This window comes from Nicotiana tabacum, chromosome 6, assembly GCF_000715075.1.
Source record: "Nicotiana tabacum cultivar K326 chromosome 6, ASM71507v2, whole genome shotgun sequence".
Classification (NCBI taxonomy): Eukaryota; Viridiplantae; Streptophyta; class Magnoliopsida; order Solanales; family Solanaceae; genus Nicotiana; species Nicotiana tabacum.
The window spans coordinates 209,476,354-209,548,442 of NC_134085.1; the positions used below are offsets into that span (position 1 = coordinate 209,476,354).

The 72,089-nt window shown below is 38.5% G+C and overlaps 3 protein-coding genes and 1 long non-coding RNA gene across 5 annotated transcripts; 2 read left to right on the forward strand and 2 right to left on the reverse strand.

The window, feature by feature from the left end:
* Positions 1 to 29,144: 29,144 nt before the first annotated feature.
* On the forward strand, positions 29,145 to 36,965 carry LOC107831882 (large ribosomal subunit protein uL3m). 2 transcript variants are annotated; one of them, XM_016659680.2, is made up of 6 exons: positions 29,145 to 29,262; positions 29,437 to 29,767; positions 30,152 to 30,361; positions 35,094 to 35,198; positions 35,696 to 35,809; positions 36,365 to 36,965. In XM_016659680.2, the coding sequence occupies exons 2-6, from the start codon at positions 29,486 to 29,488 to the stop codon at positions 36,536 to 36,538; spliced, it is 885 nt and encodes a 294-aa protein (XP_016515166.1). In that variant the 5' UTR covers positions 29,145 to 29,262; positions 29,437 to 29,485; the 3' UTR covers positions 36,539 to 36,965. The 2 variants fall into 2 exon arrangements, with proteins under 2 accessions (XP_016515166.1, XP_016515167.1); XM_016659681.2 differs by lacking the exon at positions 29,145 to 29,262 and having other exon boundaries at positions 29,297 to 29,767.
* A 582-nt stretch (positions 36,966 to 37,547) lies between these two features.
* On the forward strand, positions 37,548 to 38,684 carry LOC107831885 (uncharacterized). Its single transcript, XM_016659684.2, has one exon. The coding sequence runs from the start codon at positions 37,784 to 37,786 to the stop codon at positions 38,387 to 38,389; it is 606 nt and encodes a 201-aa protein (XP_016515170.1). The 5' UTR covers positions 37,548 to 37,783; the 3' UTR covers positions 38,390 to 38,684.
* A 371-nt stretch (positions 38,685 to 39,055) lies between these two features.
* Positions 39,056 to 42,392, reverse strand: LOC107831883 (protein NUCLEAR FUSION DEFECTIVE 4-like). Its single transcript, XM_016659682.2, has 3 exons — positions 41,880 to 42,392; positions 40,131 to 41,032; positions 39,056 to 39,804 (listed from the first exon to the last, which is right to left on the reverse strand). Exons 1-3 carry the CDS (start codon positions 42,201 to 42,203, stop codon positions 39,339 to 39,341), a joined length of 1,692 nt encoding a protein of 563 aa, XP_016515168.2. The 5' UTR covers positions 42,204 to 42,392; the 3' UTR covers positions 39,056 to 39,338.
* Positions 42,393 to 44,337: 1,945 nt separating this feature from the next.
* On the reverse strand, positions 44,338 to 47,399 carry LOC107831884 (uncharacterized). The gene is made up of 2 exons (XR_012711159.1): positions 46,118 to 47,399; positions 44,338 to 45,998 (listed from the first exon to the last, which is right to left on the reverse strand). It is a non-coding gene; the product is annotated as an uncharacterized LOC107831884 (long non-coding RNA).
* Between the last annotated feature and the right edge of the window lie 24,690 nt (positions 47,400 to 72,089).

A 72,089-nucleotide genomic window follows, 5' to 3' on the forward strand; every position in this document is an offset into this window, starting at 1 on the left:
TGACATAGGAATTACTTTGTTGTTGTGATTTTTTCTTTTCTCCTTCTTTTCTTCTTTTTTTTCTTCTTTTTTTTCTCTTTTACTTTCCTCTTTTTCTTTCCTTTTCTTTCTCTTTTCCTTTTGTTCCTTTTCTTATCTTTCATGCTTGTGTTTCTGATATTCACTACTGATTCCGAAAGAGGGGTAAGAAGGAAAATAAATAAGGCTTAAAAGGGGTGACGAGGGATCAAGTGTTTAGATAGCAGAACAAAACGCCTTCGTCATTTCAATCTTCAAAATATGCCAAATACAACCAAGTACAATCAAACAAAGAAATCATACATAGTATCTCTTGACCGCATCGGAATTGATAGACATTTCTACACATTTGCCTTCTATATCTGTCAAATACAACGCGCCGTTGGACAACACTCTAGATACAACAAATGGACCCTGCCAGTTTGGGGCAAACTTTCCTTTTGCTTCAGCCTGATGAGGCAAAATACGTTGCAACACTAACTGACCCACTTCGAACTTCCGTGGATGTACCTTCTTGTGTATATGCCCTCGCCATTCTCTATTGGTACAATTGGCCGTGACATACTGCTGTCAATCTCTTTTCATCAATCAGACTTAATTGCTCCAAGCGGGTTTTGACCCATTCAACGTCATCAATTTCTGCCTCAGCGACAATCCGAAGGGATGGGATTTCAATTTCTGCGGGTATTACTGCCTCCGTGCCATACACCAACAAATAAGGAGTGGCCCCTACTAAAGTGCGAACAGTAGTGCGATAACCCAACAATTTGAAAGGTAACTTCTCATGCCACTGTCTAGAACCTTCCACCATTTTTCAAAGTATCTTCTTTATATTCTTGTTGGTTGCCTCTACTGCTCCATTCGCCTTAGGGCGGTATGGGGTGGAATTGCGATGTATAATATTAAACTGCTGACATGTCTCTGTCATCAGATAACTGTTGAGATTAGCGCCATTGTCCGTGATGATTACTTTCAAAATACCAAATCGACAGATGCTATTTGAATGCACAAAATCAACCACTACTTTCTTGGTCACAGATTTGAAAGTTTTCGCTTCAACCCACTTGGTAAAGTAATGAATGGCTACTAGAATAAACCTGTGTCCATTTGACGCTGCTGGCTCGATTGGCCCAATGACATCTATACCCCAAGCAACAAAAGGCCATGGTGCAGACATTGTATGTAATTCATATGGTGGAGAATGAATCAAATCTCCATGCACTTGACACTGATGACATTTGCGCACAAAACTAATGCAATCCCGCTCCATAATGAGACAGTAATAACCTGCTCGGAGAATCTTCTTTGCCAGAACGTACCCACTCATATGCGGTCCACAAACCCCGGAGTGTACCTCAATCATGATAACTGTGGCCTGTCTAGCATCTAAGCATCTTAGCAATCCAATATCTGGAGTTCTTTTGTATAACACCCCTCAACTGAAGAAAAATCCGCTTGCCAATCGTCGAATTATTCTTTTTTGATCACTAGTGGCCTGTAACGGATATACCCCCATCCGGAGGTATTCTTTGATATCATGGAACCATGGCTCCTCATCAAGTTCTTCTTCTACCATATTACAGTAAGCATGCTGATCACAGACCTGAATCTGCAAAGGGTCCACATAAGCCTTATCTGGATGATGTAACATTAATGCCAGAGTAACCAAAGCATCGACGACTTCATTATGGATCCTTGGGATATGCCTGAATTCTATCGACTGAAACCGTTGACAAAGATCATGCAAACATTGTCGGTATGGTATGAGTTTCAAATCCCGTGTTTCCCATTTTCCCTGAATTTGGTGCACCGAAGGTCCGAGTCTCCCAAGACCAAGAATTCATGGACACCCATATCCACAGCTAACCTCAAACCCAGAATACATGCCTCGTACTCAGCCATGTTGTTGGTACAATAAAAATGAAGCTGAGCCATAACAGGGTAGTGCTGCCCTGTTTCAGAAATAAGTACTGCTCCTATCCCCACGCCCTTTATGTTTGCGGCTCCATCAAAGAAAAGTTTCCATCCAGGCTTCTCGACTGGTTCCAAATCATCAATGTGCATCACCTCTTCATCAGGGAAATAAGTTTTCAAAGGTTCATACTCTTCATCAACCGGGTTCTCGGCCAAATGGTCTGCCAAGGCCTGTGCTTTCATTGCAGTTCGAGTCACGTAGACAATGTCAAACTCTGTGAGCAAGATCTGCCACTTTGCAAGCCTCCCTGTGGGCATAGGCTTCTGAAAGATATACTTTAATGGATCCAAGCGAGATATGAGATAGGTAGTGTAAGATGACAAATAATGTTTCAGCTTCTGCGCCACCCAGGTTAGGGCACAACATGTCCTCTCAAGCTGAGTGTACTTGACCTCGTACAGTGTGAATTTCTTGCTGAGATAATATATGGCCTGCTCCTTCCTGCTAGTGATATCATGTTGACCCAATACACAACCGAATGAATTGTCCAAAACCGTCAAATATAGAATCAAAGGTCGCCCTGGTTCTGGCGGGACCAACACGGGTGGATTTGACAAATACCCCTTTATCTTATCAAACGCCTCCTGACATTCATCTGTCCACTTGACCGCAACGTCTTTCTTTAACAGCTTGAATATAGGCTCACAAGTTGTCGTGAGTTGAGCGATGAACCTGCCGATATAATTCAATCTCCCCAACAAACTCATCACCCCGGTCTTGTTCTTCGGAGGTGGCAATTCCTGAATGGCCTTGATTTTCGATGGGTCCAATTCAATGCACCGGCGGCTGACTACAAACCCCAACAACTTTCCAGACGACACCCAAAAGCACACTTTGCAGGGTTAAGCTTGAGATTGTACTTGTGAAGCCTTCGAAAGAACTTTTTCAGATCCCTGACATGGTCAGACTGCTTTCTAGACTTCACGATCACATCATCCATGTACGCCTCGATTTCCTGGTGTATCATATCATGGAATATTGTTGTCATTTACCTCATGTAGGTTGCCCCAGCATTCTTCAAGCCAAATGGCATGACCCGATAGCAGTACGTTCCCCACAGAGTGATAAATACTGTCTTTTCTGCATCCTCCTCGTCCATTAAGATCTAATGATAACCCGCATAACAATCCACAAAAGAACCAATCTCATGTTTGGCACAATTATCAATCAAGATATGGATGTTCAGCAACGGGAAATCGTCTTTTGGAGTCGCCTTGTTGAGATCCCGATAATCAACACACACCCTGGTCTTTCCATCCTTCTTCGGTACAGGCACGACATTGGCTAACCAGGTGGGATACCGGGTGACCCGAATGACTTTGGCATCGAACTGCTTGGTGACCTCTTCTTTGATCTTTACACTCGTATCCATTTTGAACTTTCTCAGCTTCTGTTTGACAGAAGGGAATGCCGGGTCAGTGGGCAACTTGTGAACCACTAAATCAGTGCTCAGGCCCGGCATGTCATCATAGGACCATGCAAAAACATCTTTGTATTCGAACAATGCTTTAATTATCTCCTCCCTGAGTTGAGGTTCCAGATGGACACTTATTTTAGTTTCATGGACATTTTCTTGGTCCCCTAGATTAACTGCTTCTGTATCGTTCAAATTAGGTTTGGGCTTTTCCTCAAAATGACTTAGTTCCTTACTAATTTCTTCATAGGCCTCATCATCCTCAAATTCCAACTTGTCATCACACTCAATTTCTTGTATTATTATTTCAAAGTTAGATTGGCTTTTAAAACTGGGCTGAAGATTCCTCATGCATGTCATGTCATTGATATCAGCATAAAAAGAACTATACAAAAGAAGAAAACAAAAATAAAATTAGAAGAGATGAAGGAAAAGGAACAATTTGCATTTCATTGAATTTAAAGATAACATGGCTTTAACACATCCAACTGGACGAAACATAATATCTGAATTACAGACCCTGGAATAATCCAGACAACTACAAGAAAATCAAAACTCACTATCAAGACTCCCTCCGGGTAGGAAGAGGAGTAGCTTCCCAGTTGTTGACTTTTGCACGTGGTCCCACGAATTGCACATATGCCTTGCTGGACCCTTCCCCAGCCTCAACCATGTTAACCTCGGCAAATAACCTTTCAAACCCCTTCTCCAAGTCTCCATCAGCACCAATCAGTGGTCCAGGAACCTTTGACAACAATTGCTTTCTGCTACCCGTCCTGACGAATGATCTAGACAGACGCGGGATTGGCTTTGGCAATGCCCATGCTTTATGTTTCATTTTTCTAGATCTTTTCACATCTGCGACTGTGGGCTTGAACCCCAAACCAAATGTATCCAAGTTTTTAGGAAGAGAAATCGGTTGTACGATACCTTGTAGAGATGCGCCCAAACCTTTGCCCGGTACAAAACCATTTTTCAACATTTCAACGGCTACCATGACTGATGCAGCAGCTATCCTTGGAGTTGGTACGCACTTCCTTTCAGGAACTTTCTTTACTGCTACCGTGTCAAAAACCTGATAAACCCATGGCCCCTTGTCGTCTTCAACCTCTATGAGCGGAACAATGGCATCATTGGGCACACACAAATTATCCTCGTCGTGTACGACAATTTCCTGTCGATCCCATTCAAACTTGATGATTTGATGCAGAGTAGACGGGACCGCTTTGGCAGCATGAATCCAAGGTCATCCCAACAACAAATTATAGGAAGCAGCCACATCGAGCACCTGGAATTCCATAATAAATGCAACTGGCCCTATCGTGAGCTCAAACACTATGTCCCCGACTGAATCTTTCCCCCCACCGTCGAATCCCCGAACGCAAATATTGTTCTTGTGAATTCTTTCATCCTCCACCTTCAGCTTGTTCAATGTGGATAGAGGACAAAAGTTCGTGCTAGACCCATTGTCAACCAGTACCCGAGTAACCACGAAATCTTCGCATTTCACCATTAGATAGAGAGCTCTATTGTGCTCGGTATCCTCCACAGGCAACTCATCATCAGAAAAAGTGACTCGGTTTACCTCAAATATCTTGTTAGCTATCTTTTCCAAGTGGTTTACTGAGATTTTGTCAGGAACGTGAGCTTCATTCAAGATCTTCATCAAAGCGCGACGGTGTTCGTCTGAATGGATCAATAATGACAAGAGCGAGATCTGAGCTGGTATCTTCCTTAACTGCTCCACAATGGAATAGTCTTGCACTTTCATCTTTCTCAGAAATTCTTCTGCTTCTTCCTCAGTCACCGCTTTCTTCACAAACACTGGATTATCTTTTGAGGTCTTAGCTTTTCTCAACTCTTTGGGGGCAAAGCATCTCCCCGATCGAGTTAAACCATGGGTCTCACACACTTCTTCTTTAACCTCTTTTCCCTGGTAAGTTACTGTCACTCGTTCATAATTCCACGGGACCGCCTTGCTGTTGATCACTGGAAGTTGAGTTACTGGTTTTATAATAACAGGCTCTGTGCGAGCACCCTTTACGACCACAACAGGTTTACTTGTAACCCCTGATACCACCACTTTAGCTTTCTTTGGTTTCACTACAACAATGTTTGAAGACCCTTTCTCGGCTACCACAGCTGGCTTATTGTCTACCCCTTTCAACTGGACCACTGATTTCCCACTGGTTACCTTTTCCTTGGGACTAGTTTCACTAGAACAGATCATCATCACCGTCTGTGAGGGTTTCTTACGCTCCCCTCCCTTGTGTATCAACTCAATCATATGGGTCTCATGGTGAGTTGGCAGCGGATTCTGATTGATATTTGGTACTTCTGGGGCCCGAACCTCAATCCGATGAGTATCAATAAGCTCTTGCACAACTGTTTTTAGTTTCCAACACTTCTCTGTGTCATGTCCTGGGGCCCCCGAACAATACTCACAACTCACCGAGCGGTCAAGATTTCTGGGAAGGGGATTCGACATCTTGGCCTCGATCGGATTCAATATACCCAATTATCTCAGTCTGTGGAATAGGCTGGTATGTGATTTTTCCAATGGAGTAAAAGTCTTCTGCTTCTACAACCTCTCATTCTTAAAAGCTTGATTGGGTCGAAAACCTGTTCCAGAAGGATTTCTGTAGGCTTTTGGGGGTGGATGGGTATTTTGTGGAGCTTGGTAGGGACTTTGTGGAGCTGGCGCATGCCATTGTGCATGAGCGGGGGGTTGGGTATAGGTTTGTGCGCGATGGACAGAAAAATGGGGATCTAGCGGTGGGTAATAGTGTTGTGGTGGGTTATATGAAGTGTGGGGGTAAGTTTGGAGATAGGGTCGCGACTGGATGTAGTAACGGGGAAGGTTCCTGGATCCAACCCAAGCTGCTGACTCGATCGTCGCAACATCCTCTTTCTTCTTCTTCCCGAGCACACCCCCAGTACCATTTTGAATGGCCTGAGTGGTTGCTTTGATCGCTGAATAACTCATGATCTTATTGGACTTGAGTCCCTCCTCAACCATGCCTCCCATTTTCATAACTTCATTAAAGGACTTGCCCACTGCTGATACCAAATGACCAAAATAAGTGGGTTCCAAAGCCTGCAAGAAATAATCAACCATCTCGCTTTATTTCATCGTAGGGTCAACCCTCGCCGCTCGATCTCTCCAACAGAATCCATATTCCCTGAAGCTCTCACTGCGCTTCTTCTCAAGTTTTATCAACGACAGACGATTTGGGACGATTTTGAGATTATACTGAAAATGACAGGCGAAGGCTTGGGCCAAATCGTCCCATGTGTACCACCTGCTATGATCTTGTCTGGTGTACCATTCTAGTGCTGATCCACTCAAACTTTGGCTGAAATATGCTATCAGAAATTTGTCTCTTCCACATGTTCCTCTCATCTTGCTACAGAATCCTCTTAAGTGTGCTACCGGGTCACCATGCCCATCATACAGATCAAACTTGGGCATTTTGAACCCTGCTGGCAACTGAACATCTGGGAATAGACATAAGTCATTATAGGCTATACTCACTTGACCCCCCAGCCCCCTCATATCTCGGAACGATTGCTCTAAGTTTTTTACCTTTCTGATCATCTCTTCATGCTCGGGATTTTTGGGCGGTTTCTCGGTCTCTGTCGGGATATCAAGATGAGGGGTGTAAGGATATGATTCTGGAACTTTGAAGGTGGGTTCAGGGGGATAGTACTGGTTGTCGTGAGTTTGGAACAGTGGTTCACTGGAAGATCGGTGTAATGTAGCAGGTGAAGGTGCCACAAAAACAGGTGTAATTGTTGGAGGAGGGTATGAGACTTGTTTGGGTAGTGGAGCTTGAGAAGTATGGGAAGTGGCACCATATCATTGTTGGTAGAGGGGAAAGGCAGGAGATGAGTTCATAGTGGGAGGCTCCGGAGGTTGGGCTGATCGTGGGATATAAGCAGGATTGGCGGGATAAACCGGTGGTGGATGCCCCTTCGCCCAAGCTTGGTACATTTCAGCCATCTGCTGCTTCAGCTTATACATTTCTTCCATCATCACATTAACGTCCATTTCTTCCACCTCTTTCGATGGGTCGACAATACTTGTTTCCGGTTCCTGGTCGACCATATTCAGCCTATCTTTCGATCGGGTGTTGTAGGAGTGAGTTGCCAGAATGTCAGTCAACTAACCACCTGCCTGGACTGAATATAACAAACAAACAACCTTGTTAGAGATTAGGCTTTAACAGATTGGTAACCGCACATTGGGCATGAATGCACCTAAACAGTTAACCGTCTCTATTATGTATTTGATCGGTTGCATGCGTCATCCTGACCTTTCTTTCTTTTAATTGCAAACATCCCCTTTTCTTTTCTTTTCTTTTCTTTCCTTTCCTTTCGTTCTGGCCTCTATTCTCTCTTTGTTTTTACTCTCTCTTATTTTCTCTTTTTTCTTTCTTGTTTTTCCGCTCTTTCCTTTTCTTTACTCTCTTGTTTTTCCTCTTATTTTCTTTCCCTCTTTTCTTCTCTCTTTTTTTTATTTGGTTGCGGTCGAATCCTATTAAGATTGCCTACGTATCATGACTCCGCATGAATCAGACCAAGCGTAGTTCTTGTAGATAAGTGCAAAATAAAACATTTTGGGATTTTCAGTTTTCATAAAATAAAGTAAAAAACAACGAATGCTTCTATTACAAACTCAAAATTAATTCCAAAAGACTAACCGATTGCGATGCAATGATAAAATACAGACTCCGAAAATAGACCTCATACTCCAACAGAAGAAAATACAGACTCGAAAACAACTCGACGGACCCTAGCGGAAAGAAAAACTCAACATGATTGACAGACGCTTAACAAAAGGGAAATGCAGACTCAAGCGAAAAAATCATGAATACATCAATGCTCCTGGTGCCCGCGGGACATCATTCGGTCTTGCCGCGGGCCTATATGCAAGCTCCATTTGAAGTTGATCCAAGTCGCTCATTATCTGTTTAACAAATGTCATTATTGCTGCAAATAAGGTAGTGCGAGTCATATCCTCACAGATTTGGCACTTCATAACGATGTAGTCAGCGATGTTTCTAATTCTCTCTCTTATGACGCCTTTTTCTTGTAACAAACGCCCAATCTGCTGGGCCCTGGCTTCCAAAGTTTGCTCAGCCGCATGATTTTGCTCCTGAAGTTATTGCAAATCTATTTCTAATTGCGCAATGCGATATAACAATGTTCCCTTTCAACTTTGAAATCTTTGGCCTGTTTGATCATTTTGTTCTCCGTGGCGATGACCCTTTTCTTTAACCCTGCGACCTCATCGTCGTACCTTTCTCTCAATTGCTTAACCAATCATACTCGTTCATCTGCATTTATAGCCAATTGCTTTCGAGCCTTGGCTAATTCACTTTCTGCTTTATTCAAATCAAAACTTTAGTCATTTACTTTCTGCCTCAGGTTAGCTATGAGTTTTTCATCTCTGTCGCTTCGGGCTGGCTTTTCGGCCGCTACCTTCATTTTCTGAATTTGAGCTCGAAGGGCCTCATTTTCTTTGGCTAGCTTTTTCTTTTCTCCTTCATCCGCCGCGACTTGCAAGCTATTCTCGAATTGAAGTTCTCTGACTTGCTTTTCCAATTTGCTTATGGTAGCCCTGTACTCGTTTTCTTTGGTCAGTCAATCCCATTGCACTTGCACTCCGTCGGTGAATTGTTGGACATGGGGTCTCTTTGCGGGCCTATCAGGTTCATATTGAACTCAGAATCTTTTACCATACCAAGCAGTATAACTAGGCTCCACCTCGCCTCTGGATAGGTCTCGTACTTGAGTATTAGGCCCTAAGAATCTGCACTAATGCCAAATCCGGCGCACTTTCTCTTCTGGGAAGGCAACTTTGGGATCTAACTCAATGACTTGCCGACTCAAATCTTCATTGTATGGAATGGTCTAGTATCGGCCTAACTGACGTAAGACTCTGTGCGGAGCATAAGGCTGGATACTCCGAAGACCCATCAATAACAAAAAACACATCTCAATCGACATATAGATTACTTCATTGACCGAGAGCCACCCGAATGTCTATTCGATCTTATTTGCAGTCAAAGATCTCAAATGAGCATGCCATGCTTCCGTCCCATCCGGAAACTCATAACTCTCTACTCTCTTTTCATGTTTTTCAATGCACTCGAGGCCAGTAATACCGCAATTCAAGTATCCAGGATGGTGGCGAAGGTGTTCCTCCATCCATATTTGTAACAGCATATTGCACCCTTCAAAGAATTTCACTCCTTCTCGACAGAGAGTGAGAGCTCGGTAAATTTCTGCCAAGATCAGCGGCACTATAGTCCCATTTGCCTTTTTCATCATAAAGTCGGCTATCCCTACTAGCCCCATCTCTATGTTCCCGTCTTTTCTCGGGCAAACCAAGATACCCAAGAACGCCACTATGAAAGCTAATCCTCTCCGAGCTTCTCACTTGTCTTGATTTCCAGTGTGAGTAAGACCGGTATCTGGTGTTTAGAAGCCACGGGGATTCCCGTAACTTCGATACAGAAAGTAGAAGGTACAAAATCCTTTGGCCATATTTCCGTCTCGGATGTCCCGACTGATGCTTAACAAGTCCAAAAATTTGTGGGGGGTCACTATTCTTGGTGCTACCTGGTATTGACTTCTGAGATTCCCTTAGAAACCGGTATAGCCTGCTATCTCTTCTAGCGTATGAGTTAACTCGAAATCCGCAAAGTGGAACACATTATGTGCTGGGTCCCAAAACGGTATCAAGGCCTCAATCACGTCTTTTCTGGGCTTGACCTTCAAAAGCCCAATAAGATCGCCCAATGCTTTTGTCACATCTTTCCTGTTGTCGCCCCCCAAATCATGCCACCACATATGTAGCTCCAAAGGGATCTCTTCATGGACTGAGAAAGGTTCATTTTGATTTGTGCTCATCCTGCACATTTATTAAGGTGATTTTAATTAAAAGAAAACCATGACTCGTTTTGACTTAAGAGAAATGACCATTTTTCAAAATTTTCACAAAACATCGTGCCTTGCCAACACGACCTTTCAGCACTTCGAAAAGGAAGATTTTAAGGTTGTGTCAGCTAACCAGCCAAACCTTTAAAAGTGACAAAAAGTGGCTGTTCTTGCAAAAACAGCCTTCCGGCGCCCTTTTAGGGACATTCGGCTATTTCTGACAAGAATGGCATCACCCTAATTGTTTTTAAAGTAAAATGTTTCGCAAAAAGGAAGTTGGACCCGATGGGGGTTGCCTACGTATCTCACACCCTCTGAGAATCAAACTGGCGTAGTTCGGGCAAATAAAACAAACTATTTTTGAAAACAAGAGTCTCTCTTTTTCTTTTTCTTTTATTTCATTGGCAAATAAACTACTTTTGGAAACAAAAAACCTCTTCTTCTTTTTTTCATTTCATTGGTAAATAAAACAAACTATTTTGAAAGCAGAAATTTTTCCTTTTCTTTCTTTCTTCCTTTTCTTATTTTCTCGAAAATTTGGCAGAGTTTCGACACTATTTGGACATTGATTTTTTTTCCAGAACAAGCGATTTACTCTTTTTAACCCTCATATTGCTATTTCTCTTTCCCCAACTTTTCCCAATATTCATAAGTCGGTCAGCATGCAAGTCCGAAGCAAATAAATGCACAAGTAAGATGCATCAGGATGGTCTTTTTGTTTCGGGTGCACCTGTCCTAGACAGACCCAACCCCTGTGTTGAGCCTCCAAAGCCAAAATGCACATGATGTAAACAAACATTCCTACTAGGGATCCGGCATGAGGTATTGTTATACTAGGTTTAAACCTGGGTTTATTTGTTCTAGACCTGGCTTACTCGAGCGGACAACTCGAGCCGAGGGGGGCAGCGTACCGGGAATACAGAAGCTTCACCGACTTTGCAACTTGTCTGAACCTCGTTCTAAATTTGGAATATGACTCTAACAGAAAAGAAGTCACACGAAGTGCACACTTCTTTATGATTTAGAAGACTCAGAGAGAAGAGGGATTTCGCAATAGTTTATATACAGTTTACGGAATATCAAAGCGGTAAAAGCAATCAATTAACATATTAAGCCCAAATTATGTAACAAAATCAAATAATGGATAAAGCCAACTATAACAATTATTCTAAGCTCGAATTCTTGAGCCCTGAACCAGATATTCTGGGTTCGATCCCCAGCAGAGTCGCCAGAGTTGTCACACCTCCTTTTTACCTACACCCCCGAGAAGGGATATAGTATAAGGGAGTTTTTCCAATTAAAGGACAATCGAAATGGGACTCATTGTTAAAAGATCCAGAGTCGCCACTTGGGAGGTTTATGGTGTCCCAAGTCACCGGTTTAGAATCCCGAATCGAGGAAAAGATTGACTCTATATAACAGTCCGCGAACTAGAAATCCGGATAAGGAATTCTGTTAACTCGGGAGAAGGTGTTAGGCACTCCCGAGTTCCGTGGTTCTAGCACGGTCGTTCAACTGTTATAATTGGCTTAATTATTTGAGTTTAATCAATTATGAACCTATGTGCCTGATTTTAACCCTTAACTGCTTTTAATTATTTTAAAAGAAGATTGAACGTCGTTTAAAACATGTCTTTGGATCGCGCCACATGAAATGCACCCGCAATCCAAAACATATTTTATTCAACGTTTTAAGATTTGATTTGGGTCACATGAAATGTGCACCCGAGTTTAAGAAAGTAAAGTTATTAAATAACGCGCCCTAAAGCAACTACGCGTTTCATAATTAATTATTTTTTTATCCCTGAGATTTATACTTACTAAAGCTGATTTAAGTCAGTCCTTATCACATCCAATAAATGCAAACATGATGCTAACAAATAACGAATTTCAAAGATTAACAATGAAACCACTCAATGTCCACTTTTGGACACAAAATTAGACCCAGACATTATTTCAAAATGTGATACGGTAATTTCCAAGGAGTTTTAAGCATGATCATAATTTAAACAACCAGCCTGCTTTGCAAACATTTAGAGAGAAAAAACTACAAAGTCGTCGACACCATAATGAGAAAGAGCTAGAGAGGATTAACAGGAAATGGGTCAATTTCGCTAGGAACGGGCGTGATGAGCTACAGCCAATTTCCTTAAAAGTTTAATCTTCTTTCCATTCTATACATGTATCGAATTTGTAAATTTCTACAGTATGAAGAAGAGGAAAGCAATCTTTTGGTGTGCAAGTCTAGCTTTAATTCTGATTTTAAAACTATCAAATACAAATCAACTCGACTATATTTCCAATTTTTATCTTTCATGCATCTTGGGGGTTAATTCTGCTGTCAAAACAGTCCAGCAGCCAAACGAAAGGACTAGTGGGCTCAAGCAAACAAGCCCAAATAGCAATAACAGGCCACCTTCTCTTGCCAATGACCCTTGTATCCCAGGTTCAATGGACTCAACACCCATAGGGGATTAAGCTGATGATTCTAGATTCAGCATCGAGTCCACACTGACGCGAGGCAGCCTTTAAAATCAACACAAACTGACAAACTACATTGCCACCAAATAGCTGATACACCCAAAAACTTCGAATACTACTAAAGCATGCCCAGAAATAACTTGTAAAGAAAAACTGACCATAACTTGAAATTTGTTCAATTAGTTAGCCTGTGAATCCTAAGGTTATTTAAACACAACAATCATGCCACGACACGTCATATGAATCATATAATAGGAAGACAACTCCACTGTAATTCTCATCACACTATTTGACAAGGTTGCATGCAAACCTAGCTATTTGATTTGATTAGTCAGGTTGTCAACTCAATTCTCACGACAATTCATGATCAAGGAGGATAATGGGATCTCAGATTATCCAAATCAACATTCAGCTATAGAACTTTGTGAGAAAATTGAATCCCCTGCTAGGTACAAACCCAACTCAACCCCTAGAAGAGTGCAACACACAACTAGCAGAATATGATACACTCAAAACAAGTAAAAACAAAGGGAGTCAGAGAGAAGGGAAGAAAATAAGACTGAACTACAAGTGAATAGTTTGATGCTATGCTTTGAAAATGTTGTTTCCATTTCATCTCTCAATTCGAGTCTCATATCAACAAGGATTCAAAGACATGTACCTGAATATAACAAGATAGAACCAGAAACTCAGTTTGTGATCAAGAGTAGATGAATAACAGCAGTAAACTAGCAGTGAAAAGTAATCAGCAAAAATTGGATCCAAACCAACAATGGAATAGTAAATCAACCAGCAGAAACTCAAACCAAAACATTTAGTCCATTTTTAAACCAGAATATAAAATTGTGAAATTTTAATGGTTTTGAGCTAGAATATGAGGATCAGAGGGACAGAACCAAGCAGAATTTTCAATAATTTTTCCAAATAACTTAAGGGAATTTCAGATTATTTCAGAAGTTTTCGAAGAGAAACAGCCATTTCAGCTTTCTAGGACCCTCTAATTCTGCCTTTAATGGCAAGGAAGAGATGCCTTTATAGGCAAGCAAATAGGGCAGACCTAAGGAGATACGTTTTTGCCATTCAGTCCTTTTTTAGTTTCTATTTTAGCTTAAACACCCCTAGTTTAAATTCAGCTTTTGCAAAGTAGTCCCCTCCCCAGCTTCCTAGAAGCTTCCCAGACAGTTACAAATAAATTCCCTCACTAAGACTACCCAAACTAACCTCCATACCCCTATTATTTACCTTAGCCTACCCATTGATTCAAATTAACCCATGGTCTAATTAGCCAGACCCTTTAACCAGGTCAAAGATGACCATAGTTACTCATTAGGGCTCGAAACACTCAGAAGTGACTAAATGAACCAAAGGAGACTCAGTGATTCAAGCCTTGAACTTGACTGAACCTCCGATCAAATCTCCAAATAACGCTAATCGCTTGTGCTTGGTTAGGAACAAGCAGATGATGTTATTTCGGGATAAAATCGGCCCTCAATATTATGGGGAATCCGGGATATAACCTTGCATGCACTGGTCAAGTTTGGGCTTCTAGGGCTCAACCTCAAATTCAATATTCGACGAGTTTCAGACAGATTCGAGGGGAACTGGTCACAGATTTGGGAAGAGGAGGTCGAGGAGCCATTAAGGTGTTGATTTGGTGGGGAAATGTGGTGGCGCCACCAGGTTAAGGCGGTGGAATTAGGGGCGGCGGGTAGGGTTTATGTGAGAGAAATGAGAGAGGTAAACGGAGAGGGGGGACTGTTCGAACTGAAGTGTCTCTATAGGTTTTAGGACAATTTTAAACGAAAATGATGAAGTGCTCTGGGCCGTTGGATGCAACGAGACGAACAACCATGATTTGTTGAGGTTTAATGAACTCGAAACGACGTAGTTTCACGCCTGTACTACGTCGTTTCTTGAGTCTTAGGGACAGAAGGGCTGTGGGCCGGGTATAGGCATGGTTTGGATGGGTTCTTTGTTTGGGCCTGGGGAATTTTAAATAAAAATGGCCCAAACAGATTTCTTATTGAAATTATTTTCTTTTTCTTTTCAATTTCAAAATCCTTTTCTTTTCCAAAATTAAAATAAATCCTAAATTAATTAATAATAATTTTAAAACTAAATTAACACACCCAATTAGACTAGTCACTCATCATGGTATTTACAATAATTAATTAAATCCTAAATTTAAAGAAAAATTACACAATTCAAAATTAAAAAGTAAAAATGCAAAAAATGAATTATTTTTGTGATTTTTATTTTTTATAAAACAAACTAATTTGCTAATTAATCTAAAAATAAAATAAAATTAAATCCTAAATGCATATGCAATATATGTTTTGTATTTTTTTATGAATTAAATAAAATAAACGTGCACATACAAATGCAAATAATTAACAGAAAATGCCACGAAATCCAATAAAATTGTAAAAACTGAAAGAAATTATTTTATTTTGAATTTGTTGGAGTAATACATATATGACAAAAATCACGTGCTCACATCTACTATCAAAGGATGGATTATGGGTCATGTGTTAAATTAGTTATGGCCCGAGATGCATATATGTGATACTGAAAAGCTCCTAAATAATTTACACATATTTAAGGTCTAAGACTTTGCAGGGGATAAGGTTGGGACTTGTGGTATGTCTGCCTCCTTAATAATCCAATACTTCAGTATTAGAGGAGTTAGAGAAATAACTTTAAATTTACAGAAGGTCTACTCAGTGTGGAAGTCACGGTTGTAGATTTTGGGGTGCTTCAGAGGAAGTACAGTAGTTGACGGCCTTCTAGACTATGTAGTTCGTGCCAAGATTTATCGGTATAGAGCTCTACTTTTATGATCGTTGTGTATAAATTGGGGAAATGTTACACGAAGGAAGAATCGAGAAGTTTGTGAAGAAATGGGTCAGCTCTGCAGTGTTGGGCCAGCATAGTAAAGGAAGAAGTTGACCTTATGAAAGGTAATATTCCACTGGTGTTTGTGGCAAGTTTATAAAAATGGTAGACCAGCCAATATAAATACCACCTACTTTGGCTCAATTCTCAGAAATATTTTTGAAAGAATTTGGTCCCTAGACTCTCTATAAATGTATGACGCATGGAGTTTGAATGGTTACGTCAATGCACCATAATGATGTCAGAACATGTCATCAGGTTCAATAGCTTAGCCGTCATACTCGTACTTTGGTTCCTACATCTAGAGAGCGAGCCCACAGACTCATTAAAGGATTCAATTATGATCTTAAATTTTATGACTCATGAGCTATAAGTTGATACTTCATTTTGGCTAGTGGTAGAAATTGCCAAAATAATTGAATGTGTCCAGGATGAGGAAAAGGGGAAGCTAAGGAAACTAAGAGGTCTCGAGGTTTTGGATGATTCAATGGATTCTACTCTACAACTATAAATCATTATGGCAGGGGCTCGGGCAGTCGGCCAAACCAATCCATATATCAGATTACTTAGGATGCTCTAGTAAGTTCTTTTAATACACCACCGCCATGAGGTTCCTACAATGTTTATTCCAATTATTTGGCACAGACTCGGTATGAGCAACCGAACCCGCAAAAAAAGGGGTTGTTATGAATGTGGTAGTACTAAGCACATCATGAGTAAATTGTCCAAGACTTGGGAGAAACATATTTCATCAAAGAACTCAGGCTACGTGCCCCATTGCAGTTACTACTCCACTTACATGACCAGCTAGAGCAGAGGTTAGGATGTTAGAGGTGGAGGTCAGACTCTTAGAGGTGGAGACCCAGCCCGTTGATATATTTTCTATGGTATGGTTGAGGTCGCTACACCAGATGGTGTCGTTACAAGTACGGTCTCGAATTATTATAAAATAACAATTTTCTTAACTTGATTCGGTTCTGAGCATCGAGGCAAATCCTTCTAATATGATCCACTCATGAGTGATCTCTGTAACCCTGAAATCTACTTATGAGAATACTCCTATTGAGAGATTATATGGAGATAGGTATGTCTATCATTATGTGTTGGTCACTAAAATAGTTGTGAGGCTAAGAATGACTTTTGTTAATCATTTCGATACGTTGATGTAATTTATAGATAATTGATTTCAATTGTGAATTATATGCCTTACCGGTATGAGGGTTCATTATATGTTGTGATTTTGTTTAACGAAAATTATTTAAAAGAAGAAAGAAAGGAAATGGAAAATTTTAGTTGGCACAATGTGCAAAATGCTTGTAATTCAGAGTTGAGGACGAGATCCTTGAATTTTTATATGATGTGAAAATTTTAAACTGGGATACGAGCCGCGGTGGAAGTTATATAAGGACGAATCCTTGTGATGAAAATTCTAGTGTTTAAATACTCCCTTGTGAAATTAAATTTGTACTATAGTACTAATAGGGAGTCATGCTTGTTAGGCTTATTTGAAAATTCTTATATGAAATTATCTGTGCGTAATTTGCCAAATTCGTGTTATAATTATTGAGTTCAAACCTACGAGGCGTGTGACTGCCTAGGAGGCATTAAATGTGACTCGTTAATTCGGGTAAACAATTATGGTGTCTTCATGTCTCGCATCTCGTTATCGGTATTGTGAAGATTTGAAACGAGATTATTATTAATATGAAGTTAATTGACAATTCTGTAATTGATTATGAACAACTATTAAGACCAGATTGACCTAGAATGGTGTTCCATTAAGATGGTCAGGCGAATGTGAGTCGTGCTTTCAGAAGCTCAAGATTACTTTGACTACGACACGGTGGTGTTAAGCAGGTTACTATGGAAGATGATGGAGTTTTGTGGATGCAGGGTCGTAATTGTGTTCCTAATAGGGATGTGATTCGCAAATTAATTCTTGAAGAGGCCCACTGTTCACGGTATTCTATTCATCCGGGTACCACCAAAAATGTATAAAGATTTGCGGCAACATTATTGGTGGAGGAGAACGAAAACTGATATAACTGCATATATAGCACAATGTTTGAATTGTCAACAGGTAAAGTATGAACATTATAGACCTGGTGGTTTGCTAGAGAAGTTAGAAATTTTCTGAGTGGAAGTGGGAGTGTATCACTATGGATTTTGTTATTGGAATCCTACGGACTCAGAAAAAGCTCAATGCGGTATGGGTCATTGTGGACAGGTTGACCAAGTCAGCACATTTTATTCCAATGGCAGTTACCTATTCTTCATAGCGATTAGCGAAGATTTGCATCGGCAAAATTATCTGCCTTTACGGTGTGCCTGTGTCTATTATATCAGATCGAGGTACGCAATTCACCTTACACTTTTGGAGGGTTGTACAGCTTGGGTCAGGCATGCAAGTTGAGTTGAGTACAACATTTTGCCCCTAGACAAACGGACAATCCGAGCGTGCTATTCAGATATTGGAGGACATGTTTCACGCTTGTGTGATGTATTTTGGAGGTTCTTGGTATCAACTCTTGCCACTTGCGAAGTTTGCCTATAATAACAGCTACCAGTTCAATATTCAGATGGCTCTGTATGAAGCATTATACGGGAGGCAAGGTCGTTCTCTAGTTGGCTGGTTTGAACCGAGAGAGGCTCGGTTGTTAGGTACTAATTTGGTACAGGATGCCTTAGATAAGGTCAAGATCATCTAGGATCGACTTCGCACAGCTCAGTCTAGGCAAAAGATTTATGTCAACCGTAAGGTAAGTGATGTTTTATTCATGACTGGGAAAGAGTATTGCTTTGGGTATCACATATAAGAGGTGTAATGAGAATCGGAAAGAAGGGCAAGTTAAGCCCTAGGTATATCGGACCCTTTGAAATTCTTGAAATGGTGGGTGAAGTAGCCTACGAGCTTGCACTGCCACCTAGCTTATCAGCAGTTCATATGGTATTCCATGTATCCATGCTCCAGAAATATCATGGTGATCCGTTCCATATATTAGATTTCAGCCCAGTCCAGTTGGACAAAGATTTGACATATGAAGAGGAGCCGTTAGCTATTCTAGACCGGCAGGTCCAACAGTTAAGATCTAAGGGTTATACTTCAGTTCGGGTGCAATAGAGAGGTCAGCCAATCGAGGCAGCTACCTGGGGGTTCGAGTCGGACATATAGAGTAAACATCCACATCTTTTCACCAGCTCGGATACTTTTCTAATTCCGTTCGAGGACGAAATTTTATTTTAGAGGTGGAGAATGTGATGACCCAGAAATTTCATCTTTAATTTAAACAGTAAATTCTATATTCTATGAAAATGTTAAGAGCTTACCCGCTATGAGTTAAGTATCACTTGAATAGTTGATGTGAATGTCATTCCTTTTCTAGTAATATATTACTTATGAGGCCAATGTTGGTATTATTTTCATGTTGTGTTACGTTGATTGGATTATGTATATGTTGTTAGGATTGGTTTCTGGGATTCTCTGACAGGTGGATAAGCCCAGTTACAAAGGAAACTCTGGCGAAATTTTTGGAAATTTTGGTAGTTAGTAAAAATTTGGGAAAATTGAAACGTGCAAAAGAAGAGGTAAGTTATGTCATGCTTTGGGGGAGGACTCTAATTCCCATTTGACGACCTATTAACATGATGGATACCAATTGGATATGATAGCAAGTGTACAAAACATACTATAAGTGATATTAGGTCTAAGGAAGGTTCTAAGTCTAAGCCAAGTTGGAAATATTTAATAATAGACTAAAGTTGCAAATGAGTACGCGCAAGACCTCACTTTGGACGAGCATATCTACATAGATATAACAAGTTGTGTTATTCACAACCTATCAAATTAAAGCTCTTTGAGTCTAGTTTCAAGAGCATCAAACTGTTCGTCATTTGAACACTCATATAAGAAGTTATGATCAAATTATCGAAGGTTGGCAGGAACTTGCACTACCGCGATGCCCCATGCGGTGCCTCGTGCGGCGCGCCTATGGAGGAATCCAGAGAGCATTATAAAACGTTTTCTGAGCATATTTTGCACAGCCTCCCCGTCCCCTGTGGCGCCCCATGTGCCGCGGCAGTACAAAAATGGGTTTTTAAGACCCGAACCCCATTTCATTTAACTCGTTTGAAGTTTGTTATTTTGGAATTTTCTGGTGCTTTTAGAGAGAGGGAAGAGCAATTCTAGAGAGATGAAGAAGCTCAAGTTCCTTGTTCATCAAAAATCTTGTCCAAGCCTTGAAATCGCATCAAAGGGTTGCTAAGGCTTCAAAGAGGTAAGAATTTCTTTTCTCCAATTCTTCAATTTCGAAATCTAACTAGAAATGGGTAATTAGTAAGATGATTCATGTATGTTTGAGTATTAGTTATACATGATTGTAACAATAAGGTTATGAGAAGATTGTTGAGTTCAAATAGGTAAAGATTGGATTAAAAATGGTAGAAATCTTCAAAACTTTAATTGAGGATTTGAAAGGCAATCTGATGTCGGAATTCGATAATTTTTGTATGGTTGAACTCGTATCAGAACGAGTATTCGATTTTCATATGTTTTTCCGGGATTCATGACGTGGGTACCACTGTTGAATTTTAAAGTATATTTCGAATTTTATCCGGAAAAATTGGTAAATTCATATGGAATTAATTCCTACGATTTGTATTGAGTATATTGAATTATTATGACTAGATTTGAAGCTTTCGGACACGAATTTGCAAGGCAAAGGTTTATTGGAATCTTGAATTGGTTTCAAGCAACCTTAGCTTGAGGGATTAGGAGTTGTGTCCTATTTGCTATGTGTTATTTGTTGAGTACGACGTATAGGCATGGTGACGAGTATCTATACGTTGGTGTCAAGCATGCCCGTAAGTCTTATACTATGATTAATGTGACTCTGTTTCATATTGTTCATGCTCTATATGATAATTTATATTGAGGAATATAACTTGTGGAAGTATTATTGTTAATTGAACATGGTAGAGCATTGACTCAAGTTGAGAAATTAATTGTTGAACATGGTAGAGCGTTGGCTCAAGTTGAGAATTGAATTGTTGAACATTGTAGAACATTGGCTCAAGTTAAGAATAGAATTGTTGAACATTATAGAGCATTGACTCAAGTTGTGAATCGAGTTGTGAAGTAAATGTGAAAGAAGAAAGAAGAGAGAGAATCATGATATTGTCTCCCTTGTCGGGATGTTATTATTTTGATATTTTTCCCTTGCCGGAATTTGATTGTTGTACTATTGTTCCCTTGCCGGAATTTTATTGTGATTTCATTTATTTCCTTGCCCTTATTTCTTATTATTGTTGTTTGGGTGAGGAAGAGTATTAAAGCAGGAAGGGTGATATCGTGTATGATTTTGTGAGGAAGAGTGTAAAGCACGAAGGGTGATGCCGTACCATATGATGTATAATTCCGTGCCAATTATATTGATTTTATGGTGAGGATGAGAGTAAAAGCACGAAGAGTGATGCCGTGCAGTTTATAGTGATTCTTATGGTGAGGACGAGAGTAAAAGTACGAAGGGTGATGCCATGCACTTGTCCTTGATTTTCCTGATTCTTGCTGATAATTGAGTTATGTTGTCCCTTACGTTTATTTACTGATTTTCTATTGTTACTTGATTTTATTTTGATGTTATAGATTCCCTTACCCTATTTGCCTTGTGATTGTTGCTTGGGTGAGGAAGAGTGTAAAGCACGAAGGGTGATGCCGTGTATTGTTTTGGTGAGAGAGTGTTAAAGCACGAAGGGTGATGCCGTATATTGTTTTGGTGAGAGAGTGTTAAAGCACGAAGGGTGATGTCGTGCACTTGTCTTTGATTTACTGATTTTTTTTATTGATAACTGAGTTATGGTTTCTCTACATTTAATTGATGGTTTCCTGTTGATACTTATTGTACCCCGCAACATGATTCTCCTTTCTTATTTTCAATTGAACTTTGGTGATCCTCATATTTATTTGTTGTTATTCTGTTATTATTCGATGTCCCCGCAACATGTTACCCCCTCCCATACTTAATTGCACATTACTGTTCTTTTTTTTCCCGTTGTATGTGATTTAACTGCACAAGTTTATTTGGTATTCTGGTCCTAACCTCGTCACTACTTCGTCGAGGTTAGGCTAGGCACTTACCAGCACATGGGGTCGGTTGTGCTGATACTACACTCTGCACTCTTTTGTGTAGATCCCAGTGTTGTAGACTTCGGACTGCAGTGAGATTGCTGCTCCTTGTTCATCAGGCGACCCGAGGTAGTCCTGCAGGTGTTCGCAGGCCTTGGCGTCTCCTTCTATTTACTATTCCTGTTTCTTTCGTGTATTTTCAGAGACAGTGTTGTATTTATTTCTTACAAACCATTATTCTAGTAGCTCGTGCACTTGTGACACCAGTTCTGGGATGGTTTTTAGATATTATGATGGGATAATCACTTTACTTAGATTTTAAATTCCGTATTGTTTAGTTATTATTAATTAAATTAAATTGGTATAAAATGGCTAATATTATTCTAACGTTGGCTTACCTAGCAAGTGAAATGTTAGGCGCCATCATGGCCCTAAAGGTGAGAATTTTGGGTCGTGACAACCTTGTCAGTTTATTCACTCAGACACATATATTTTAGCAGATAAAATACAAAACAGAGAAAAATGGATGTTGTAATAAGGCAAATAGTTGACAAAATTAAACAAGACATTATAGAGTCTTTTGAGTTGAAAGCTCATAAACAAGTACGATAGGGAGTTGGAAGAAATCAACAACAAGCTTAATATGATTGAGATGCTGGTGAAATTTGATAGTCTTGGTGATGAAGATGCTCGTCCATCTGGCAGTGAAGACGACGATGATGATGATATGGACGATTAGTTTTTCTTTTTTATGTATAATCCTTTTAATTAAATGATTATAATGTTATTTGTTTTTATATGTAATTTTAATTTATATTTTTAATGTTTAATGAAATATTCTGTTTTTGTTTTAAGTTTGTTGTGCCTTTTTTTAATATTAATTCTCTTCAAACTCGAAAAATAATAGAGGAAATGAAATAAATAACTTCAACAGGAATTAACAAAAACTCATCTGAAAATTAAGCATTTTTTGGTATGAAGTTTTTCCAAAAAATCATAATAAAATACATAGTGCAGGAGGAAAACTTCAGCTCCCATTACTGAAGTTTTCAAGAATGAACTAAAACACCTCAGCATTTTATGCTGAAGTTTTTGTGCAATATGTAATTTTAATTTATTTTTTATTTTATTAAATGAAAAATGATATTTTTGTATTTGTACATTTTTTTAATATTAATCCTTTTTAAACTTAGAAAATAAAACAGAGCAATTAACAAAAACTTATCCGAAAATTATATATTGCAGGACAAAATATTAAGCATGTTTTAGCAGATGAACTAAAAAAACTTTAGCATACTAAAAATTATATGAAAAATGTTTTACATATTCCGGAAAACTAAAGCATTTTTTGGTATGAAATTTTTCCAAAAAATCATAATAAAATACATAGTGCACCTATGCTGAAGTTTTTTAGTTCATCTTTAAAAACTTCAGGAAAATGCTGATGTTTTAGTTCATTCTTGAAAACATAAGCTCGTTTTGCTGAAATTTTTAAAGATTAACTAAAAAACTTCAGCACCTATACTGAAGTTTTTGTGCAATGTGTAATTTTAATTTATGTTTTATTTTTTTACCCAGTGTAGGAGAAAAACTGCAGCTCGTCTTGCTGAAGTTTTTAAAGATTAACTAAAAAACTTCAGCACCTATGCTGAAGTTTTTGTGCAATATATAATTTTAATTTATGTTTTATTTTTTTTACCCAGTGTAGGAGGAAAACTTCAGCTCGTTTTGCTGAAGTTTTTAAATATTAATTAAAAAACTTTAACACCTATGTTGAAGGTTTGCAGAAGTTTTGCTAAAGGTGTAAATACTTTAAAACTCTAGCTCGTTTTGCTGAAGTTTTTAAAGATGAACTAAATAACTTCAGCCTTTTTAGTAAGTAAACAAGACGTATACTTCAGCATATATAAAAACTCAGCTTGTTTAGCAAATAAACCAAAAATTTCAGCATATTATGCAGTGGAAAACTTCAGCATATTTGAATTTGTCGGAGTAGAATGTTAGAATTCAACGTGAAACAGACTTAGAATGCAAATCCAGCAAATCAGTGAAGAATTCATGTTTCATCCGTCAAACAACTTCAATCAATCAATCAGAAAACATATATCATAAAATCAATCAGTTTCAAAAACTATTTTTAATTCTGAAGATGAATTTGAATACTTACAATATATTTTGTAAACTTAAATTTGGAATTTGAATCTAGTTCAAATCTGGTTTGCGAGAGGCGATCTGAGGAGAGACGGAGGTGATCTGAAATTTGAATCTGGTATGCGGGATGCATATTTTATATGTTTTGGAAGGGGTATAATGGTCATATTATTACAGAAAATTTTGCTAGTTGGTTACGAAAACAATAGTTTTTAAAAATAGGGTATAGGTTAATAGGTGGCATAAATATAGGGTATGACTGCAAATCTGTGACGACCTGATCGGTCGTCTTAAGAATTAACGCCCCAATCCCCTATTAATTGGTTTTCCGAGTTTATTTCCGCTATTTTGATTTGCCGGGATGTTCGGTTTTGAGTTTCGGGGAGTATTGGGACACTTAGTCCCAGAATGAGAGCTTAAGTGTTAGAAAGTTGACCGTAGTCGAAATAGTATGAAGACGGCCTTGGAATGGAAATTCGACTATTCCGTTAGCTCCGTTGGGTGATTTCGGGCTTAAGGGTATGATTGGATTGCATTTTGGAGGTCCGTAGCTAATTTAGGCTTGAAATGACGAGAGTCTAATTTTTGAAGTTTCCGGTCCGATAGTGAGATTTTGATCTAAGGGTCGGAATGGAATTTCGAAAGTTGAAGTAGCTCTGTAGTGTTGAATGTGATGTGCTTGCAAAATTTCAGGTTATTCGGACGAGATTTGATAGACTTTTTGATCGAAAGCATAAGTTAAGAGTTCTTGGAGTTCTTAGGCTTGAATCCTATGTTAAATTAGTGATTTGATGTTGTTGTGAGCGTTCCGAAGTTTTGAACAAGTTTGAACGATGTCATGGGATGTGTTGGTACAATTGGTTTGAAGTCCCAGGGACTCGGGTGAGTTCCGGGTATGTTCTGGGATGTTTTAGGCCGAAAATCAAAGTTGTTGCAGGTCCAGAAGAGTTACAGGCCTAGGAACTCATCAGTGCAGTCCCCACAAAATCCAGTGCGCCCGCGGTGGGGGCTGTGCGGCCGCACAAAATGCAGTACGGTCCGTGGTGAGGAAAATTTCACTGGTCCTATTTCGGAAGCTCATATCTTGTGATCTACAAGGAATTTTGGGATGATTCAAAAATGAAAGTTGTAGCCCTTCGTGTCTAGTTTCCAGAAAAGGACAGAAATCACAATTTAGACATCTGCAAAGAAAGTTATGGCCAAAATACTAAAGCCTGTTACTGCAGTCAAAACCTGTGCGGACAACACTCGTTTTTGTGCGGACCGCACTGGTTTTGTGAGGACAACACTCGTTTTTGTGCAGTCCGAAGTGGTGGAAATCCGGGGGGTGCTCTATAAATACGAAGTTTTAGGTTTTATTTCATATTTTGACCTAGAGAGCTCGAATTTTGGCATTTTTTGAAGGTTTTTTAAGAAATTTATCGGGGTAAGTGATTCTAACAAAGATTTGGCTAGAGTACATGAATCTATCATTGAATTCATCATTTAATTCGTGATTTGGGATGGAATTTGGGAAGAAACCTTGTGAAATCTTTCAAAAATGTAAAATGATGATTTGAAGGACCAAATGGTATCGGGATTGGATAATTTTGGTATGGTTAGACTCGTGAGAGTGTGAGGATTCTGGAAATATTAATTTTACCCGATTCCGAGATGTGGGCTCGAGGGAAATTTTGGTCATTTTTCCTAATTTCCTGTATTAGTTTAGAATCTAATTGTGGAATCAGTTACTTGAGATGTTATTTACAATATACAATTGAATTAACTAGATTTGGGCCATTTGGAGTCGGATACTCGTGACAAAAGCGTGGTTTCGGGTTGACTTGTGCTTGTTCGAGGTAAGTGGCTTGTCTAACCTTGTGTGTGGGACTTTTCCTTTAGGATTTGATATAATCGTTAATTGAAATGTCTTGTACGTAAGGTGACGAGTGCGTACTTGTGCTAATTGTTGGAAATCCGGTTTTTCATTAAGTACTACTAGTATGTTTACTTTCCTGTTTGGTTCTTGTACTATTTAAGCCTGTGTTAGCTTAGTAAAAGCATGCCTAAGTGATTAAGTTGCCTTATTTGTTTAACTGCTTACCTGAAGTCTGTGCAGCATGCTAGGCTAGATTATTTGTTGCCTTAGAATGAAGTTTGACATTTTCTGAGTATTTCTCCTGTTGTTGTTGTGTATTTACATTGGGACTACGGATGTGGGATTCCGGCTCCCCCCTTGTCTGTTTACATTTGGGACTATGGATGTGAGAATCCGGTAGATTCCCCTGCACAGTGGTATGGAACTACGGGAATGCACCCGGTAGATTCCCTCAGTACTGGGTATTTATGTTTGGGACTACAGAACGGGATTCCAGTAGATCCCCGTGTACTATGAGCTGGACTACAGTACGATATCCCGAGAGACTTATTGGATATGTATATTTAGGACCTCAAGATGGTATCCTGTAAGATCCCCGGTTGATATTGTTAGTTTGAGCTGTATTTTCCTTCGATGTTTACATTATTTTTGTGTAGTTGTTGTTGTTGTCCTTTATACCAGTGTTATTTTCACTATTACTCACACTTATACTGTTTTATGTTCTTTACTATCGAATTATAATTTTTATTTAACCTCAGTAGGGCCCTGACCTTCCTCATCACTACTCAACCGAGGTTAGGTTTGACACTTACTGAGTACCGCTGTGGTGTACTCATGCCCTTTATGTGCATGTTTTTCATGTACAGATCCAGGTACCTCTACTCAGGCTTACCATTCTTGAGGCGAGGCGATTCTACGGGACTTCGAGGTATATTTGCCGCGTTCGCAAATCGAAGAGTCTCTTTCTACTCCTGCACTTAGTATTTAGCCCTTCTGTACTTTATGTTCTTATTAGACATTCCGGAGATTAGAGCTATGTAGTGTTTATCTCAGCTTGTGGATCCGTGAGTTTCGGGGTTTTGGGATAGTGTATCAGATTATTGAGAAGTTGTGTGTATATGCAACGACATTTAAATATTGTTTCCTTCAGTTATTTATGGCTTTTGACTAGTTATTTCGCAAGTTTAGTTATTTTCCGCATTGTTAGGCTTACCTAGTCGTAGAGACTAGGTGCCATCATGATAGTTCACGGAGGGCGAATTGGGATCGTGACAAGTTGATATCAGAGCTCTAGGTTCATAGGAGTCATGGATCACAAGCCGGTTTATTAGAGTCTCACTGATCGGTACGAAGACGTCTATACTTATCTACGAGAGGCTATGTAACTGTTAGAAAAATTCCACTTCATTTGATTTCCTTGTCGTGCGAAATTTTTGATATCACAATTCTAAACTTCTGTCTTCTATTCTCTCACAGATGGTGAGGACACGTGCTACCCGAGATGATCAGGTACCCGCGCCACCTACTGTAGTCGTCAAAGGCCGGGGCCGGGGTATAGGCCAAGGGCGTGCACGTGGTGCAGCTAGAGCACCTGTGCGAGCTGCCGTCGAGGTACCACCAGAAGTTCCAGCCGGAGTCCAGGCAATTGATACGCCTACTGCTACTACCACGCTAGCACTTCAGGAGACTTTGGCACAGTTCATGAGCATGTACACCACTTTGGCTCAGGCAGGGTTGCTTCCCCTTGCTGCAGCCACATCCCAAGCCGGGGGAGAAGCACAGACTCCCGCCGCCCATACTCCTGAGCAGTGAGTGCATGTCGATCAGGTCCATGAGATTATTCTTGTACCGTCTGCAGTGCCAACTCAGCCCGAGGACAGGGTAACTGCTTCCGAGGATGAACACTTGAGGCTTGAGAGGTTCAAGAAGTACAAGCCTCCTATATTCAGCGGTTTAGCATCGGAGGATGATCTGGGAATTTCTGGAGGAATATTACCGTATTCTCCGTATCACGGGCATACCAGGATCGAGCGGAGTTTCATTCACTACTTTCCAGCTTCGAGGAGCCGCCTATGAGTGGTGGCGCACCTATGAGTTTTATGTCCTGAATTTTAAATTAGTAATTCAGAAAATTCTGGATACTTATAGCCCGTTTGGCCATGCTGCAAAAATCAGCTTACTTTGAGAAGTGCTTTTTTTTCAAAAGTACTTTTGGTGAGAAGCAGTTTGTGTTTGGCTAATTAGTTTGAAAAACACTTCTCAGCAGCAATTAATGTTTGGCCAAGCTTTAAAAAACTGCTTCTAAGTGTATTTTTCTTAAAAGCGCTTCTAAAAAAGTGCTTTTGGAGAAAAACTACTTTTTTCTGCTTCTCCAAAACTTCTAGCCTGTTTGGCCAAGCTTCTCAAGACAAAAAAGCGCTTTTTTCCCCAAAAGCACTTTTTTTCCTAATTTGAGGTGTTTGGCCAAGGTTATTTGGGAAAAAAGTGCTTTTGGGAAGAAGCAGAAGCAGTTTCAGAGAAGCAGAAAAAAGTAGCTTCTTTCCAAAAGCAGAAGCAGAAGCAGTTTTGGCTTTTCTTCTTACCTAAAATACCCTTAACAAAATATAGTGTATACCAAAATAACCCTTAAACCTAATACTTAGGATATTAATTTATAAATAGTTCTTCTTATTTTTAAGAAACTTTCTAATATATAGTGTTTTTAGGGGTGAATGCTTTTATATTTGTTGAAGGAATTTTAATATATTTGACTTATATTAAAAGAATTAAGTACTTTTTAATTTTATTTTCATATTTTACTTAAATAAAATAATTTTTTTAATTATTGCATGTAATAACAAAATTTTGATATTATTTATTTACTTATAATATTAATTATTAAGTAAATCTATTCATGTCCTTATTCGTAATTTGACACTTAAAAACACTTTCTAAAAAGCTTGGCCAAACACAAATTATTTCTCAAAAGTGCTTTTCAGACCGATTAGCCAAACACAAACTGATTCTCTCCAAAAGTATTTTTTTCAAAAGCACTTTTCAAAATAAGCTGATTTCTCCAGCTTGGCCAAACAGGCTATTCTTCTACTTCTCCTCAAAAACACTTTTTTTCTTTCCAAAAGCTTGGCCAAATGCTTCAATTTTTGGCCAAAAGTACTTTTGGCAAAAAAAAAGGCACTTTTGACCAAAAAGAAGCTTGGTCAAACCGGCTACTAGTCTTGAATTTTAAGTTGGCAGCTCAAAAAATTGATTAATTTTTAAATACATTATAAAGTTTGAATATATTTTAAATAACGGGCTGAAAAATGGCTATGGTTGGGCTTCGGCCGCAGCCCTAACTCCAAAGGCCCTTTAGACTTCACTCTTCACGGTTCTCTTCAGTTGTCGTCGCCGACCAGTCTTGTTGAGGTAAGCTTAGGTTGATAGCTCTATTTTTTGTTCCTACTGCATCTTCGGTTATGTTGCTTGGATTTAAATTGCATTACTAGACTTTTTTCTCTTCATGTCTTAAAGAAAAATGCTGTGAATTGCTAGTACTATAACATTGTTTTGTATCTTCTCCATTCCTATTTTCCCATACAGACAGAAGGAGGTAGAGGGAGAAAAAGGAGAAAGAGAACTCCTCAATTCAATGGCGAGAAGCCTCATTTCTCATGTCCGCATCCTCTTCTCAGAAACCCAGTTAAGAACTTTCAGTAGCCAAGTGGAGGAACTAAGGAATCGGATTATAGAAGGAAAGCCTAGGATCATGACTCCAAACTCGAAACGGACAGGAGCAATAGCCGTAAAATGTGGAATGACAGCACTCTGGGACAAATGGGGGGAACGCCTCCCCATCACCATCCTTTGGTTAGATGATAACATTGTTTCCCAGGTCAAAACACCGGAGAAAGAAGGCTTCTCCGCCCTACAGGTGAATCAATTATGCTAACTTCTTAAAGGCTGAATCTTTGTCCAAAAAAAGAAAAAGAAATATTTTGTTAAGTGTATGATATACTGACTGTTACCAATTTATCTGACCCCTTAATTCGAACTCATCACTGAAAGAGTTTTCATATTGTTGTAATTAATGTGTCATTGTAATCGTTGTGACGACTTTGTGAATGTGTTTTCAAGCCTGAAATTGATATTTTGGTGGCTTTTAAGCTCGATATTGGTTGAGTAATTTCTTTACAAAATCGACCAAAATCAGTAAATAAAAGATATTTTGGTTGAATAAATGACTTTAAGGACTGCATGAATTACTCTTTATGCTATAGATTGTTATTTAATTGATCTTTATTATGGTGTTAGTTAGATTGGGTGTGCTCACAAAAAGGAGAAGCATTTGACAAAACCTGAAGTAGGTCATTTTAGAGCACAAGGTGTACCCATGAAGAGAAAGTTGAAGGAATTTCCAGTTACCGAAGATGCTCTTCTTCCTGGTGGAACAAGCATCAGTGTCCGCCATTTCGTTCCTGGCCAGTATGTGGATGTTACTGGAATTACAAGAGGAAAAGGTTTTCAGGTGTGGAGTAATCTTGATTGTGTTTATTGTTTGATATATCTTATTGATCGCTTTTTACCTGGTATGGACTACTCACTTCGCTATATTAAATGAAAATTGCACTTACCTTATAAAAAAAATGAAAATTGAGTTAACGCTTTATATAAGCAAAAATGTTTTCTACACTTCTATAGTTTTCTCGACTATTTAGCGATCAACTGTACTGACTAAAGGGCTTCTCGTATGTGGCATGTTGGAAGACCCTTCATCCATTTTGTGCTGGTATGAGTGTTACGGTTTTTCATGTTATTGGTTCTCGATCACGCCATCTGCTTTGGTCCAGATATCTATTGAGAGAAGTAGGTAGAACTGCTAATTGTTTTAGGACTCCAGAAGACAGTAAGACATAATTATCGAAAGAAAGTGAAGTTTTTTTCACTAATGAGTGCCTAGAACTTCATCAATAAAAATGCAATAAGGAGGTGTACTTCCATGTTCAGTATCAATATATACAAGTTGCCCTAACCAAGAAAGAATTGTCTATCAACTATGCACTCCTTGGAAGGTTCTCTTATCACTCTCTAGCAAAGTAGTTCAATCAAGAATTCCACAAAGTTCGGATAGGGATTATTTATGAAAAGTTCGCCCAAAGAAAAGCTGAAAAGGAAAGCTAATTTTTTGGTTGACCAGAGTTTTTAGACGACTTGTTTACTTAGCTACCTTTCTTAAATTATTTTGAACTTAGATCAAAACAAGGAAAAATTACATGTGTGAAATACTTATGAAAATACTCATTCTGTCCTTAACTGATTGACCGGCTTTGATCAATATTAGGTCTAGCTTCAACCTATCAAAACTTGGTGCTATTTTCTTCCTACTCCATTATGGCTATTATGGTGGCATACAAATTCTATTTTTTTTTTGAATTGGTAACTATTGTATATATTATAAATATCAGTACATAGGTTGCACTGAAAACCAAATTTACATGGAGAGAATTTGGAGATGTTCTAATTTGAGACCTAGCAAGATCCTAGTATGTCTATGATTGTCAATGTATCTTCTGTGTACATCTGTTTGCACCAAAAACAAAAAAGAAGAATACAATTGAGTTTGATCTTCTGTATTGGATTGCTTCTGTCTTCAAAACATCTAGTGTTCCTTTCCCTCCAAACTATCCACCAAATACAAGCCGGAACAGTCCTCCATCTGTCTCTGCTAGTTGCTTCAGCTCCAGCTTCTTCCCAGCTATAAAGGACATCTTTAAGCCTGTATGGCATTGACCATGAAATACCCCTAAGACTAATAAAGATTTTCCATAGTTGGTCTGTAATCTTGCAATGTAGAAACAAATGGGTGACAGTTTCTGCATTTTCCCCACATAGAAAACATCTTGAACACAGAGAAATTCCCCTTTTTATGAGATTATCCTGGGTTAATACCCCCTCCTTTGCTAGTAGCCAAGTGAAGCATGCTACCTTGTATAGAATCTTTGTTTTCCATATATGTTTCCAAGGCCATGTGTCTACTTGTTGATTATTATGATTCAAAATCTTATATGCATCCTTCACTCGGTAAACCCCTCTGTTGTGCCTCTTCCACCATATTGAGTCCAAACCTTCCTGTAATCCTGTAAATGCTTCCAACTCTTTGTAAAGGTCAGCTAATCTTGTTATCTCCCAGTCATTCAGCTGTCTTCTTAGAGCTATTTCCCATCCTTGACGACTCCTCATATCAGCTACTGTCTTATGCTGGTTTTGTGCTAAACCGAACATATCTGGGTATCTTTCCTTTAAGCTTCCAATTCCTAACCAATTATCATTCCAAAATGATGTGTTCCTTCTGTTGTTCACTCTTATGGAGGAGTGATTCTTCATTATAGGCCAAAGTTCTCTGATGGATTTCCACACACTTACTCCATATGATGTTCTGACTTTTTTTGACACCCAGTTATTTTCTTCACCATACTTTGCTTTGATCACTTTGCCCCATAAAGATTGGGGTTCTTGAGAGTACTTCCATAACCATTTAATTCTAAGAGCCTTGCTTTGGTTCTTCAAATTCCTTATCCCCAATCCACCTTGTTTTTTATCCATTGTGAGTGTCTTCCATTTAACTAAATGGAAGACCTTTTTCTCCTTATTGCCTTGCCAAAGGAATGATCTTCGGAGTTTGTCCAATCTCTGTAAAATGCCTGCTGGAATTGGGAACAAAGACATCATGTAAGTAGATAGTGAGTCTAATACTGAGTTGATTAGAACTAGCCTACCCCCCAATGATAGGTATTGCGATTTCCATCTTGACAACTTCTTCTCACACTTTTCTATGACTGAATTCCAGATTTCTTTTGATTTGGATCTTGCACCAAGAGGCATCCCAAGGTAAACAGTTGGTAGGGACCCAACTTCTCCTCCCAATATCTGTGTCAGTTGCCCTATGTTGTTAACTTCATTAATGGGAAAAATATTGCTCTTTCTCCAGTTAATGTGTAATCCTGATACTCCCTCAAATAAAACCAAAATGATCCTTAAGAATCTAAGTTGGTTTTTTTCAGCATCACAGAAGACTAGAGTATCATCAGCATATTGGAGATGTGTGATCTCTAGATTGTTAGCCCCACTCCTGTTTACCTCAAAACCTTTAACCCATCCACTGACTTTAGCCGTTTTGATCATGTTGTTCAATCCTTCCATGGCTATAATGAATAGAAAGGGAGATAAAGGATCACCTTGTCTGAGACCTCTGTGTGAATGAAAATAACCTTTAGGACATCCATTTATGAGAATGGAGAATTTCACAGTAGATATGCAAAATTTCATCCATCTAATCCATTTTTGCCCAAAACCCATTAGTTCTAACATTCTTAGTAGGAAGCTCCAGTTCACATGATCATAGGCCTTCTCGATATCCAATTTGCATAAGATTCCAGGTTCTTTCTTTTTTATTCTTGAGTCCACAGCTTCATTTGCAATCAACACTGCATCAATTATTTGTCTTCCTTTGATGAACGCCATTTGTTGAGCATCGACAATTTTCCCAACCACCCTCTTAAGTCTTTCAGTTAAGACTTTTGAGAGCAATTTGTAGAAGCTCCCTATCAGACTGATCGGTCTGAAATCTCTCAATTCTTTCGCACCTGTCTTCTTTGGAATCAAAGCTATATATGTTGCATTGAAGCTTTTCTCAAACATCTCCTGTGAATGGAAGTTGTTAAAAACCGTCATGATATCTTCCTTCAAAATGTCCCAACACTTTCTGAAAAAACCCATTTTGTATCCATCTGGACCTGGAGCCTTGTCATTTTCACACATCTTCAGACTGCTCAGCACTTCTTGTTCCTCAAAGTTACTCTGTAAAGACTCCCTTTCTGATTCAGAAATGCTTGAACTATTTTCGAAATTGACCGTTGGTCTCCACTGTTCAGGTTCTGTGTATAACTCCTTGTAGAATTCAATGATCTCATTCTCTATTCTTTCTGGATCCTCGACTACTTCATGTCGAATCATTATTTGATCAATGTTGTTGTTTCTCTTGCGTGCATTTGCAGTCCGGTGGAAAAAATTTGTATTCCTGTCCCCTTCTTTGAGCCACAAAGCTCTTGATTTTTGTCTCCATGCAATTTCTTCATTCTTGAGTTGCTCCTCAATCTCCATTAGAGTAGCTGCTTTCCTCACTGATTCCTCCTTTGTCAGCGCTCTTAGTTGTTGTGTTGTCTCAAAATCTGCTAGTTGACTTAGCAATTTTGATTTTTGCAGTCCCAAATTACCTTCGTAACTTCTGCTCCATTCTTTTAGCTTGCCCTTGAGAGCTTTTAACTTGCAAGCTAAAATGTAATCAGATCTTCCTGAAAATTCGAAAGATATCCACCACTCTCTAATTCTGTCATCAAAACCTTCCACGTTCAGCCACCAATTTTCAAACTTAAAGTATGATTTAGCTTGTTCCCACGCACCACAGTATAGAGCCACAGGTGAATGGTCCGAAATCAACCTTTGTTGGATAGTTTGCTTGATGTTTCTGAAGCTTACATCCCATTCTTCTGAAATGAGAAATCTATCAATTCTTGAAGCCGCTGTATGATTGTCCCTTTTGAACCAAGTATAGTTGCCTCCTTCAAGTCGAAGATCTATCAACTCCATATCTTCTATAAAATCCGAGAACTCCACCATCGCTCTGGACCTCCTTAAACATTTCCGTTTTTCAGAAGGGTACCTTGTAACGTTAAAATCGCCACAAACCGCCCAAGGACCTTCCATCAGTCCCCTCACTGCACCAATTTCTCTCCATACAAATTCTATTCAAATAAGTGATTTCTGAAAAGGCCACATGGTAATTAAACCTTGAGTCATAATTTTTTCTTTTAGGCAGTTAGTGTGAGTGATAGACTTACAATATTATTGGACTTCAAAGTGGCGGTTTGAAACCTAGTCGCTGGACTTCATTGAGTGTTTCATAGACCAACTTAAAGGCACAACTTGAATTTTTCAAATTTTGTTGCCTATTGAGCATTTCTTAATCTTCATGGCAGTTTTTTAACAGAAGTAGTAGCGCTTACTACGGTCATGGTATATTGGATATGAGCTCTCTAACCATTAGCTAATGGTAGAAATATTTTTTTGTTTGTATAACAAAATTCCACCTTTCTACTTTGTCTTCCACCTCTTATGCAAATTAACTGTTAGTGCTGTATCACTCTTGGAGGGTATATCTCGTTTATGAACTGTACTAAAGATGGGGAATTTCATATGTGTAGGGTGGGATGAAAAGATGGGGGTTTAAAGGTATGCCTGCATCACATGGTGCTTCATTATCCCACAGAAGTATTGGTTCGACAGGTCAAAGAGATGCTCCAGGAAAGGTAGATATTACCTTTTCTTCAATTTTATTTACTAAATTACAGTACATGAGTTTTATTTTTACCAAATTACGCTGTACAGAATTTTGAAAACCCCACCCTCCTAAAAAAAATTAGGGCAGGATTGGGCTTATAAAAGAGTAACCATTCTTTTGTACATGCAATTATTTCTTGTCTCTGAGTTTTCTGCTATGTTATTTCTAATAAACTATGGGTCACTTCGAGAAGTATGCTCATGCAATCCTCCATCACGTTGTTGAGTTTGACCTTCATGTAGTCTAAATTATTTTTAACAGCCTGTGATATTCTAAATTAGTTGGGAGCTTTAACCTCTCATCTGGGCCAGATAACTCTACTGAAGTTGCATTTGATATCCTTAATTAGCTCATTTTGCTAAACATTTGATTTGAAGTAAACGAACAGTTGCTTTTGGATAGTGCTGTCGTGGAATCTAGTTAATGTTACAAGCTTCTGCTTAATTTGTATTTTTTGCTTTAAAGGTATTTAAAGGGAGAAAGATGCCTGGGCGCATGGGTGGAGTGCAACGAACTGTTAAAAATGTTTGGGTCTACAAGATTGATCCTGCCAGAAACTTGATGTGGGTCAAAGGCCAGGCAAGATTTTGAAACCCTTTTCTTTTATTTTTAAACTTGAAACAAGTAGGTATGAGAGTTATCACATTGTACTCATAATTTGATTATAATTCTCTTTCTTGTGCAATCGTTAAGATGAAATTCTATGCGTTCAAACTCAATTTGACTAAAAGAGTTGGTAATTTATCAAAAAAAAAAAAAAGAGAGAGAGATGGAGAGAGAGAGAGCTGGTTGGCAGTGTAACATCAGCAATCAACATTATTAATCCCCATGTATGCTTTCTAATGAATATTAGTTGCCAATCAAAAAACTGAGCAGTATGCAAATATATGGGAACTAAGGGTGGGGGGTCACTTTTCCTTCTTGAGGTAACTACGAGTTTAAGTCTGGAGAAGGGTGTCATTTCGATCTCTTACATGGAACTGTGATAAAACTGCTTTGATCTTGTAAAGAGTGTGAAATTCTTCAGTATGATGCCAGTCCTTGCTCAGTTATACGGGTAGATAACACAGAGCCAGTGAAGGTAACTTTGTGTTCATACTGAAGACATACATTATACTGTAACTCCCTTTTCAGGTTCCAGGAGCTGAAGGTAACTTTGTGTTCATCAAAGATTCTGTGTACAAGAAGCCAGATATTTCAACGCTTCCATTTCCCACGTACTTTGCCCCAGAAGATGAAGACCAAGCTGATTTGGAACCACTAGTGGCGGATCTTGGTGGTACAGACCCGTTTATGGCTGCTGATTAGTTGCGGGCAACCTAGCTGCGGACCAAGGCATTTTCATTGTCCGTTCTTTTACTTTTTTTTATTTTCTTTAACAAGAAGCAGTGAAGTGGTTTTGCATGGGGCAGGGCTTTATTGAGAACGAACTTATTTGTAGTAGTATTTTCACAGTTTCTCTGGCTGATGGCATTCAACTCAAGTAGTAATTTTTTGAGTTGTACTACAAAATTTAGCTACTTCTTGTTGAATAGGGCGAAATGTTGTTATAGCATGATTCAACACTTCATCCAGGGAAGTTGTACAGGCACAATCTGATTATGTTGTTGCTGGATGACTAGAGCTAATAAAAGAAATGTGAATGGAGAGCTATAAACGACAATAGTTTGTCATTTTACTTGTATTCGGATTCAAAGCTCTACCTTTGTTGGTCTCAAATAAAGTGTTTTTGACATGACTAGGTGGTCTCAACGGTATTGTAACTTTAGCTTAATCTTTGTTTCCAATGTTGAATGCAACAATAGCAGAAATCCAAATTCTTCAAACAAGCTTACCAGAAAGGTTTAATTGAGCAATTATGGAGGCACGAGTAAATGTTGCTCATGGCGACTGATTGGTACCTGCAACAAATAACCCATTGATTTTTTTTTCACTGTATTTGAAGTGTACAGAGTTATTTTCAAACCAATGAATCGTACATCGAAGTGATATTGAGAAATTATAAGCATTGAGGGGTCCATAGGAAAGCTTCTTCAACCAAATCAGGAACTATAAAGATCAAGACAACTATCACATAAAATGTTGTGAAATTGTTAAACTAATACTAATTTCCTCCATTGGTTAAAAATAGACTTGTAATCACCAGCCCATCTCTCTATTTCCTTTCTTTATTCATTATTAATTAATGGGAAATGACAGTTTGCAAATAAAATCATTTTTTGGATAGTTTGAAGTCCATAAGAAACCATCTTCTAAGCCGTGACTGGTGGCAGATATGAACCCCACAAGAGAAATCCTCACTCGTGCAGGTATGAAAAGTCTGATCAAACTTATGGACTTGTGGTCTATGACTCTATTCTTAAAAGGAACATAGTCTTAATTAGTTCACGGGTCCTTCCTCTTTTGTCCCTCTCACCTTCAACTACCATCCGATATCCAATCAAACCAACTCTTATGAAAACACCAAGTCCTTAAAATTTGGGAAACTCCAACATCTTGGTTTTCCTTTAACACTCTCCATCTTCAACAATCATACACATATACTAAAAGACCATGGACTGGTTTTCATGGCTCTCTAAAACTAGCCTTGACCCTTCTCTTGTTTATGACTATGCTCTTGTTTTTGCTCACAATGAACTTGATCAAGATGATGTAGAATATTTCAACCATGAATTTCTCCAAAGTATGGGCATTTCAATAGCCAAACATAGGCTAGAAATCCTCAAGCTAGCTAGGAAGGAAAAGAGCAGAAGCTCAAGAATCCATATCTTATGGTTTATTTTAGCAATCAAGCAAGCAAAGCAACAACTTGCTAAGCGCTTGAGCACGTGGACTCATCGACCAAATTCAAGTGCCCTGCTGCCCCTGAGAAATTACAGTTCAAGATGGAAAGCCTCTATGCTGAAGAGGAATAACAGATTAACTGCAGCTAAACAAGAAAGGCCAGTAATGCAGAGTACTAATGCTACTCCTAATCAAGGAAGGTTAATGATGCTTACAAATGGGAGTCCCAATCTCATGATAGATTATTCTGATGGTTGGATTAGCAGTTCTTCAAGCTCTCCAGTTGAGGGTTTTCGCGATGATAAAGACATGGATGTCATTTACAGTGAAGAGATTAAGTGGGAAACAATGTTTCAAGACTTGAAACCTACTTAAGTTCTTGGAATTCTTTATATCCACTTGAATTGAAATGATGAGGAATTTGCAAGTTAAACTATCCTCATGTTTTTCCTTCCTTTAGATACCTTCAAGTGTTCTCTGGAATTGTTGCATTATATTTTTCTGAACTAATTGCCTGTAAGCAGCAGAATGCAGTGTTTTAACTAATTTTACCATACTTTCTTCATACTCCATTATGGCTATTATGGTGGCATACAAATTCTATTCAAATAATAATTGATTTCTGAAAAGGTCATATGGTAATTAAATCTTGTGTCATAGTTTTTCCTTTTTAGCATTTAGTTAAGAATGCAAAATTTTCAGCAAGTTTACTCTCGCAATAAAGTGGCAAATCCCACTTCATAGGCGCCGCTTCCCCCTACCTCTTGGGATACTCTGTCTCCTCTCCCTCATTTCTCTTATGATAACAGTGGTGTCCGACCAGCTGCCTACCAAAGCTTAGGTAAATGGAAAAATAATTCACCTAGCCTTCAAGAGAGTGGCAGAACAGGCGCGGGGGGGGGGGGGGGGAGATTCAGAAATTTTTTTGATTACAAGTTGTTAGCACTGTTAAGCAGCTCATACTAAGGATAAAAAGCTAATACTATACATCACTACATTTTCGGAATCAGCCAATAAGATTTACTTAATGAACAATAACAATTTGCAGGCAATTCAATGCACTATTTATTTCCTGATATAGAAGCCTCAAGCTGTCGCCAAAATTATTACGAAATCAACATTAGTACATCTTACTAAGACACAACTATTGGTTTCATCCAGAGGAACATGATGGAAGCCACATTCATCGAGAGAACACTTCCAGTTATATTCTCAGTTGAGGATAGCCTTTCCTTAACGGTAGGGAAATGCTACATGGCTCTTTAAAACAGGTAAAACTCTAGTTATAACTTATATATATAGATGCAAAAAGTGATGATACCAATCAGTGATCAGAATCCTGGGCCACACGGAAAGAACCTGCAGCATACAACATCTGGTAAACTGGTCTAATTCTGATGGTCAAGATCATGCTCAAGAATGCGCCAAAGGCACAAACTCCTGCTAAAACCAGGAATGTGAGTCTAAAGCAATTTGCGCCCAGACAGTGGGGTCCTTGTTGCTTTCCTGCCTCAGCGTCATAGACATAACCAGCCAGTAGACCAGAAAACAGAAGTGCTCCAATGGGGTTGCCGAGCTGCATGAAGTTGAATATTATGCCAAAATGTTTCAAGCCAAAAAGCTCGGAGGCAGTTGGAATCATCACACCAAACTGAACGCCGAAGCAAATCCCTAGCAATGCAGTCGCAGCATAGAGAGTACCACTCAGAGCTGAAGCATATAGAAGGAATGTTACAATCATGATGATTTGTGTTACCATCATCCAAAATGTCCGTGGAATTGTTTTTGACCTGCAATAGACATGATACAAGTGTTAATTATTGGTCACAATCAAACTAGACAACGATCTAGCAATCATCAGTTCAAGTCATTCTTGAAGTTAGCATTGAACGATTAATTAAAGTAATGCATTATCAATCATGAAAATGAGGAGCTAGCAACAATGAAAATGGATAAATTTAAAGCTAGCAATACTATCATTTAAGAAACGTCAAAAGAATGAAAGCATTTTATTGCCTAGCCCCCAGCCAAGTGAGCAAGAGAGAGAACTTCAGCATACTAGCCACCTTCCTTCTTGAGAAACAAAGAAAATAGGTGGAAGAAGCCAGATTAATACCTCACGAAGTGTTCAGAAACAACACCTGCCCCAAGACGGCCCAAGAAATTGCAGAAGCTGAACAAACTCAGCAATATCGTTGTGTCATTTACACCAAGTGCAACTCCAATCTGTGCTAAATTATTTAGAACAGTTACACCAGACCCAACACCGAGGAAGTATACTACCCACAGAAGCCAGAAGTCAGCTTTAACAACAGCTTCACGAAACTTGAAATCTTCCCCTCTTCTAGGTTTCCTTTTCTTCTTCACTGCACCCTCGCCCTCGGCCAGCAGCATGTCTACCTCAGAAACATCTTCACCTTCATGAAAGCTCCCAAGGTCTGCTTCTGATGAAATTGGAGTTAATAAAGACGCTGTTTGGCTGGAACTGACTTCTTCTTCAGTCAAATTGTTTGAGGAACCATCTAATTTTCCAGATCTCTTATGAAGAGACGGAAACAGTGTCATCTTCACAGGAATGGCTAGAGGAGACATCAAGAAAATAACCATTACTCCAGCAAGAATATAGGAGATGGAACTATTTAGAGATAGCGTGCTCTTCAAAATTGTTGTAGTGAGAAGATAAACTGCAAGCAAGAGACTTGCTGCTTGTGTGAAAATAAAATGGACATGCTCTGAGGAATCCTCGCCGGAAGCTGGTGTGCAAGCCCGGATAAAGTACATCATGACCAAACAGATGATGGGAATTCCCAATGCTAGAAAGAGCAATAACTCCGAAGCTGAATCGTTAAGAACCATAGCGAAGATCTCTGTGAAAACTGCACCACTCAAGCCAACATAACCTTTCAGTATTCCAGCAACAGTGCCTCTACTGAGAGGGAAGTTCCTCATATTGGTGACAAGTACTGCTGTGCCCATCCATGCACTGCTGTTCGTAGCAACCACCAGTGCAAGCCAAAGCTGCCATTCAATCAGATATGGACAAAGATAACAAGGTGAAACAAGTTCTGTACTATGTGAACAAGTTCTGTAGAACACACAAGCCCAAATTTTGTTATATAGCTCTTAACAAAGTAAAATGTCTCACACGGAAATTATGTCAATGGAAGCCATATCAAGAAGTGAGCCTTTAGAAGGTTCAGAACATTTGCACTCATGTTCACACATTTCAATCTCCTCATTAGGAGAATCTCTAGACTTCTAAAAGATTACTGAAAATGTAATATAACAATAGTGAAATGACACACCTACTAGAAATGGTTGGTGACACTTGGTGTTTCCTCCAATTATTCCTCGGATATCTATTCCAGTCCAAATGATGAAAAGAAAATATATATTCCAAGCCAACTTTCTCAACCAAAAAAAAAAAATCTATTCCATGCCAAACTGAACATGAACTCGTACAACAGAGATTAACAGAGGAATTCAAGTCACATGCATTTACTAAGGTCAAAAAAACCCTCACAATCAAAGAGTCGTGGTTTGTGGGGTTTAAAGCTACAATGTAAAAATCAAAATCCCATACCTTAAGACTACTAGATACAAGGAAGAGTACCAAAATTTATCCTATTATCCCCAGCATCAGCATTCACTCATGATTTCTGTATCAGACTAAACAAGTCTACAGCTTCAGGAGACTAAACATGAAATCAATTATAGCGCAATCTTTCTCCCACCCCACCCCACACCACCCAACAAATTAGAATAAATATAGATAGAATTGATATAAAATATGAGGACGCCCCTAAAGACGTCTGTAACAATAAGCTAATTGAACTAGAAAAAGAAAAAGAAATCAAGAACTCACAACCCAATAAGGCAAAGAGAGCAGAGTCTGGCTAACAGCAAGCCAAAGAACGCCATAGCCAAAGAAAGAAAGGCAAACACCAACAAGCAAAATAACCCAAGGTGGGAACTTGTTGCAAGCTATGCCTGGAAGAATGCCAACGTTCTCCCCAATATCATTAGCAACTCCAATAATAGTCAATTGCTGCTGACTGAAACCCAGCACTGATTTCAAAGCAGGGGAATAGAGTGGGAAAGTATAAGCGTTACCAGCTGCTATTTGTACCCAAACAGCAGCAGCAAGTCCTACCCATGGTGGTCTGCTCCCTTCTTTTAGGACAGCCATTCTACAGAATTTGGAAGCAAAGATTCAAAAGATCTCAACTTGTTAGAGGCGATGTTGTCATTATTGTAAGACCAACTTGAAATGGACCAACACCTTATTTCCTTGAGAATAAAGACTGTGAAAGGTATTGTCTTTAAAACTGGGAAACGTGGACAAATTGGATTTTAAAAACTAAGGCAAAGGGTCACATACTATTAAATATATCATTCCTTATATATATTGGGTCCAAATATATTGCTACTGTAATACTATTAGTTTAAATATATATTTCTTCTATTAAATTTGTTCAAGATGAATATCTAGTAGTACGTGACACACTGATATTTGATGAGGTGAATGCCACATGGCATACCACCTCAGCGTCCATGATCCATATATATAAGATTAAATTTAAAATACAATATTTTTCATGGCAGTGATATCAATAGTGGTAGAGGGGACTAAAAAATTTAGCCGCGGAAAAAAATAGAAGAGGGATAAAATGGGTTAGGAGCGCTGAAGTGGCAAGTCATGTGACATTCACCTCATCAAATGTCAGTGTCACATATGATTGAATGCTCACTTTGAACAAACTTAACGAAAGAATAGTATATTTGAACCAATAGTATAACGACGGACTATATATAGACTTAAAATATAGTAATAAGTTAAATTTAAATCTTTTCTAATAGTACAAGAACATATTTGAACTTTTTCGTACTGGAGCTGTGAGTCACGCAAAACAGGCTACCTAGGTGGTCCAGAAGTTGTACCTTTTTCTCAAGTTTGATGTGACAACAATTAACAAAACGTCCCCACCTTGGATTCTGGTTAATTTCTGAAGAACACAGGTTAAAAGATTTTAATGGCAAAAATCTTCATGAAGTGGCTGAACATACTCCACAAAATCACAAATTCAAATCCCTGTATTAGCTCAATTGTGATATAGACTTCAATATTATTTGTGTAACATCTTGGGTGCATTACTGCTTCATTTACAATATCATCCATGATCAACTTGGTACAAATTATCCAAATTGCTAAGCTTGGCAAATCCAACCTTATCGTTTGGTTAGATTGTTTTTACTTATTACTGTATCCAATTTCCAAATCTTATTTCTTGGTTGTGATTTTCTTTCCCATAAAATGCTTCAAATACATTTAGTTTTAGATGTTGTATCTGGTCCTTACCTAAGTGATCCTTATTAAATTACAAGTGTACAACATACGCTGGCAATATAGTTCAGCCAATATTTTTCCAAAGATTTTGCTCCGTACTCAAGGTTAAATTTGCTCAAGGCCAACGACCATTATCTAACTAGACGCGTTACCTACCACCAATGCATCAAACTAGGATAGTCAACATAATAAAGCGAACGGTCCTTCTCCAATTAATGTTGAAACCATATTGGTTATTCATGTTACTCATTACTCAAAGGATCCGTTTAGTCACTTTGATATTACAAGGATTTAATGACCTAACAACCATACGTGACACCGCTTCAAGGTGCCTACGCCCATGACTATTACTTAACCCATATATATCATTCAAACCCATTTCAGAATGCATCTAAGCAAATACATGCCCATATGCTTTGCTAATCGTCATTTTACCACAAATTGGTTATGCAAAACTCGCACAAGATTGTTCACTTTCCAATGATTTAACTATTCGACCCAATGATAGCAGAAATTCAAAAATAACCAGATTTACAAGTGGTCATTCAAAAATAACCATAGTTTTAAAAGTAATCGAAATTTAGCCATTTTTCATGTAAAGATAAATCTGAACGAAAACACTATTCAAAATCCCGAAAATACTCCAGCATAATATACTAGAATTCCAGTATAATATACAGGTCCAACATAATATGCTGGAAGTTCCGACACAAGTGCTCCAATCTCCAGTATATTATGCTGGAACTTTCCGTGTTACAGCAAAATAGTGGCTATTTTTCAATAACTTTACAAATACTGGCTATTTTTGAATGACCAGTCCGAAGTACTGTTTTTACCGGTCCCGTTGGTTAGTTATTGATCCAATTATTTGTCCTTCTTACTGTTATATATGGGCTGAAGCCCAAATTAAACCGTTTTGCCACTCATCCACCAGTTAGAATATAGGCAGCCCAAAGAAAATCTGAATATGGTTCCATTTTGCCACACCACTATGGAATACGAGTATTTTTTTTTTTTTTTGGGTAAGTTGAGCAATTATTTACAAATATTTTGAAGTATGAAAGAATCATTCTGCTAATGAATGTAAATAAATAAAAGATCTGTTGACATGATCCCTAATCTCCTCACAACTCACAAGCTGTAGTCTCACGTTTGGTTATGCAAGAGAAGTCGCCCAAACAAGCTGCAAATGAAATGAATCATCCTCCACTCCATATAGAAGAGCTGCCAATGAATTTTGTAATTGTAAATTGTCCCGTTTAGTAGAAGATCATTTGAATAATGAATAATATAATTCATCCCAAAATATCTAAGTTATGAGATGCGAATATTCAACTAAAAACCAGGATCAATGTATGAAACTAAGCCAAGCAATTCTTGTACCATCTCCATCAAACACGGGTGATCATCCACGTGCTTGCTCAAAGCCCCAAATTTTTAATTATTTTATTATATTTCAATGTTACTGACTTGCCATGAAAAAAATCTAGTTAAATCTAGCATTTGGAATGGCAGTTGTAATTGTCATTTGTCTCTTTATTTAAACTTGACAACACAGCCTCGGTGTAATTAAAAAAAAAAAAAGAGAGAGAGAGAGAGAGAAAGGCCCAACTCACCCACATGATGTTTCAGGGCATCTTTTGACAAAACGTCCACGAGCTTTGAAATTATGGGCTAAAACCTTGTACAAAACTACATAGAAAACTTATCCTAACGGTGTATTTAAAAAGAAGTTGTTTTAATTTGGCAACAGAGACAAAAAATGATAAAACAAGGGTAAGAACACAGCACAAGAAAAATTGACCAAGCGGGATCCCCCTTTTAGGATAAATTAAGAGGGTATTTGGATTAACGTATTTTGTGGTATTTAGAAATAATAAAAAGTGCTTAAAATCATTTACTTTTAGGCATGAAAAATATAAAAATAAGTCAAAAGCCGAGTATTACCAACTTATGACTTTTGGTTTTTAACTTATAAGCTACTCCCCTGTTTCAAAAAGATTAACACTATTTTCTTATTATTTTATTCCAAAAAGATTAACAACTTTAATACTTTTTCGCATAAATATTATGGCTTATTTAAAACCAAATATCTCATAAGTCTTCCCGTTCTTTATTGAAGTACATATCAGAGAAGTTCATACCAAATCAAACTAAGACCATTTTTTGAAAATGGTACTTTTTAAAAGCCAATTCAAACACCCTATGAAATTATTAACCAGGGGGAATTCACCCTAGGAATATATTGAATTTAAAGCAACTTTAATTTTAACCACCTCACACCAGCTATAATGTCTGTCAGAAAAAAGGAAATACTCCAAGTCCTTTTCTCCACTGAGTTAGTTTTCTCTTTTTCTTTTTGGAAACCCAGAGAACAGCTGAAGTCCTCTTAAATGGGAAATTTCTGTATTTCATTCACTTCGTAGGGCCTTTTTTTCTTAAAGTGAAGGGGGTTGAAATGGCTAATTGATTTTCTCAACTGAAGGTACAAGTAAATTAAAGTTTTAGTTTTTACTGTCAAAATGTTAAAAATTTCAATTTTATAGTCCATATATGTGTACTTGGATTTGAGTCATTGATCAATTCGCCAAGTCACTGTCATGATCCGCAGGCCAGATTCCAAATTAAAAATTCAACCTGTAAAAGAACGCCATGAAATACAGTATGTTAGCATCAATAGTTGTTGATTGGCACATTAAATAAGGCACCAAAATATGAACTAACAACCAACCAACAAAAATAAAAAATAAAATCACCTCCAAACAGGTAAACCAAATGCCATCAAATCTAAGCAGTTGCACCGAATATAAATTCTCAACTGAAAGTACCACCCACTGAAACAAATGCAACCAAACCAATCATAATTTGCACAAACGGCGAAAAGAAACTCAGATTAATTTTTACGTAGCTTCAGTTAATTTTGAAACTTGATATTTAATATGACACAATTAAATCATAGATTAAAATGTGATATTTAAGAGCATATTATAGATTAAGCTGTGATATATTGAGAGCTGTATATAACATGCTGCACTCTCTTCTGGTCTATTATCTAGTTTAAAAATAAAAGAATACAAAATTTTGGGGGTTGGGATAGTGGGAATGGGCTTAAAGGGCACGGGCTTTCGCCTGAAAATACAAAAAAGTAATAAGGCCTTCCCCCGAGTCAACCCGTGCTGGCTTAGTGAGCTGATCCAACCCGTAACTGGAAAACGCTAACGCCGGAACTGTACATCAAAACGATTCAAAACACTATCATAAATCTTCGGCTTTGGACATGACGGAGAGCCGGCTAGGCCGCGGCTGAAAATCATCTCTCCGCCTGAGATGATGAGATGACGGGCGAATCAAAGCGGCAAGCGCTCTCTTTACCAGTTCACCTTCAACAGTTCCAATCCTAACGAGCGAGTTAGTCATGGCCGATCTCCTCATGTTCAGGTGATAACTCGACCGATACGACGACGAATTGGAATGTCCCCGATTCTGGCTCATGTTCTTGTGAAGACTGCAACGGAATGAGCCTGGATGCGTTGTCGGCGAGCACATGCACGTTTTCTTCTGATTGGACTGCAAAGGCCTGCTATTCTGCTTCTGTTGATGAGGATGAACTGAAATCGAACGGCTGGTAGAGGCAGAAAACCGTACATTTGGCGATGGGGAAACGGCTCTACGAAGATTGACACGGGTCGGGGAAGTGGATCGGGTCAGGTAATCGGAGTCTCTGGTTGAAAAACTGGAGAAACTAGGTGAGGTCGAGGACGACATGGAATAGGAGCAGAATCGACCCGACGGTGAAGTGGATCGTTGAAAGTGGTGGTGAAAACTTGAACTATGAGGTTTGCTTCTAGACGACGAAGCCTCCATTGTAGATTTACAAAGTAAAAAAAAGGAATTTTGATAGGAAAAAGAAAAAAAAGGAATAATTGTCTGAATTTAGAAGAAATACCTTGCTAGTGCCGATTTGCTCTCTAATTCGGCAAACCTAAGAATAACAAAGGCGACGTTTATATAGGAGAATGAAAGTGATGGCAATATAGTGATTTGTTGGAATTGGAGGGGATATTGAGGTCAACTGGCCGCAGGGTGAATATGTTGGGGTGGGGGCTAGGGTTTTCCAATGGGTCAAACGGTAAAACACCTAAAAGCTGTGGGCTCAATGCTCTTGAGTATCCACGCTACCGAATAGCAGTGATGATGACGCGCTATTAGCAGTGGGGTTATAGTGTATCTTCTAGTGCACGCTACTATAGTTCGAGGTGGGGCTTTTAGGACCTGACGAAAAGAGCTGGGCGCCGAATCTGGAGCCATATGTCAGTAGGATTGAAAATCTATGTGACACGTACCCCTAGGTCTTTGTTTGCTGTCCCAAATCAATGGAGGGAACTACAAGAATATCCAACGCTTAGTCTTGAGTTTCCGACTGACGAGACTGTCCTTTGTGTTGGGCAGCTATTTACTCTTTGACCCTCAAGTTTTCTATGGTAAGTACTCCTTACTCCATAACTTATTTCCTTTTTGGTCTGTTTTAAAAAATAAATAAGAATGACATCTTTTTAAATTTGGTAACAATTTATATTAAACTTATAATTCTATCATTAATGAGAAACTTTTATAACCACATAAATGCTCTGGGTCCCTTTTTGACTTGTTTAGAACCACAAATTTCAAAAGATTTTATTTTTCTTACACTCCGTGTCCAGTCAAACAAATTCACATAAATTGAAACGGAGGGAGTATTTGTTTTGTTTGGTCTTTAACTGATGTCATTGGAAGCGTTTTCTATTAGAACCTGTTTGGAAAGCCGCCTAAGAATTGAATTTAGGTGTAATTGAATATGATTATATAATTTATCATGTTTGTCTAGTCAAATAATTACTTGAGAAAGATGATAATTATACTTTATAATTACAAGTTCACATTTTAATTTATTTCCTTTTTATTTTTATTTTTATTTATTTTCTGTATAACTTTTTATTTCCACTGTTTTAATTTCTTTTTAATATTTTTTTTTCCAAAGCTCTAATCTAAAACCCTTGATTGCGAATCCGTTCATCACAATCTTTACCGATAAAGTTACTTTTCATATCAAGAAATAGTAGTACAGTCAGCCCTCTCTATAACAACATTCTTGTATAATATCCATTTATTATAAAAGTCAATTTTTTCGGAATCGATTTTAATATTATGTTATAATATATGTTCTGTATAACAATACTTCACCATAGAAGTCAAAAAATATCGAAACAAACGAGATTGTTATAGAAAAGTTTGATTGTACTACTTTATTAGAAAAACATATGCAGGTTTAGAAAAAAGATGAATAGATATAAGTGATGAAATCTAAATTATTCATCAATGTTGTTTAATTGTCCATGAGAGATTTAAATATTTAACTTAAAATGAGTTGTGATTGTTTTGATTTCGAAACTTATATAGTTATATTCCTTCTTTATATTCAAACATGTGTAAACGTTTATGAAAATTGAATTATTAGACGTTGAAATAATGAAAGAAAATTATGAATTTTTGAAAATATGTACACAGTCAAATCCTCACAGATACTACCTTGTAAAGAGATAGGTTAGAGTGAGATGCTCTCCCCTTTCTCTAAGGAACTCCTGTCTCCCACCCCAGGCCATTTCCAAGATTTTCCTCATCCCCTAATCGTTTATAGGTTCCTTTTAACCTCGACAATCACCTTCCAATGAACACATACAACATTATCAAGACAATCCAAACTAGAACAACACTCCCTCCTTAGAGGAAGAAATGACACTCCAAACATCAATGGAATGGCTAGCCAGCTCCATCTCAACCCCATGCACATCTCTAACTACCCCCAACAGATATGGAAATTAGCGTAGACCAACACCCTAAGGAAATCTCAAAAGAGGTAAATAACCCTAGTAACAGTAATACAGAGAAGATATCCTTCTTGGATACTTTAATATCTAAAACGAACACTAACCCAGATAGTAGCCAAGTAATAGTGCAACAAAACCTAGATTCATATGAACCTGAAGACAAAACAGACAACTACCCGGACTCTGATTTTATCATCCCAATCACCTCATCGGATAAGGAACATATCTACAAAAATTGAACCAATGCCCTCATTATTAAAATGTTTGGTAGAAGAGTGGGCTACCAATTCCTCCAAAAAATATTACATGCGCTATTAAGACCAACTGAAACTCTATCTCTTGTAGACCTAGGGTGTGACTACGACCAGATAAAATTTACCAAGGAAGAAAATTATAACAAAGCTCTCCATGAAGGCCCCTGATTCATTGGGAATCAATTCCTCATAGTAAGGAAATGGGAGCCCAAATTTGTAGCCTCCAAAGCTGCGCTAACATACTCAGCTATATGGCAAGACTCTCGGAATTACCTACAGAATTCTATGACTATGACATACTATAAAAAATTAGAGGAAAGCTAGGATAACTAATACGTATAGATGCTTGCACCAAATCTGCGATGAGAGAAAAGAATGCTCGCCTTTGCGTATTAGTACCCAGAGAAAAACCACTCAAAACCTACATTGTGATTGGCAAACTGTTGCTCCCAAACACACACGCAAGTATACGTGGTCGACAAGTAATATAGGATTGTAAGTCCAGATATCGTACCCACAGGGACTTGTGATTAACTATCAACTAAATTAAACCAAACAATTAATCTATTCAAGCGAATCCTAAACTATGAATATTTAACTAAAATTAATCTAAACTAACAAATTAAGAGATCAAAGAAAATAACGACAAGCTTAACGGCGAATTCAATGTGGGTGAATATTCTAGAGCTATGGGTTAGCTAACAATCCCGTTGAGTTTTCCACTTAAATCATCTAATTAATTTATCTGGTTTATTGGTTGACAGGGTTAATATTGCTCGTACCCTTCTCCCGAAGTACAACTCGCCTATTCAAGCTAATCTAATGCCTACATTCCTATGGAATTAGAATTAACAAGAACGCATTAATAATTCCTGTATAGTAACCAAGCAAGGCGATTAGGTATATTCCTATCCTAACCGCAAATCTGCCCTCCCTAAGAGTTAAGATCTTGCTCTACCCAATCTTATATGCAATCTAGAATTCCCTCTCCCGAGTTCAATCCTAGATTCATAGATAGTATTCAATTGGTGATCAAGTAATCAGATAATTAAGCGCAAGATTGAATAAATAAACCAATATGATAAAATAATAAGAACAATCTAAGCTTCAAACTACAACGTTCATGTATCACCTAAAACTCTAGAACTAATGAACTATGAAATTAAAGGAAGAGAAGAGAAGAAAAACTAGTTAGAAGCCTCCTCCAAGCGTGGTTTGTGTTCCTCCACATCCAAAGTGTGTCCCTAGGTCTAAGATGTGTCAAAAGTCTGTTTGATCTCTTCAAAGTAACATTTTTCCACGTATATATACCAAGTAGGGTCGGGCCTAGATGAAAACACCTTATCCTGCGCGAAATAGGACTTTGGCTCTATAAATTTTGTACAGCCGCGCCGCACCATGCGGTGCGCTAATGGAAATTATCAGCAGCCTCAACTTTTCGCATCAGACAACATTTTACACTGCCGCGCCGCGCCTTGCGGCGGCCCATGCGGCACGACAGTGTAATTTTCTCAGAGTGAACTTATTTCTTCCTCTTTTAACATCCGAACTTGGTACACTACCTACGAACACGATCCCGGCTTAATGTCTTGGGCTTTTACTCAGACTTCAAAGCTCCAAATCACTTGAATTCATTCCATAACGCCTACATAGATCAGAATCACTCCTACAGGGTATAAAACACATATTTAGTGCAAAACACTCGCGATTAAAGCTCAAACTCAATTAAAGTGCAGTAAATTAGAGCGTAATAAGCGACTAAAATACACAGTTATAGCCTATCATCAACACCCCACACTTAAACCATTGCTCGTCCTCGAGCAATAAATTACACTTTATATAGACACAACCTTTTTAAGCAATTCTCCTAACTCATCACACCAAGAATATTTAAAATAGACTAAGCACAAGAGTGTAACATCTTCACCTCAAGATTTGACTCACAAGTACCGCGCATTATTCGCAACTCACCCACTTACTCTAACATAGAGGTCACTGACATTACCTTTCCTTCATGAATCAAGTGCCCTTACACAACAAAAGAGAGTAGTTCCACACACTAAAATTTAAGAACAATTAGGAACTCAAGATAGAAAGAATTCACTCACTCTCAGAAATAACATTCATATGCCACAAAAGATGCACCATAAGCTTGCCCGTAGTGTACTACTCTACTAATCGAGCTCATTCAGCCTAGGATCAAGTAGGACTTTATTTGGTTGTAATGTAGGCTGCAGGACGGGTATGATACAATTAGATATACGAGTGACTATACCTCCCTAAGCACTTTAATACATACATTTTAACGTTGAAAACCCCATACTTATGTCAAACCATAACTCCACCTTCACATCAATATACATTAACTCCATACTTCTTTAAGCACAATTACATCAGCAGTCACCACTATCAGCAATACAACTAATTTTTTTCCTTTTCAATTCATGTGGCTCTTACTTTTTCAAAATAGTGCACCTTTCTCCTTATTTCATTAGTTCCACTCAAAAGCCAACCCAACCACCCCACACTTTAACTTTTACAAAGTTCATAACAATTCAAGTGCTCGTGAGAGGTGAAAAGGTTCAAATAGATGGTTAATTCAAATAAATGGGTAAGGCTTGTAATGTGGTTGCCAAAAAAAAACAGGATTACTGGCTCAAAGGGGTTAACTATGATACATAACAATTAGGCGGGTAAAATATATATATGGCTCAACAAAGAAATGCCTATCTCACTTCCAAGATTGAACAAAACTACTATTTCGCTTTGCAAACACACGGGGCAAGTTCTAGACATCAAATGCAATGCACAGAATAATACAAAACCTTACACACACATGGCACATAACTCACTTAGGATTGGACTCATCAAGACACTCTAGCCAAAGAAGCTAAGCAAAGTTAAGATCATACAATTTAAGGTACTTATACAAGTGTCAAAAATTGAGCCTAAGCATCACAACAAAAGTACTCATTATTCTCAAGGTATGACAAAGTTAAAAGATATTGCTTCAATTTCAATCATAACACAATGGCTTCTCTCCTAAAAAAAAATAAAACTACCTACACCCGGTTCAAACAAAACCCTTGGAAAAGAACTGCGGCACGAAGAAAAATCAAGGGGGAATTGCTACACTACCTACAAAGAAAATCTTTTTGTCCTTTTTCTTTAGACTTAAACCCCTCAAGAAAACTGTCTAGGAAATACATCGTCGGGAAAAGTCCAATTTTTTTTTTGACAAAAACTCCTACTACAATTAAGCTAAAATAGCACAGAAAATCACCCAAACAATCTCCTCACCCCACACTTAAAATTGTGCAATGTCCTCAATGCACACTGAAAATAACAAGAGGGTAAAAGAGACTCCCTGGTAGGCCAAAGGCCGAAGTATTAACAACTCACGGGATACTCAGACTTCTCCCACGTATGATTTTTTGTGCGGGTACCTCACACTTAGTTTCAAACACCTGCTCGCTTTTACACATGCCTATTGGCTTTGCCTCCTGCTTCTACTCCTACAAAACACAAACTAATACTACAAAAATATCAACACAATAAAATAAAAAAAATAAAAGAAAAAGAAAAAAAAATAGAATTTGGGTTGCCTCCCAACAAGCGCCTGATTTAACGTCGCGGCACGACGCCATCACTTTTCACCACTTTTGCTTCCACTTTAAGGATATGAATTGTGCCCCCAATTTTGCATCAATTTTTCTGTCACGTTCATGAGGCGGTGGTGTGAAAATAAAGGAACCAAGCAATAGATATCGCATCTTGACTTCTTGGCTTTTAAGTGAGGGATGTCGTTTTGCCTCCTCGATATGGCAAATTTCAGAATATAAACACTTTGTTCCTCATCTATTGACTCCTCCATATGCTCGAATGGATCAATTTCCATGTCACCAACCAAACACAATGTTGAAAAATGTTTAGAATGAGGTCCAATACGCTCCAACTCCAAAATTGCATTATTTTTGTCATCCTCAATTTTGCACTCTTCGTCAACCTTGGTATCATGAATAATTTGGTCGAATAGTTGGGATTCCTCTTTTTGCTCCATAAGTTGACCAGTATCCACAACAATTTGTTGTAGGGCATCAAACGCCTCAATATTTTTATTCAATTGAGCCTGCATGTCATGGATATCTGAGCCAAATTGGTCTATCTCTTGCCTGAGCTCAGTTCTTCCTTCTATCAGTTGTTCTGTCATATTTGAAAGACCATCACGGAGAAACTCATGAGATTTTATCAGTTGAGCTTGTTCCTCTACCAAGATTCGCTCATCATATCTACTTCTTCAAAATTATTTTCTGCTGGGAACTCGCTCTCTTCATCTTCTTCCTCCACCTCGGCCATCATTCTCATGATTACTTCACTAATTCTTTGTATAGCCTTTCGAATTTCATCCTGTTGCTCGGCTATTTGCCTTATCATGTCCATCATACGAGCCATGCTTTCCATATCCTCCACTTCATTGCTCCTATCAAACACATAAACATTATTAGAAACATTATAATAAGAACTCTGAGAAGGATAACAAGAATTAGGACAACCATCTCAATGGTCATCTTGACCACCACATATATTACAAATATTCCACTCAAATAATTGAGATTGTGCGCACAACTTGCTCTCGGGAACATTCTGACAATTTTCCACCAGTGAGGTCCTCCACAATATGGACAAGGATCAACATAATAAGAATAACCAATATTCGACCAATTATCATTCCAAGATGCCATGTTAACAAAGATAGTAAATATTAACCTAAGAGAAATTTTTTTTTAAAAAAACTTGAATAGACAAAGAGTAAAAATCTAATCTAGTAGTCTAGTTAATTTCTAAGTCCCCGGCAATGGCACCAAAAACTTGTTGCTTCCAAACGCACACGCAAGTATACGTGGTCGACAAGTAATATAGGATTGTAAGTCCATATATCGTACCCACAGGGACTTGTGATTAACTATCAACTAAATTAAACCAAACAATTAATCTATTCAAGCGAATCCTAAAGTATGAATATTTATCTAAAATTAATCTAAAGTAACAAATTAAGAGATCAAAGAAAATAACGACAAGCTTAACGGCGAATTCAATGTGGGTGAATATTCTAGAGCTATGGGTTAGCTAACAATCCCGTTGAGTTTTCCACTTAAATCATCTAATTAATTTATCTGGTTTATTGGTTGACAGGGTTAATATTGCTCGTAGCCTTCTCCCTAAGTACAACTCGCCTATTCAAGCTAATCTAATGCCTACATTCCTATGGAATTAGAATTAACAAGAACGCATTAATAATTCCTGTATAGTAACCAAGCAAGGCGATTAGGTATATTCCTATCCTAACCACAAATCTGCCCTCCCTAAGAGTTAAGATCTTGCTCTACCCAATCTTATATGCAATCTAGAATTCCCTCTCCCGAGTTCAATCCTAGATTCGTAGATAGTATTCAATTGGTGATCAAACAATCAAATAATTAAGCGCAAGATTGAATAAATAAACCAATATGATAAAATAATAAGAACAATCTAAGCTTCAAACTACAACGTTCATGTAGCACCCAAAACTCTAGAACTAATGAACTATGAAATTAAAGGAAGAGAAGAGAAGAAAAACTAGTTAGAAGCCTCCTCCAAGCGTGGTTTGTGTTCCTCCACGTCTAAAGTGTGTCCCTAGGTCTAAGATGTGTCAAAAGTCTGTTTGATCTCTTCAAAGTAACGTTTTTCCATGTATATATACCAAGTAGGGTCGGGCCCAGACGAAAACACCTTTTCCTACGCGAAGTAGGACTCTGACTCTATAAATTTTGTACAACCGCACCGCACCATGCGAAGCGCTAATGGAAATTATCAGCAGCCTCAACTTTTCACATCAGGCAACATTTTACACTGCCGCGCCGCGCCTTGCGGCGGCCCATGCGGCGCGGCAATGTAATTTTCTCAGAGTGAACTTATTTCGTCCTCTTTTAACATCCGGACTTGGTACACGACCTCCGAACACAATCCCGGCTTAATGTCTTGGGCTTTTACTCAGACTTCAAAGCTCCAACTCACTTGAATTCATTCCATAACGCCTACATAGATCAGAATCACTCCTACAAGGCATAAAACACATATTTAGTGCAAAACACTCACGATTAAAGCTCAAACTCAATTAAAGTGTAGTAAATTAGAGCGTAATAAGCGACTAAAATACGCAGTTATAGCCTATCATCACAAACACATTCAGAAAATTACCTACGAAGGCTTTAACATACTATGAACAAACTTTGGAAGACCTCTAGCCAAAATATTTGCCCATATCAAAACCCTAAATCAGTTGAACAAGAAGGCAAGGATATACCCAAGCAAAACGCAGTGAAGATTTTTACACAAAAAATTGACCAATAGACCATAGTGTCTCACCAAAGAAAAAAACAAAAAATCACCTAATAATTCTCCTAACCCTAACCCTAGCAAAGACCTTGAGGGCTCTAAGAGGATACCTAACAAAACCCCAATCCAAACTTACCTCAGTGGACAAAATTGAACACAGTCATCGGCCAAAACTAACAAGAACCAATGAACCATAGAGAGACTAGGGATGCAACCAGCATGTACTCACTGGACAATACCCTAACCCCAAAGGATAGCACTGAACAAATCAAAATCAACGTAAACTCTGACCAACAAAAGGATTGTGCGCTAGGCAAAGACCTAAGGCATCAACATCAATAAAATACTAATGCCTCAGGCCTTTCCACATTGGACCATACAGTGAATAACCCAAAAAAGCAACCACCCCACAATGCTCATAGCATTTACTCACATGAACTCCTAGCATTAATACCTCCCAAACAAAAAACCCAAAAAAATCCTTTATTAAATGTGTTGACGGGAGAAAGCAAAAAAAAAACCATAGACATAGACCCTACCATCCCTATAACTAATCAACACTCTTCATTAATGCAAGACATTATTATCCCACAAAATTGGAACATCACCCCCTCCTAGAAACCTAGTAGCCCTTTAGCAAATAATTATAGTACAAATCAACCTCACCCCTTGTCAATCCCAAGTCAAAATCCTATTAATGAACAATACATTTTGAATCTTAGGATGAAGCAAACACTTACCTAGGTCAATGACCCAAATTTTATGGGAACGGATACTACTATCCCAATATATACCAATAATGGCCTCAACTTCCTTATCCTACAAGACACAAAGCATAATAAAGACAAAAAACAAAATGCCAAGACTCCCACCCAACAACCACAGCATGAGGTTTCCAAGGCATTGAAGAAACGTTTGGACACGACCCCAGCATGTGAACTAGCCCCAAGCCCCTTTGGTCTTCTCCATAAGGCCCATTCAATCAGACCACACACCCCAATCTTGGCTGGAATGGGGACTGATGGGCCAAGCATTGAACATAAGTCTACAACTAGAGAGGAGAGATATAATAGTCCAAATAGGAGATCCAAGCTACCTAGCCCAAATAGTAGTGGAGAGTCTCCAACTAGGCCTAAACAATGCAATGATTCGACCATGGATGAACGCTCACCAGTTACACCCTTTCCTGTCCCCTATGTTTCTGAACTCAGGCCTACATCCATTCCCATGGAGCCTCCAAGAATGGTCTCAACACACCACAGACAACCTGCCCCATCTAAACCTACCACTCTACCCGAACCCTACCAATCCTCCAACTCCAACCCCTACCTTTCAAATTGCACCAACTCAACAAACACCTCATCAAACTAGCCAAACCTTAAACCCCAGCAACAACAGTTTATTGACACCAACACCCCAAGCAGCAACAACACTCCCCTTGTAGAACTTGAGCCAAACACAGATGGAAGAGGAGGAAGAAGAGGAAGATGCACCAATTGAATGACTAGTGGAGCACAGAGTGCTGCGATACCCAAAAATAATGGTATTCAAGGCAAGAAAATAAAAAAATGTTCATCCTAAGCTGCTAAGTGGATTTGAGGAAATGCTCCATCTCCATCAGGAAGATGAACCCTCCAGGTTTGTACCAACATACAGTGGTGCTAGTGCCAATAATGTTCACGCATTACTGGACACACAGGAAAAGCCTGAGGAACAACCTAAGCCCTACTAGCAGCCATGAGAGAGGAGACTCAACCAGAAATACAAGCATGAATATGATTATCTGGAACTGTAGAGGCGCAAGTAACGCCGAATTTAGAAGAGTTTTTAGAGCAATGCTGGATTACCACATACCTAGCATTGTAGCCTTACCGGAAACGAAGCTGGAAGACCACCATGATTTGGTGCATGACTTTGGCTACTCAAGCCTTATTCAAATGCCTGCCAATGGGAACTCGGGGGGCATTTTGCTCATGTGAAACAATGGAGAAACTATAGTGGATCAAATTGGAAGGACATACCAAAAGATACACGCCATGGTAAAGGTACGAAACTCAATAAAAAGTTGGTTATGCTCTATTATTTATGCTAGTAACCTATTGGAAGAAAGACTAATCCTATGGCAAAATCTTAAAATAGTGGCTAATAATTACAAAGGGTCGTGGCTAGTTACGGGAGACTTCAATCAAGTCACTCGCGCCTCGAAAAAATTAGAGGGATTGCACCTAAATTTTAATCGAATCTCCCACTTCATAGATTGTACGAATCACTGTGGACTCATGGACTTAGGATTTAAAGGTCCAAAGTTTACTTGGACAAACAAAAGGAAAAATTGCAAAAACTAATTATGGAATGACTAGATAGATACATAGCAAACACGGATTGGTTAGAACTGTTTCAGGAAACTAGCGTTAAGCATCTAACTAGAGTCCACTCAGATCACTATCCAATAAAATTAGACCTATACAAAAGTTTCCTCACTAATATAATATTTTTAGAATAGAGTCTATGTGGCTATCCCATCCCACCTTTAGAACTCTAGTCGATAACTCATGGTCAAACCAACCTAATATAACCAAAGCCATAGACAACTTCTGTTCTAAGGTAATCGAATGGAACAAAAACACCTTTGGTAATATTTTTAAACGGAAGAACAAAATCCTAGCTAGATTAAAGGGTATCAAGAATTTACTGAATTACCCACATAGTCAATTCCTCATAAATCTTGAAAATGAACTCCTAAATAAGTACAACTTAGTACTCATGTAGGAGGAGGAATTTTGGAAGCTTAAATCTAGGGTGCAGTGGATTCAGGACGGATACGCAAATACAAAATTCTTTCATATTACCACAATGTAAAGAAGAAGGAAAAATAGAATCATTTGTTTAAAAGACGAAGCAGGGAACTAGTTCCAAAATCAAAACTTTATCAAAGACCTAATTATTAACTACTACCGAAACCTCTACTCTGCAGGTCACAAGCAATCCATGCTCAATAATATCTGCATGACCTATAACATAAAAATTAGAGACCAAGACCACCCATGCCTAAGTAGTATCCCCTATATAAAAGAAATAAAAAGGGTACTGGATTTTTTTAAACCCTACAAATCTCATGGACCGGATGAGCTTCACCCTTTCTTTTACCAGAAATATTGGAAGGAGACAAGTAAACATCTCATAAATTTCTGCCAAGACAAAAGAATGCTTAAAAGAATGAATAGCACCTTTGTCTGCCTTATCCCCGCATGCCAAAATACTGAAACAACTAGGCAATTTAGACCCATAAGCTTGTGCAACGCGGCTTATAAGGTCGCCACTAAGATAATTGTTAATCGTATTAAGCCCTTCCTAGCCAATTTCATCCATCCTACCCAAACTAGTTTTATCAAAGGCAGAAGAGCTTCTGATAATGCCCTAATTATAAATGAGGTTCTAGACCACCTCAAAAAAACTAAAGGTAAAAAATCCAAAATGATGATCAAAATCGACCTAGAGAAAGCCTTCGACAAAATTGAATGGCCTTTTGTTAGATTCTCTCTCATCTCTCTTAACACCCCTCCTGACCTTATTGATATTATAATGTCCTGCATTTCTACCACCACCACGGTAATTCTAATCAACGGCTCCAAAACTGAATTCTTTGAGCCCTCAAGGGGTATTAGACAAGGAGATCCACTATCCCTGTATATCTTTATCATATGTATGAAAATACTCTCTAGATTGATTGGCCATGAAATAGATTGTTGTAGATGGACACCTATCAAAATAGCTCCCAAAACCCCGGAACTATCCCATCTATTCTTTGCAGATGACCTTATCCTCCTAACTGAAGCCAACCAAAAAAGTTACAACTCAATCATAGACACGATCAACAAATTTTGTGGAGCTTCAGGACAATCTATCAATTTTGGAAAATCAAAAATTGTGTTCTCAAGAAATACCCCTACGACTATAAAGATCGTATTAACAACTGGTTTTCAATGAGATATACCAATAACTTTGGAAAATACCTAGGGTTTCCTATGACCAATACCAATCGTACCAAAAAAGACTTCCAATTCATTCTAGATCGGATGAATACTAGACTAACAGGTTGGAAAACTAAGTTTCTAAATATGGCTGGTAGATTAACCCTTATCAAAGCAACCTTAGCCGCAATCCCCAACCATGTTATGAAAATATATGATTTCCCCAAAACAACCCTCAATAAGATAGACTTAATCCAAAGAAACTTCCTATGGGGTAGCACGGATGAAAAAAAAATGCCACCTTGTTAGATGGAGCATAGTAATAATGCCTAAGAAGCAAGGTGGATTGGGCAATCCTAACACCCATTGGAAAGATTCCTTTCAATGCGGTATTAGCTTGGAGATATAAAAGAGAGAAAGAGGCTTTGTGGGTCAAAACCCTATCTAGCAAATATGACCATAGGAAAAGCAAAAATGTAGGCTCTCATGCTTGGAAAGCTATTAGGAAGGGCTCTATAATTTGCAATGTCAACACCAAATGGTTAGTAGGAAATGAGATGTCCATCAATTTATCGCAAGATAAATGGATAAATCAACTAGGAACCCTTAGGGACTATATACAAGGCCCTGTACCTGCTAAGGTGTTACATCTCGCATTTTTATACGTTAAAGTTTCGTCTTCAGTAAATTGACATAAACTCGGGGATGAGATTACCTTGATGTTAGCATATTTATGCTATTTATACCAAGCAATAAGTAAGTGCCATGAAATAAAGGGAACACGAATTAAAGAAAATAAGTTTTTTTAAAGGTTGTCGAATTGGGATAAACTACGGATCGAGCGATAATACCCGATACTTATGGACTAGTACCATGCAAAGTACCATATGACCACAATAGTATGATGTATACAGTATATTAAAAATAAGAAGAATTTTAAGTAATTTGAGATAATTTTTTATTATACGAGTAATTGGTTAATTACTGGATGGCGGGATATTACCTAATTAATAAATAAACTATGAGATGAGACAACCCCAAAATGTGGCAAATATCTAAAGAAATGACTAAGAGTCATTCTTCATTAGGTGGCATAATATAATTCTTACAACAAAACTCTTTCAACAAATAAGTCATTTCTTACATTTCCTATACAAAAGACTATGCCATCAGATTGTTAAGTATTTTTACAACAAACACTTCTTTCAACCAAGATCAACTTTAGCCATTCAACCAAAGTTCTTACACCCAGAAACGTTAGCAAGCTGTCAACAAAATATCTTTCACCCAAAATCCAACGAGGATTATTGGAAACTTAACAACGTAAAAATTTTACGGTTCTAACGGAGTATGGTGCAATCTTTCCAAGAATATTATACGGATTTTTTCCTACTCCAGGTATATTAAAGCTAAGCCCTTCCTTCATTTTGGCATGATCCAAGTAACGATACGTAAACGTAATGCTATTTCATAAGTGTTTCTACTCTTAGCAGTTAAAGATATCTTATTTGTGATGATTCTGAAAGGTTCTGCTCAAAACCCTTTATGATGCTTGTTGTTGTCTTTATTACATGGGTTCATGTAAGAATTTAGTTAATTTGAGCTAGATATATAAACTATTGACAGCCTTGGTTTTAACTCAAAAAAGAAAAGGAATAATAAAGAAGAGGGTGTGGATATATGACTTTGGTTTGACAATGTTGCTTCTAAATTGACTAGGGTTTTGGAAAATGATTTTAGTACATATAGGGCTTGTTAATTAACTTCTTATGAATCCATGATTAGTTAATTTTTATGAATCCATCGTGGCCCTCTGATTTGGGTCGTGACAAAGTGGTATCGGAGCAGTTCTGTCCTAGGGTTGTCTGCAAGTCGTGTTTACTAGAGTCTTATTTATAAATATGTTGTGCACCACATTGTATAAACAAGAAACTACACGGCATTTAGGGATTGGTTACCCTTCCTTCTTGATATTAGATCTTGCAATAGAGCAGAGTCATAGAGAATAAACCCCTTGACCTTTGACTTGTTTTATATATGCAACAATGCCTATGACTAGGAAAGTTGCGGCTAGTTAGAAAGGTAAACTAGTGGCAGATGAGGGAATGAGTCGAGTACCAATATCTAGTGAGGGCCAGAGTGAGGCCCCGAGGTGAAATACGACACCCTCGCATAGTTCTCCGATTTCGCCAGCACCCGAGAAGATGAGGAGGAACCCAGCACCTCCACCTATTATTCAGGATGAGGATATGGATATGTGGATTGCAGTACAGTTGTTGAATAGATTGGTAGCCGTTCAGGCTCAGTGCCAGGTAGGTACAGGTGTTGGTCACGTTAACAGGGTTATTAGTACAAGAGTTCGAGACTTCATCAACCTGGACCCTCCAGTGTTTACCAGATCCAACAAGGATGAGGACCCGTAAAACTTTATTGATAGGATGCAGAGGACTTTGAGGGTGATGCACGCATCAAACACTGAGTCAGTAGAGTTGGCCTCTTACCGATTGTAGGATATTGTGGTTCAGTGGTATGAAACTTGGGAATTGTCTAGAGGGACAAATGCATCTCCAACAGTATGGGAAAAGTTCTCAGGGGCTTTCTTGCGTCATTATTTACCGGTAGAGATTTGTCAGGCAAGGGTAGACAGGTTCTTGGCTCTTAAACAAGGGGATATGAGTGTGAGGGAGTATAACCTCCAGTTTGATTCCTTGGCGAGGTATGCCCCCTCAATTGTGGCTAAAATGAGTGATCGAGTACATCGGTTTGTGGTAAGACTTGGGCCGCACCTGATTAATAAATACTCTACAGCCACTCTGCTCGATGGTATAGATATTTCCCGCATCCAGGCTAATGCTCAGAATTTGGAGGATCGGAAACGATAGCAATACGAGAATCGTAATGAGGATCAGTGTAAGAAGGCTAGGTCTGCTAGGCGAACTGAGGATTTTCCGGGCGATCCTATATCACCATACCTTGTTAAAAGTGTCTGATAGTAACAAAAACCATATTATAATGGATTTGTCTATTCTGAGTTAGGTCAGGGCTCGAGAATTTTGGGTTTTCAAAATCGAAGGGATTCAGCGCAGATGAGGGCGCCCCTCCGCGGTGCAGTCAATGCGGTAGAGCTTATTCTGGAAAATGTCGTCAAGGATCTAATGCATGCTATATCTGTGGAAACCCTAGTCATTACATAAGAGATTGTCCTATAAATGACAGAAGCGGGATGGTTCAGCCCACCAGATCTATAACAGTCTCCTCCTCTTTAGTACGCCCTCAAAAGTGAGGCATGCATGCATCATCTAGTAGAAGTAGAGGCAGGAGTGGAGCATCTAGCTCCGGCGGTAGTTAGAACTGCATATATGCGTTGGCAGGTCATCAGGACCCAGAGGCTACACCGGATGATGTGTCAGGTACTGTTACTATGGGTAATGTTCGATCTTATTAACGTAAATTGTCTAGTTAATATGATTAATATAAGATTGAGTTGGCATTACGTCTGAAGGGTTAAGGGAAACTAAGGCTAGCTTGAAAGCAAAGCATGAACCCGGTTATTAAGATTACAATTAGTAGGTGTCAGCTCCTAGAATATATATTAAAAGAATCGTAGGTGACGAATGGATTAGGAAGTAGTTCTAGGGAGGAACGATGTCTTGACCCCGTGAGAGCCTGATATTTTTTTCGTTGGAGTATAGCCCGGGAGGATATATACATTTATACTTAATGGGTATATATGTACATCTTGCAAGTTTAAACATTCGAGGACGAATGTTTCTAAGGGGGGAAAGATATACATCTCGCATTTTTATACGTTAAAGTTTCATCTTCAGTAAATTGACATAAACTCGGGGATGAGATTACCTTGATGTTAGCATATTTATGCTATTTATACCCAGCAATAAGTAAGTGCCATGAAGGAAAGGGAACACGAATTAAAGAAAATGAGTTTTTTTTAAGGTTATTGAATTGGGATAAACTGCGGGTCGAGCGATAATACCCGATACTTATGGACTAGTACCATACAAGGTACCATATAACCACGATAGTATGATGTATACAGTATATTAAAAATAAGTAGAATTTTAAGTAATTTGAGATAATTTTTAATTATGCGGGTAACTGGTTAATTACCGGATAGTGGAATATTACCTAATTAATAAATAAACTATGAGATGAGACAACCCCAAAACGTGGCAGATAGCTAAAGAAATGACTAAGATTCATTCTTGATTAGGTGGCATAATGTTACTAATTCTTATAACAAAACTCTTTCAACAAATAAGTCATTTCTTACATTTCCTATACAAAAGACTATGCCATCAGATTGTTAAGTATTTTTACAACAAACACTTCTTTCAACCAAGATCAACTTTAGCCATTCAACCAAAGTTCTTACACCCAGAAACGTTAGCAAGCTGTCAACAAAATATCTTTCAACCAAAATCCAACGAGGATTATTGGAAACTTAACAACGTAAAAATTTTACGGTTCTAACGGAGTATGGTGCAATCTTTCCAAGAATATTATACGGATTTTTTCCTACTCCAGGTATATTAAGGCTAAGCCCTTCCTTCATTTTGGCATGATCCAAGTAACGATACGTAAACGTAATGCTATTTCATAAGTGTTTCTACTCTTAGCAGTTAAAGATGTCTTATTTGTGATGATTCTGAAAGGTTCTGCTTAAAACCCTTTATGGTGCTTGTTGTTGTCTTTATTACATGGGTTCATGTAAGAATTTAGTTAATTTGAGCTAGATATATAAACTATTGACAGTCTTGGTTTTAACTCAAAAAAGAAAAGGAATAATAAAGAAGAGGGTGTGGATATATGACTTTGGTTTGACAATGTTGCTTCTAAATTGACTAGCGTTTTGGAAAATGATTTTAGTACATATAGGGCTTGTTAATTAATTTCTTATGAATCCATGATTAGTTAATTTTTATGAATCCATCGTGGCCCTCTGATTTGGGTCGTGACAAAGTGGTATCGGAGCAGTTCTGTCCTAGGGTTGTCTGCAAGTCGTGTTTACTAGAGTCTTGTTTATAAATATGTTGTGCACCACATTGTATAAACAAGAAACTACACGGCATTTAGGGATTGGTTACCCTTCCTTCTTGTTATTAGATCTTGCAATAGAGCAGAGTCATAGAGAATAAAGCCCTTGACCTTTGACTTGTTTTATATATGTAACAATGCCTATGACTAGGAAAGTTGCGGCTAGTCAGAAAGGTAAACTAGTGGCAGATGAGGGCATGAGTAGAGTACCAATATCTAGTGAGGGCCAGAGTGAGGCCCCGAGGTGAAATACGACACCCTCGCATAGTTCTCCGATTTCGCCAGCACCCGAGAAGATGAGGAGGAACCCAGCACCTCCACCTATTATTCAGGATGAGGATATGGATATGTGGATTGCAGTACAGTTATTGAATAGATTGGTAGCCGTTCAGGCTCAGTGCCAGGTAGGTACAGGTGTTGGTCACGTTAACAAGGTTATTAGTACAAGAGTTCGAGACTTCATCAACCTGGACCCTCCAGTGTTTACCAGATCCAACAAGGATGAGGACCCGTAAAACTTTATTGATAGGATGCAGAGGACTTTGAGGGTGATGCACGCATCAGACACTGAGTCAGTAGAGTTGGCCTCTTACCGATTGTAGGATATTGTGGTTCAGTGGTATGAAACTTGGAAATTGTCTAGAGGGACAAATGCATCTCCAACAGTATGGGAAAAGTTCTCAGGGGCTTTCTTGCGTCATTACTTACTGGCAGAGATTTGTCAGGCAAGGGTAGACAGGTTCTTGGCTCTTAAACAAGGGGATATGAGTGTGAGGGAGTATAACCTCCAGTTTGATTCCTTGGCGAGGTATGCCCCCTCAATTGTGGCTAAAATGAGTGATCGAGTACATCAGTTTGTGGTAAGACTTGGGCCGCACCTGATTAATAAATACTCTACAGCCACTCTGCTCGATGGTATAGATATTTCCCGCATCCAGGTTCATGCTCAGAATTTGGAGGATCGGAAACGACAGCAATACGAGAATCGTAATGAGGATCAGTGTAAGAAGGCTAGGTCTGCTAGGCGAACTAAGGATTTTCCGGGCGATCCTATATCACCATACCCTGTTAAAAGTGTCTGATAGTAACAAAAACCATATTATAATGGATTTGTCTATTCTGAGTTAGGTCAGGGCTCGAGAATTTCGGGTTTTCAAAATCGAAGGGATTCAGCGCAGATGAGGGCGCCCCTCCGCGGTGCAGTCAATGCGGTAGAGCTCATTCTGGAAAATGTCGTCAAGGATCTAATGCATGCTATATCTGTGGAGACCCTAGTCATTACATAAGAGATTGTCCTATAAATGACAGAAGCGGGATGGTTCAGCCCACCAGATCTATAACAGTCTCCTCCTCTTCAGTACGCCCTCAAAAGTGAGGCATGCATGCATCATCTAGTAGAAGTAGAGGCAAGAGTGGAGCATCTAGCTCCGGCGGTAGTTAGAACTGCATATATGCGTTGGCAGGTCATCAGGACCCAGAGGCTACACCGGATGATGTGTCAGGTACTGTTACTATGGGTAATGTTCGATCTTATTAACGTAAATTGTCTAGTTAATATGATTAATATAAGATTGAGTTGGCATTACGTCTGAAGGGTTAAGGGAAACTAAGGCTAGCTTGAAAGCAAAGCATGAACCCGGTTATTAAGATTACAATTAGTAGGTGTCAGCTCCTAGAATATATATTAAAAGAATCGTAGGTGACGAATGGATTAAGAAGTAGTTCTAGGGAGGAACGATGTCTTGACCCCGTGAGAGCCTGATATTTTTTTCATTGGAGTATAGCCCGGGAGGATATATACATTTATACTTAATGGGTATATATGTACATCTTGCAAGTTTAAACATTCGAGGACGAATGTTTCTAAGGGGGGAAAGATATACATCTCGCATTTTTATACGTTAAAGTTTCATCTTCAGTAAATTGACATAAACTCGGGGATGAGATTACCTTGATGTTAGCATATTTATGCTATTTATACCCAGCAATAAGTAAGTGCCATGAAGGAAAGGGAACACGAATTAAAGAAAATGAGTTTTTTTTAAGGTTATTGAATTGGGATAAACTGCGGGTCGAGCGATAATACCCGATACTTATGGACTAGTACCATACAAGGTACCATATAACCACGATAGTATGATGTATACAGTATATTAAAAATAAGTAGAATTTTAAGTAATTTGAGATAATTTTTAATTATGCGGGTAATTGGTTAATTACCGGATAGTGGAATATTACCTAATTAATAAATAAACTATGAGATGAGACAACCCCAAAACGTGGCAGATAGCTAAAGAAATGACTAAGATTCATTCTTGATTAGGTGGCATAATGTTACTAATTCTTACAACAAAACTCTTTCAACAAATAAGTCATTTCTTACATTTCATATACAAAAGACTATACCATAAGATTGTTAAGTATTTTTACAACAAACACTTCTTTCAACCAAGATCAACTTTAGCCATTCAACCAAAGTTCTTACACCCAGAAACGTTAGCACGCTATCAACAAAACATCTTTCAACAAAAACCCAACGAGGATTATTGGAAGCTTAACAACGTAAAAATTTTATGGTTCTAACGGAGTATGGTGAAATCTTTCCAAGAATATTATACGGATTTTTTTCCTACTCCAGATATGTTAAGGCTAAGCCCTTCCTTCATTTTGGCATGATCCAAGTAACGATATGTAAACGTAATGCTATTTCATAAGTATTTCTACTCTTAGCAGTTAAAGATGTATTATTTGTGATAATTCTGAAAGGTTCTGCTCAAAACCCTTTATGGTGCTTGTTGTTGTCTTTCTTATAGGGGTTCATGCAAGAATTTAGTTTAATTTGAGCTAGAGATATAAACTATTGATAGTCTTGATTTTAACTCAAAAAAGAAAAGGAATAATAAAAGAAGAGAGTGTGGATATATGACTTTGGTTTGGCGATGTTGCTGCTAAATTGACTAGCATTTTGGAAAATGATTTTAGTACAGATAGGGCTTGTTAGTTAATTTCTTATGGATCCATGATTAGGTTATATTTATAGAGAATCATATATGTTGTATTATTTTCTAAGTGTACTAGGAACTTTCCTGTCAAATTAAATAAAAGCGTTGCTTTACCAACAAGAGAAATTCCATTAGATTTGAGTAAATTCTACTCCACAAATATTTTCGGTGCAAAGAAAAGATACATGTAATTTAGGTAGGGCAGTTACACAGTTACCACTGAGCTACGGTCGGTTGGGCAGTTATACATCTACCACCGAGCTACGGCCGGTCGGGCAGTTACCACTGGTTGGGCAGTTATGTATTATTATTTATCACCGGTTGGGCAATCATGCATTTACCATCGAACTACGGCCAGTCGAGCAGTTACCACTGATCAGTTGGGCAATTAACGTCACAAAAATGAGGTAACTATAACTATTATATTATATTTTTTATTTATATATACGAGATGCGATTTATTCTATATGTTACGACCCTCAGTGGCAAGTCAGAAGTTATAAGTTGACTCTTTTATCTCCCCAAGATAGTATTTTATTATTATTACATTTCATTGCTGCCTTAATACTCAGTACATTTTTTTTACTGACGCCCTTTTTTTCTGGGGTGTTGTGTTTCATGCTGCGCAGGTGTAGGTAGGCGAGGTGAGGACCATCCACTGTAGGTTGCCTCCAGATATCAGCTTTTGGTTGGTGAGCTCCAAATCTTCCTGGAGTATTGCCGAGTCACGTTCTATGTATGTTACTTTATTTTATGAGGATGTCGGGGACCCTGTCCCGTCTTATATCTTATGGTCATGTTTTCTTAGAGGCTTTGTAGACAGTGTCTTGTGTATAGCTTTAGGTATGACATGTCAACGGCCTTGTCGGCCCCTATATATTTATATAAATCTTTTTGGATTAAATATGTGAGTTAAGTTCTAATATTGTTAATTATATATATAGGTGTGGCCTATCATGGCTTGTGACGAGTCTTATAGAAAAAAAAAGATAAGGTATATGGCGCTCGGTTGAGTAGATACCGGGTGCCCATCATGACCCTCTGATTTGGGTCGTGCCATAAGGAACTAAACCTAAAACTCGCTTGCATTATCAAAAATGGAATATTCGACCTTAGATACTTATCCTTTGAATTTCCCCCATAAATAGTCTAAAAAATCAATAGCACATACATAAAGCAAACTACGCTCACAACTGACTCGTATGCCTGGGACTCGAAGGGACATAACTGCTTCTTCATCAAGGTTGCTTACGAAGCAATCTCAGATAACACAAGTAATAACAATAAAGACTACTCTTGGCTCTGAAAAATAAACTCCCTAAATAAATTAAAATATTTCCTATGGAGAGTATATGGGACATGCTACCCACCAAACAAATGCTTGTCAAAAGAGGGATATGCCATGCCAATACTTGTAGCATATGCAATAGGGAGACTGAGAAAATTGAACATATCTTCTTCTAATGCAGCTACTCAAGATCTATCTGGACACAAACAAGAACTGATCACCATTTTCCTCTGAACTCTATTAAAAAAGACTCCATATTTAATTGGCTTAAAAAAATATCTTGCATCAAAGAAAACCTTCAACAATCACTTACTTTGGGAAGATATTCTCCCCTTCTTATTATGGTATATTTGGAACTTCAGGAATGGGATACTCTTCCAGGAAAATAAATCTCCCCCTCCATAAGCCAACCCATTAGCAAAACTATTGAATACATCTATCTGGCAAAAAATCTAGGCATAAAACCTCCCAAGAAAATTATTTTTTGTAAAATAGGAGCCCCCTGCTACAAACTTCTATAAACTAAATATTATTGGATCATGTGTAGAGAACCTAGGGGTGGGAGGAGTAGGAGGGGTGTTCAGGAATAGTAGGGGCCAGTGGACCTTGGGATTCAACATGAGAATTGAACATGCTACTAAGATATATGCGGCAATCCTGGCCCTGCTTCATGGAGTCAAATTAGCACTAAAGGAAAACCTCTTACCAATAGTAATAGAGACAGACTGCTTGGAACTAATAAATCTCCTTAAATCTAACAATTGTCTCTACCAAAAATTGATTGACGATTGCAGGTACCTATTGCGGAAGGCGAATGATCCACCTTTGAAGCATATTTTTAGAGAGGCTAATGGAGTAGCGAACCTATTAGCTAAAAATGGTTGTAACTTGAATACTTTTTGTATTTTGCACACTTATGCTCTCCCCCCGCTTTTATTTTTCATGTACTAAAAAGAGACACTATGTTACCTAGACTGACCTCTCATTGTAATAGTTCTTAGTATGTTGTTGTTTTAATAAATCGTTCCTTACCAAAAAAATCCTCACATGTAAGCGGGCCCCTGATTAATTAGATGAACTCGTGAACATGATTGTTTTTCCCTTTTTTCATTGTCAATTGTGACGACACAAAGGGTCATAACCGTAATTCTTCCTTGTTCCGTGCTTTTGAGGCCTTGAAAACCTCGCTTTTAGTTGCCTCGATATTGCGTGCGTAGTTCGGGCGCGAAGTCGGAAAGATTTTATGTTGAAATATGAGAATTTTGTGAGAAATTTGATGAATTTTGATATTAATATGCATAATATTGACTTCGATCAATATTTTGGCTAAACAGACCCGGACCTGTGATTCGACGGTCCCGGAGGGTCCTAGAAAAATATGGGGCTTGGGCGTGTGCCCGGAATCAAATTCCGGGGACCCAAGCCCGAGAAATGAATTTTTGTGTGAAATTATTTTCTGAAATTAATTAAGGAAAATGAAGAAGAAAATTGATCGGAAAACTGTGGTATCGGGCTCGTATTTTGTTTCCGACGCCCGGTACGAGTCTTAAATATATTTTAAGCACTATCTATAAAGTTTGGCTAAAAACGAACGTCATATGACGTGTTTCGGACTTAAAATGGGGAATTTGAGTTTTATGAAAGTTGAGAGAAAATCATGTGTTTTGAGGCTTGATTCTATGTATATGATGTTATCCTGGCGATTTGATCGCACGAGTAAGTCCGTAAGATGTTTTAAGGTTGTGTGCATGTTTGGTTTGGAGCCCCGAGGGCTCGGGTGAGTTTCTAGTGGGGCCCGGGAGGTCTTAAACTTAAAAAAATGCAGGTTCAGGTGTTGCAGGTCCGGTGCGGCCGCGGCCATTTCCGCGCGGTCCGCGCTGGCAGCCACGCGACCGCGACACTTTTCTGTGCGGTCCGCATGGTGGGGTTCAGAGGGGGTAGCCAGGTCAACCAGCGCGGTCGCGCACCAAATCGGTGCGGTCCGCGCTGGGTGGGTTCAGAGGAAGCCCACTTCTTCCCTCCCTCGGCGCGGCCGCGGTGCATTTTTGTGCGGTCCGCGCCAGCCCCCAGCAAAAATGTATAAATTCGGGATTTTCAGTCATTTTTCCACTTTTCAAAAACCCAAAACCTAAGAGGCGATTTTCCAAACAACTTTTCTTCTCCAAAACGATTGGTAAGTGATTTTTAACTTATTTTCTTTATTCCTTGACATCTTTTAACATGATTTCAAATTCAAATCAAAGATTTTCATGGGTGAAATTGAGTGTTTTGGGTAGAACCTAGGTTTTCTACAAATGGAGAAGTTGGACCTCAATTTGGGGTCCGATTTCAAAATAAACCATCTATTTGGATTCATAGGGGAATGGGTAACCGAGTTTTGGTCCGAACCTCGAGTTTCAACCACGTGGGTCCGGGGGTATTTTTGACCTTTTGGGGAAAAACCTTGAAAAATCTATTTTCATGCATTGGGATGATTCATTTAGTAATTATTAATGTGATTAAGTAACTTATGACTAGATTCGAGCGGATTGGTGGTGGAATCAAGAGGTAAAGCTATACTAGAAGCGTGAGTTGAGTTTGGAGCATTCGAGGTAAGTGTTTGTTCTAACTTTGGCTTGAGGGAATAGGATTAGGATGTTATTTGCTACTTGCTAATGTGGAGTACGGTGTATAGGCATGGTGATGGTTATCTATGCACCGGAGTCTAGCATGACCGTGAGTCTTAATTGCTTTTAATTCGAATAATGTGACACAATCTCCTTGTTTACTTGATGAGTTTCATATAATATGAACGATTACGGTAGAATTGTGATTGGTGTACTTTTGGAGCGTTAGCTCGAACATGAATGTGTTAGTTGAGGAAGAAGTGATTTAAAAAGAGAATGTGTTGTGAGTACTCCCTTGTCGGGATGTGTAGAC

Excerpts from the sequence above, each read along its gene's own strand:
- LOC107831885 (XM_016659684.2), top strand. The coding sequence starts at position 37,784 with ATGGACTGGTTTTCATGGCTCTCTAAAACTAGCCTTGACCCTTCTCTT.
- LOC107831882 (XM_016659680.2), top strand. The coding sequence starts at position 29,486 with ATGGCGAGAAGCCTCATTTCTCATGTCCGCATCCTCTTCTCAGAAACC. Across the intron at positions 29,768-30,151 it reads AAGGCTTCTCCGCCCTACAG|ATTGGGTGTGCTCACAAAAA; the intron begins GTGAATCAATTA and ends GGTGTTAGTTAG. Across the intron at positions 30,362-35,093 it reads CAAGAGGAAAAGGTTTTCAG|GGTGGGATGAAAAGATGGGG; the intron begins GTGTGGAGTAAT and ends TCATATGTGTAG.
- LOC107831883 (XM_016659682.2), bottom strand. The coding sequence starts at position 42,203 with ATGGCTGTCCTAAAAGAAGGGAGCAGACCACCATGGGTAGGACTTGCT. Across the intron at positions 41,033-41,879 it reads TCTCTTTGCCTTATTGGGTT|CTTTGGCTTGCACTGGTGGT; the intron begins GTGAGTTCTTGA and ends ATTGAATGGCAG. Across the intron at positions 39,805-40,130 it reads GTTTCTGAACACTTCGTGAG|GTCAAAAACAATTCCACGGA; the intron begins GTATTAATCTGG and ends TGTCTATTGCAG.